The sequence below is a fragment of the Nicotiana attenuata genome, unplaced genomic scaffold, assembly GCF_001879085.1.
Source record: "Nicotiana attenuata strain UT unplaced genomic scaffold, NIATTr2, whole genome shotgun sequence".
NCBI classification, from domain to species: Eukaryota; Viridiplantae; Streptophyta; class Magnoliopsida; order Solanales; family Solanaceae; genus Nicotiana; species Nicotiana attenuata.
In genome coordinates this window covers 192,810-264,898 of record NW_017671386.1, presented here as the reverse complement: position 1 = coordinate 264,898, position 72,089 = coordinate 192,810, and the positions used below count along the sequence as shown (strand labels likewise).

Sequence of the window (72,089 nt, the reverse complement as noted above, 5' to 3'; positions counted from 1 at the left end):
AAAATATTATCCTATCATTAACAATGAAGCAGAGTACGAAGCTGTGATTGCAGGTTTGGAACTAGCACGAGAGCTTGGCATAGAATAGATTGTAATCAAAAGTGACTCGTAGCTAGTAGTTAACCAAATGCAGGGAACTTACATAGCAAGAGAGGTACGAATGCAACAATTTCTGGAAAAGGTACGGGAAATAGTCAGATAATTTCAATAGTGGAAAGTTGTTCAAATACCCAGGGAGGAGAATGCAGAGGCAGATGCGTTGGCCAATCTCGCGTCTGTTACGGAGATAAGAAATGCAGAAAATGCTATTGTAATACATTTGTTTCATTCGACACTCGACCAAGACAAGAATGAGGTAAATTTTAACAATTTAACTTGGGATTGGAGGAACGAGTTTGTTAATTTTTTGCAGTACGGAATCTTACCCGAAGACAAGAAGAAGTCACAAGTACTTTGCCAAAAAGCCGCCCGATATTGATTAATTTGTGGGAACTTATACTGAAAGATGTTCGGTGGACCTTTAGCACGGTGTCTTGGTCCCTCGCAAACAGAATATGTGATGAGGGAAGTACATGAGGGGCACTGCGGAAATCATGCTAGGGGAATATCTTTAGTGAAGACTTTAATAAAAGCAGGATATTATTGGCCAAAAATAGAGGAGGAAGCAGAAAACTTTGTAGCCAAGTGCGATAATTGTCAACGATATGCCAATAACATGCATCGCCCAACAGATTGTTACATTTAGTTATCTCGCCATGGACTTTCATGATGTGGGGCATGGATATCGTAGGTACATTACCTCAAGCTAAAGGAAAGGTACGGTTTTTATTAGTCTTAACGGATTATTTTTCAAAATGGGTAGAAGCAGGAGCCTTCAAACATGTGCGAGAAAAAGAGGTCAGGGACTTTATTTGGCGAAACATTATCCGTCGTTTTGGAGTTCCAAAAGTAATCATGTGTGACAATGGCCCACAATTTATAGGTGAGAAAATCACAGAGTTCTTTCAGAGTTGGCAGATTAAACGGATTACATCTACGCCATACCATCCTGTAGCGAATGGGAAAGCTGAGTCAACGAATAAAGTTATAATTAACAACTTGATGAAGAGACTAGAAGAATCAAAAGGCAAGTGGCCAGAAGTGTTACTAGGGGTATTATGGGCTTATCGAACAACAACGAAAACAAGTACGGGCGAGACTCCATTTTCACTCGTCTATGGAAGTGAAGCCTTAATTCCAGTAGAAATAGGTGAAGCAAGTACGAGATACACACATGCTACTGAGGAATCAAATGAAGAAGAAATGCAGTCGAATCTGGATTTAGTAGAGGAAAGGAGAGAAGCATCCTTAATAAGGATGGCGGCTCAAAAATAGATAATTGAGCGATTTACAACAGGAAAGCAAATCTAAGGTACTTCAAGATTGGGGACATCATCCTCGAAAAGGTGTTTCGATCAACGAAAGCGGCTAATGCGGGAAAGTTAAGTCCAAATTGGGAAGGACCTTATAGTGTTCGAGGCATCACTGGAAAGGGAGCATATGAGTTGGAGACAATGGATGGGAGCATACTACTATCAAACTGGAGCGCTGTTCATTTGAAGAAGTATTACTTCAAGATAAAGGAAGTACCTATGGTCAGGTATCACTCATATATAATTTTATTTTGTTCTTTTGAATTTAATAACAATTTTAGATGATAGGCAAAAATTTAGCCCGTACAAAATGATGATATTAGACCCGAAAGTCACGCAGAATACTGAATTATTTCCGGTCTAGGTTATAACTTTTCTGATGGAAAGAAAGGGTTAAGCAGTCATCATCCAAAACGTATATCTCCGAGTCCTGTGTGTATTTTCCTTTTTCAGGAATGGACCAAAAAGAAGGGCAGTCCAGTGTTCGAGATTTCATACTTCAAAGCTCTAACACTGGGGGGACTATACATATAGACAAAGAAGCAAAAGAGCCAAAAATCAAGCCTAAATCAAAAACCTTGAAGCAACCTTGAGAAGGTGTGAACTTGTACGAAGAATACAAGACACGTTCCAAGTTCCTATGAGTTTTTAGATTAAGGCCAAAATTTAGTCACGGGATAATAAACCCGATTTTGTATCTAAAAATCTGCTACAAAGAAAGCCGTTGTGAAAGTGTTGTACGAATAATAGAGAAAATCATGTACGAAATTTATTTGACAGTCTAAAGCATGAAACTTCCTCAAATTGTTTCCTATTTATCTATTTCGTCTTTCATATATTTACACCAATATGAACATGAGACATCATCTTCATTAGTGTCGTTTTCATAAAAGGGCCCTCTTATATAAAAACTCGTGTTTATCAAAGTCACAGATTAATAGAGCATTTTTAAATGCAAAAAGCTCAATATCAAAGAGAAAAAAATCTCAAGTGTCAAAGAGAAAAGTAAACGATAAAAGTAACCAAAACACATATACTAAACTTTGGGAAAAAACATAGGTATTCATTTGTTACTAAACCCCAAAACAAGATAGGGGTAGCGTAAAAACAACCTTCCCCAAAAAATAATAAACTTCCAAAAAGTGAACAAACAAAAAAACTAAGGAGCATCATCTATAGGAGCATAACCAACGGGAGAAGAAGGGTTAACTTGAGAAGAAGAGGCATGAACATCAACCTCACCAGGAACGAGTCCATTTCCATAACATGCGGGATCTTCAGGTGAAGAAAAGCTTTGAAGTTGCTGAGTCATATCAATTGCTTCTTTAGCCTTAGCAATCTCAGCATCAAGATCAAAACCCTCCTGGTTGGCTTCCATTAGAGTCTCAAGACGAGTGTTTAAAAAAGCCCAGCTCACATCCAATGAATGTTTATCCTCGAGAGTCTCATAGTCCTTCTCCCACTGGTCAATCTTACCTCTCAGCTTTTCTTTTTCTACTTCAGAGGCATCACAAGATGTCTTCAAATGAGCGAGAGAACTTTCCAAGAACTGAATCTTATTGTTAGAGGTACGGAGATCTTCTTGAGCTTGAGTAAGTGATTGAACCAATTCTCCTGCATAAACCTCTTTTTGATTAAGGAGTTCCTTCAAACTCCTTATCTACTCAGTTGCCTTGGAAAGCTGATCACCGAAAGAAAATTCAAGTATATCTTTTTCCTTTTCAACTTGGCTAGAAGAAGCTTTTTCAACTGCTAATTCAGCAGCAATCATCTTCATTTGTTGTTTCAAAGCATTCTTTTCTTTTGCCATAACTTCTTTCTCAAGTTGTAAACCTTCAAATTGTTCCTTCCAGTTGTCATCTTTCAGTGCAAAAGTCTACAAATTACTGCCCCACTTAAGAAATCCTTTTCATAAGCTCTGTGCCAATCAAGTTGATCTGCGAAAAAATAGGAAGATTTATAAATAAGAAAGAGAAAAGAAAGGAAGTATAGTTAAGATTGTACCTTCAAAGAAGAATGAACGATATCATTCATCCAAGTCAATGAGCTATGGCTTTGTAACTTCTTCTTCTCTACTGGGCCAATCAAGGGCATCAACCATACATCAACTTGACCCGATTTTCTTAGTAGACTCCCATCTTCGGGAACCTCAACAACAACTCTTTTCATTGTCATCCCGCTGGTAGAGGGTCCAGTCTCTACGTGGGAAGCAACCAAGGGAATAGCAGACAAAGTGGACTTAGCCACGGGAGTAATAGCAGGAGAAGCAACAGGTAAAGACACCGTCGGGGGGGGGGGGGGATGAAAACTGAAGCTGGAAGGATATCAAGAAGCAAACCCTCGGAAATAGGCCCAGAATATTGTTCACCCTCGAAGCCATGAGCAAACAATCTATCAACAACATCATCATCAGAAACCACTAAAGGAGCACTCTCTAGCTCATCCAAGAGTCTAAAAAGGACTGAACTTGTTGGAGGATCCTGGGAAGGAGTAGCTTAATCATCAGAAATTACGCGCCTCCTGACTCGTGGTCTTCACACTAAAGAACCCTCCTTTGTCTCTTCTTCACTCTCAGAGCCACGAGCTTCATCGATTTTCCTTTTAGAAGAATAAGCACTTAAAATTATTTCCTGAGCAAGACTCAAAGAAAGCCTGATTGAGGGAACATACGCGGGACTAATGCCACGAATGAAAAATCCTAAAAAAGGGGCAAAACAAAAACTCTTAAACCAACAAGGAAGAGGAGAGGAAAGATAGTAAGTAAAGGAAGTACCGTGCATCTTCACTTTCCAGCCAACTCTCTATGAAAGGTATTTCCAAGATCTTTTCTCCATATGGGCAATAGTTAGTAGTTTATCTACCCAAGCACGAAAACTGAGAATTTCCTCAAAAAATCTATGTTTGCTAAAAAAGAAAGCACGTGATCACATGATTTTTTTAAAAAAAAAATGAAAAAAAGAAAGGGGAAAACTTACGTGCAAAATTCCAATTTTCCTAAAAAGACATGTTTTCTTCACCTACTAGAGCACTAGTGGGAACAACAACAAAACGAGCATACCAACCACGGTCCCTATAGTAACGACCCGACCAGTCGTTTTGAGCATTTACACTTTGCTCGGTTGTTTGAGGGCATGAGTAGCTCCTGATGTATTATGACTTATGTGAATCATCGGTTTTGGTTTTCAGGTTATTCAGAATTTATTTGGAGGAATGATTCTCAACTAGAAGCTTTAAATTTGAAAGTTTTGACTAGGTGATGACATCAAAATACACTACTAAAAGTAAATGGACACGGTCGCGTGCAATATAATTTACCCAACTATGAGTCGGGGTCGAATCCCTCAGAGAACAATATGTAGGCGATTAGGGATGTAAGAGAATTATCACTTATTATGCAATGCCAAACACTTAGAATTGATTTGAGAAAATATTTATACCTAAATGCGGAAACCTAAACTAACCTAGAAAGCAAGTAAAATGATCAATGGCTACAAGTATGGTTGCATCGGGAATTACACTCAAGTAAAGATCCAATGTATTTCATGATTTAACAAATATGAGTGAGTTTATGTTAATTAACCACGGATAATAATTCTTAATTTGCTTCTTCCGAAGACTAACAAGACTTCCTAATTGAATTATACAATTAGGAGATCAAGCACACCCGGATATGGCTACAAGTAGTTCAATCCTATCCCTAGGTAGAATCTATAAAATGAGGATTAAAGCCTCAAGTTCTTGTTAATTAATCTTTCCCAACCCCAAATTATCTTTTCCAAAACTAATTCGGAGTTAATGGGCGAGTCCTAGGGTTAACTAATCCCTTTGGAAACATTAAGGAACAAGAATAATTAAAGAAACAACAACTCACTTCATAAATAAATGAAAATCATTCAATACATTAGCACAACAAGGTATTTAATCCACACTTTAAATATGAATATTCCCATAAACAAGATTCAAGTGTTGGAAATAAATACTACACACTTAAATATTCAATATAAAGAAGGGAAATGAAGAAATAAACATAAATGGGTAAGAAATCCTTAATCACAAGCTTGAAATCTTCAAAACCCAAGTGTGTGTGCAAACCCTAGCTTCCAAAACTTGTTCTCCCTCTCTCTAAGAACTGAAAAATAAGCCAAAGATTTTTTAAAGATCTGCTTGGTCGTGTATAAAAATGGTTTGGGGATAAGAAAGTGAAATGTCAAAACTGCCCAGAACTGCCCAGAAAATACGCTATGCATTCGCAATTGTAGGATTGCGTTTGGGTTAAATAATTTCTCCAAGCTATGCGATCGCGTACACTGTCTTGCATTCGCATAGCTCAGTTGACCAGCCGCTGACCAGGCTCCCTTCTTCGCGATCGCACTTCTTTACCCGCGTTCGCATTGTTTTGCTTTTGTTAACTTCTGCTATCGCATACCGTTCCCTGCGATCACATAGTGTAATCACTGGCAGTGGTCCATTTTCTCTTTTTAGCACTTTTTGACTTGTTTTCTTCTATATCTTCTCTATATCATATGATACCTGAAATATGCCAATAAACCTCAGAAAATGCTTTAACTTCTCATTAAAATCATACAAAACCCTAAGTATTAAGGAGAGGTAACTTGGTAAAATACCAACTTATCAAACCCCCAAACTTAAGCTATTGCTTGTCCTCAAGCAATTCAAAGACTAAGAACATCCTTCACTAAAATTATCAATTAAGCTCAATGGCATACCAAACATCATTTCAAGTCAAGAAGGATCAATTTAAGCACAATCTAATGACTTCGGTTGGTAACAACAATTAATGCAAGGCATATGAATCACCAATTTTTTACATATTTTATTTCAAATCAAGTGCTCAAACACTATATTAATCAAAGTAGCAACCAAGTCATGACACTAAAGATTCAAAATTTGCGTCTCTATCACATTTGTTTTCGCTTGCTCATTCCTCCCAATTGAAAATGGGATTAAATTCATAACTCAAATCTCTTGTGCCCTCACACTTTTTAAGAGAGAATCCCAAACTCATAAATTGTAATTCAAAACATAAATGGGATGTCAAATGGAATGACTCAACTCTCTCTCACACAAAGATATTCAAATGCACACAAGTAGTACCATAGGCTCGCCCTTCATGTATTTCTCCACTAATGTAGACATACTCGGTTCAAAATCAATTAGGACTTAAAGGGTTGTAGTTTAGGCTTTTGGTTAAGATAAGGCACAATTTTGGGTAAGAGTGACTCAAAACCTTCCTAAGCACTACACTTTTTCAACAATCAAAGTCCACTTCCTTCAAGAATGTTTCCACCCTTTCTTCTCTCTCTATTTCTTTTTTTAATATATATATATATATATATATATATATATATATATATATATATATATATATATATATATATATATATATAACACCTAGTCTTCAATTTATTCATACTTCCTTATTTTGTTTTTCATTTCATCATCATTAACACTTTTTACTTTTTGAGAAACCTCCATATCACAACTTTTCCAACCTCTACCCCCAAACTTAGGCTTTAAGCCTATATTCCTACTTTGTATTACTTAGGGATGTATGGTTCCACAAGAACAACAATAAGATGATAGCTTGTAACATGGTTGTCAAAGAAAAATTAAAAAGGCTCAAAAGGATTGACTAGGGAAAATATTCACGAGTAGGGAGTTTAGGCACGATAATGGTACAAGGAAGGCCTAATATCATTTTTCAAACCAAGTTAATCTAGGATTTCGCCTTGAAGCACATTCCGGGCAAGTTCTAGACTACAAATGATGCAAAAGAACTTTCACAATTAAAGCTCACCACAAATGGCACATGAAAACTCAAATGGAATACAAATCCAAAATTCAATTGAAACCAATGAATCTCAAGGAAGTCACATGTAGCCTAAGAATGTATTTAGTGAATCAAAGAGCTAAAATTAGAATCTAAAAGTCACAACAAGGAGTTATCACTTCAATCATTGTTTATTTTAAAGATCAAAACTTCATATGCCAAAGTTTAAATTATGTTGGTACCAAACTAGCCACATATTGGTTTATGGACAAAAGATTACAACCAATAACCACTTTATTCACAACTAGCTACTAAATTAATAAAAAAAATATTCACTTTCTAAAAAAAATAATAAAGAAAAACTAAACAAGACTAATCCCTTAAGAAAGTTGTCACGCCATCCATCATAGAAAAAAGTCATCCAGTTCAACACAAATAAATTCCTTGTAAAAGAACCGCGGTAAAAAGAAAAACCAAGGAGTTTAACTAATACTACTATATATAAAAAAAAAATAGAAACCAAAATAAACACAAATGAAAAAAAAAGAAAAATAAAAGAGCCAATAAGAAAATGCTAAATGTTACTAATAAACTAACAATATTAACCAATCCACATAAGTTCACAAAAAAAAAAAATATGGTCATGCTCCACATAATGCTCTACCACATATCATGCTCCACATAATGCTCTACCACATATATAAAATATGAGCCACCCCAACCTAAAGTGTTGCACTGTCCTCAATGCAACTAATGAAAATAAGAGAAAATGAAGGAGGTGCTCCCTGGAACTGCATCACTCGGAGCTGGAGGTGGTGGGAAATTTGAGCTCCAAATCCTCCTCATCATCATCCTCAGAATCCTGTGAGCCACATAGTGCACTCAGCTTGTGCATCATCCTCGACAGAAACATGCTTTTCTTCTTCTCATGCTCCTTGAACTTCATCTGTCGCCTTTTAACTTTTCCTTGTCTCCAGCTCATGTCTTCTAATCTGCTTTTGATTGCCTTTTGCTCCAGCACTACATCATCCAAGGTCGTTGGCTTCTTGCTAGACCTAGTCGAAGTGCCCTCACCAGATGGACCAGAGGGAAGACCCGCGACAAGCTGTCGAATATGAGCATCAACACCATAGATCTGATGGGAAATGTGGCGCATAGTGGGGGTCCATAAGGAAGTGGAGTCATGGGGTCATGTGATCCTGCTGTAGCTGTGGAGGCACTACCGTATCCCTCGGCGGGCTCATCAAACTGCCCAAATGAAGGAGATAGCACATCAATCCTTCTCTTCTTCTTCTTCTTGCCAGTTGGCCCTTTTCGAAGCAATGGAGAGATTGCTACGGCAGGGTCCTTCTCAACATCAGTCAGGCTCGGTAGCACATCAGCAACATAGCACAACTGAGTGATCAATGAGGGAAAGAATAGGCTTCTAGACCTTCCATTGCATGCTTCCTCAATTTCACTCACGATGTGCTGGCCCACGTTCACTGGCAAGCCATCCATAATGCCAGCAATCATCAATGCCTTCTCAGGCGTCACTTCAGTCTCATTTCTAGATGGCACAATCCTGGCACAGATAATGGATAGCCAAAGCTTGGCTTCCACAGTGAAATCATAAGAATCACCCCCTTTATGTATTCTTTCCCAATTCGGTTGCACCCCGTCATGAAGCTTTTCCACCAACCATTGTGTTCCTCTCTCTCTTCCTCTGGCTCTGTATATCTCATTGTCAGCATTGGGAAGCCTGTAGTGTGCATTTATTACCTCGGGGCCAAAGTCAACACGCTTGCCCCTGACAAAAGTGAATACATCCCCCTGGAAATTAGTCTTCAAGGCGTTGGCATAAAACTCTCAAACTATTGTGTAGTTCGCTTTGATTGGTTCAGGAGCAAAGCATATCCATCCACTGTCGGTCAGTCTTTGGAAAAAATTTCGGCATCTTAGCCTCAAGGTTGTCCAAGCGGATGCCCCGTTCTTTGACAATGCTCTTTGACATGAGTTTTCATAATTCCTTTCACACTCAGCCGCCATGAATCTCGTTGCATCAAAATACTCTTCTTCCATAGCTGGGGCACATATTCTTGCACATTTTGAACATTTTCAATATTTTTCGAGGCCATTTTATACACAAAGTACCTACAAATGGAGACCAAATGTTAACCGCATGAACGAGTACTTTATACACTTTATTATAATGCACTCAGGCCAAAAAACAGATCAGAAAGCATCAGGGAAAAATTCTACAGAGCTACTATTTTGGACTGCTGAAGCTGAAGCTATGCGATCGCATAGATACACATGCGATCGCAAAGGGCATTTTTTGTTCTCAGAACTGAAAGCATTGCGATCGCGGAATAGCCAATGCGATCGCATATCCACAGTGCACAAATTAGACCTATGCGATTGCGGAACAGTCAACGCGATCGCAAAGGTCTCCTGCCTCGCCCAGTTGAAGTTCTTTTGGGCATTTTCCCAAACACATGATGGGCATCAGGTTTTCATAGCAATTTCAGAGAGATTATACACAAATCTAACCCCAAATTTTTCAACAATTAAGAACTCACTCTCTCAATCAACTTTACCCAGCAAGCAAGCACACATTCAAGCACAATATTCACAGCAAATACTCTAAAATTTCAGCCCAAGACATGAAGTAGAGAAGAAGAAGAGGAGAAAATGGCTGTTCATTCGCCTTTGGAGCACCAAGAATGGACTTTAAGAGAGATTAGAGTAACGAAGCACATACCTTTGAGATTATGGGCATCAGGTTTTCATAGCAATTTCAGAGAGATTATACACAAATCTAACCCCAAATTTTTTAACAATTAAGAACTCACTCTCTCAATCAACTTTACCCAGCAAGCAAGCACACATTCAAGCACAATATTCACAGCAAATACTCTAAAATTTCAGCCCAAGACATGAAGTAGAGAAGAAGAAGAGGAGAAAATGGCTGTTCATTCACCTTTGGAGCACCAAGAATGGACTTTAAGAGAGATTAGAGTAACGAAGCACATACCTTTGAGATTAAACTTGATTATTGAGATGGAATTGAAGAGAGGAAACCCTTGAGATGATTTTTGAGGGCCAGGGGTGAGTGAGTTCATTTTGGGCAGAAGAGTAGGCTATTTTTGATATCCAGTGTTTAAAGTTATTGTGACTTACGTGGACATACGCGATCGCGAGGGCACAACTGCGATTGCATAGTGCAAATTGTCTTGAAAATTTGCGATGTCTTTTGCATTTATGCGATCGCATAGTGCAACAGTGTGCTGCACTGCAATTTTGCACCAGCTACTGGTTTTTGGCTTCCCGATCACCCCGACCTGCTCAAATCAACTCCAAAAATTTTAAAACTTGGCAGATTGGTTAGAAACAATATAAGAAGCTATTCTAAAAAAGAAAATTTCAAAATTGACCAAAAAATTTAAAAAAATGATGGGTTGCCTCCCACCAAGCGCCGCATTTAATGTCGTGGCACGATGCAAAACAACTTTACCACTTTTCTCGCCACTTGGACGATGTGAATTGGGCACCCAACTTGGAATCAAGCTTGTGACCACGAGCAGTGGGGGGTGGTAAGTCGATGATCAAGCCAAACCTTAAATTCTTCATTTTGCACTTCTTGGCTTTCATGTGAGGAATGTCATTTTGCCTTCTTGTTCCCTCAAATTGTAAGATGTATGGTTGTTGTAGTTCCTCCTCGCAATCCCTCATTGACTCGTGTAGTTCAGTTCCCATATCACCACACTGTTGAAAAATGTTTGGAATGTGACATCAACCCTCCAAATTGTAATTCTTCCCGGATTTTGACATCCTTTTTTTCCCCCGAACTAGAGTCAATTTCAACAAAAGTTTCATCGGATGACTCTAATTCCATATTTTTCTTGGCATCACTAACACTCATGGAGTCGGTAGGCGGATGTTCAACTCTTGATTCCTCAAAGTAGAGCTCACTTTCTTCCTCGAAATCGAACTCTTCTTGACTTCCTTCCACATTCTCAAGTTGGTGGGCATAGTGAGCCTCAACCAATATTTTCCTTTGATCTTCCAAAGTGCGGATATGTTCATCACTGTTAGCCAAACCTTGTTTCAATTCCTCGAGTGCAAAGTTGTGCTTCTCCTCATTTGCAAGAATGGTCTCCAACATGAGCATTATCTTCCCATTTTGAGAATTTGAGAGTTCCTCTTGGTTTTGATCAAGTGCCAAGGAAGGATTTTCGGTTCCCACATCTAAGAAAAATTCTTGGCTATCATTAACTTCCGAGGATTTTTGGACCTCTAAAGCTTCAAGCATTTCTCCCATTTGTGAGTGCAACCTTTGAAGTGCCAAGTCGTTTTGGAGACTATTTTCCAAAAGCTCCTCCAAGGCACTTTGTTCTTTGTTTCCTCCTTCAATTAGGCATTCAAACATGAGCTTGAACTCTCCATTTTGACCATGCTCAACTTCTTCCACTTCTATAGCCCTATAATTTTCATCACAAAAAGTAGAATCATCATAGCGGGGGATTGGGGAAGGGAAGGACAAATAAGCACAATACTCCCAATGACCATTTTGACAACCACACTTATCACAAATACTCAACTCATGGGTTTGAAATTGTGCGCACAATCCACCTCCTGGAGAATTTAAGCAATTTTGCCATGAGTGTGGTTCTCCACAATAAGGGCAAGGGTCATCAAAGTATGAACAGCTACCATCCGACCAATTTTCATTAAATGATGCCATTTTTCAAAACTAAGAAAGTAAACAAGAAACAAACAAGAAAAATAGACCAAGGTATGAAAAATTAATTACACAAATATTCACAAGTTTGGACCAAAGCACTTACGCTTATTTCTCAAACAACCTAAATTACGCCAAAGTGTTCCCCGGCAACGGCGCCAATTTTGATGACGTCCAAATCCACTACTAATAAGTAAATGGACACGGTCGCATGCAGTATAATTTACCCAACTATGAGTCGAGGTCAAATCCCTCAGAGAACAATATGTAGGCGATTAGGAATGTAAGAGAATTATCACTTATTATGCAATGCTAAACACTTAGAATTGATTTGAGAAAATATTTATACCTAAATGCGAAAATAAACTAACCTAGAAAGCAAGTAAAATGATTAATGGCTACAAGTATGGTTGCATGGGAAATTACACTCAAGTAACGATCCAATGTATTTCATGATTTAACAAATATGAGCGAGTTTATGTTAATTAGCCACGGATAATAATTCTTAATTAGCTTCTTCCGAAGACTAACAAGACTTCCTAATTGAATTATCCCTAAAACAATTAGGAGATTAAGCACACCCGGATATGGCTACAAGTAGTTCAATCCTATCCCTAGGTAGAATCTATAAAATGAGGGTTAAAGCCTCAAGTTCTTGTTAATTAATCTTTTCCAACCCCAAATTATCTTTTTCAAAATTAATTCGGAGTTAATGGGCGAGTCCTAGGGTTAGCTAATCCCTTTGGAAACATTAAGGAACAAGAATAATTAAAGAAACAACAACTCACTTCATAAATAAATGAAAATCATTCAATACATTAGCACAACAAGGTATTTAATCCACACTTTAAATATGAATATTCCCATAAACAATATTCAAGTGTTGGAAATAAATACTACACACTTAAATATTCAATACAAAGCAAGGAAATAAAAAAATAAACATAAATGGGTAAGAAATTCTTAACCACAAGCTTGAAATCTTCAAAACCCAAGTGTGTGTGCAAACCCTAGCTTCCAAAACTTGTTCTCCCTCTCTCTAAGAACTGAAAAATAAGCCAAAGATTTTTCAAAGATCTGCTAGGTCGTGTATAAAAATGGTTTGGGGATAAGAAAGTCAAATGTCAAAACTGCCCAAAACTGCCCAGAAAATACGCTATGCGTTCGCAATTGTAGGATTGCGTTCGCGTTATATGATTTCTCCAAGCTATGCGATCGCGTACACTGTCTTGCGTTCGCATAGCTCAGTTGACCAACCGCTGATAGGCTCCCTTCTGCGCGATCGCACTTCTTTTACCCGCGTTCGCATTGTTTTGCTTTTGTTAACTTCTGTGATCGCATACCGTTCCCTGCGATTGCATAGTGTAATCACTGGCAGTGGTCCATTTTTCTCTTTTTAGCACTTTTTGACTTGTTTTCTTCTATATCTTCTCCAAATCATATGATACCTGAAATATGCCAATAAACCTCAGAAAATGCCTTAACTTCTCGTTAAAATCATACAAAACCCTAAGTATTAAGGAGAGATAAGTTGGTAAAATACCAACTTATTACGAGGTATGGATTTTTGATATTTGACCTCGGATTGGATTTTTAATGGTTCCATTAGCTTCATTGGGTTATTTTGGACTTTGGAGCACGTCCGGATCGTGATTTGGAGGTCTGTAGTAGAATTTGACTTGAAATGGTGAAAGCTGGAATTTTAAAAAGTTTGACCGGGAGTAGACTATTTGATATCGGGGTCGTATTTTGATTCCGAAAGTTGGAGCAGGTCTGTAATGTCATATGTGACCTGTGTGCAAAATTTGAGGTCAATCGGAAGTGATTTGATAGGTTTCAGCATCAATTGTGGAAGTTTGTAGTCTTAAGTTCATTGATTTTGAATTGAGGTGTGATTCGTCATTTACATGTTGTTATGTGTGTTTTGAGGTCTCGAGTAGGTTCGTATTATGATATGGGACTTTTTGGTATGTCAGAACAGGGTCCCGAGGGTCTCGGGTGAGTTTCGAATAGGTTTGAGTTGTGTTGCACTCGTTTTTGATGTTTCGACGCTGTTTCTTCAAGCATAAATGGTGTTACATTAATAAAATGAAATCCGATTTCTGTTTTTATCGAAGCATTAGATACGTATCGTAATTACGAAGCCATACCAAAAAGAATCGTCGAATTTGGACATCGTATGCGGATTTCATGGTTATTTTACTAAGAATTGAGTTGCAAGATTTTTCAGATTAATTACAAAATTGCCACTGAGTTCGTATTTAAAAATCTGCACTATTTCCAAATATTGAGACTAACATATCTCCTTCAATATAAGATCAAATGGAGTGATCAAGAGCCTAACTTGACTAAAATTTCACAAGGAATCCATTGGAGGCATCAAAAGTGAGTTTCGAGATTGTTTGGCTCGATAAACGAGGCACAACAACTGGCAGAAAAATATATAAAATAAGGGTTTTTTCATTTGGTCATATTTTGAGTTGGGAATCCCCTATTTGGGCAATTTTGGAGGCAATTTTCACCATATGGATTGGGTTTCGAGCCGTTCGGAGGTCGAAACGCGCGAGATGGCATTGTTGGAGCATCGCTTGGCTTGCTCGGTATTGGAATTGGCTTGTTCGGGGTAAGTAACTCTTCTAAACTTAGTGCTGAGGGTACGAAACCCCAAATTGCGTGCTACGTGATTGATGATGAGGTGACGCACATGCTAGGTGACGGGCGTGTGGTCATGCACCATGTGAATGGTGACTCCGTTGTTTTGATGGCACTGTTTAGTGGCCCAATTTAGTTGATATTTGTGTTCTCACCATGTGATTAAGTAACTGAGCTATCAATCATGCTAGATATCATGTTTAGGCTTTATGCTGATATCGTTAGGACCCATAGTGGTCGTTTCTTACTATCATCTCACTGATTTCATCGTTATTTCGTACTCAGTCATATTCATGCATTCATATCATATCTCAGTCTCAGTTGTTGTCTATTGATATATCATATAATTGTTGTCGGGCTAGTTTCATGACACTCTGAGCTTGTGAGTGAGACTAGAGAGATTGATTACTGAGTGAGGTCGAGGGCCTGAGTGAGAGTGATATTATAGGGTCGGGCTGCACGTCGCAATATGTTATAATGATTACATTTAATGGGATCGGACTGCACGCCGCACCGATATAGCACTTGGGCTGAAGGTGACCCTCCGGAGTCTGCACATCCCCAGTGAGCGCAATCGACTATGTATATATATATATATATATATATATATATATATATATATATATATATATATATATATATATATATATATATATATGGATCGGGTTGCATGCTGCAATGAGCCTTATGGCTATATATATATGGATCGGGTTACACGCCGCAACGAGCCTTGTGGCTATATATATGTGGATCGGGTTACACGCCCCAACGAGTATTGTAAAGTGCTTAGTGATTGAGTGTGCTGAGTATTGAGCACGGTAAGAGATAATGCGATGCAATGAGGTCGAGTACTCTGAGAGTGTGAGTACATGAGTTTATCACTGAGAGGCATTGCATTTGACATGCATACTTGAGATACATGCATAAAGATGCATTTCCTTTTGCTGCCCGATTTCGGTGACATTCATGATTTTACTTATATCTTGACATGTAGGCATTGAGATATATTTTCCTCATGCTATCTGAAAATGAAACATTTACTAATGAAGGGTTTTTGGGAAAAATTTCAATTTTCAAACTTACTCATATTTTTGACGATTTCGGTAAAGGATTTGGGTTTTCACTGTTATACTTGAAAAGTGGAACTATTTTCAAAAATTATGAATAAGCTGAGCATTTTGAATTTCGAGTTATTTCTTTTATTATTTGTTTTACGTTATTATGAACTGTTGTTGGCTATTGATGTTGGACCCGACCTTTGTTCCAGCTCGTCACTACTTTCAACCTAAGGTTAGGTTTGTTACTTACTAGTACATGGTGTCGGTTGTACTGATACTACACTTCTGCACATTGTATGCAGATGTTGGTTGTTGTTGTTGTTATTGTTGTGTTTGATGGTTGATGGATTTGAAGATGTACCTGCATTCCGGTTGTAGCTGCCTCTTGTTCATGGTAGCCGTAGATTTATGAAAACTCTATTTATGTATTTTTCACACAGAAGATGTATTTACTTCATATCAGCTTTGTAAATTCTATTCTTAGAAGCTCATAATTTGTACTATCAGTTCTTTGGAAGGTATAAGATTAAGATAATTCCTTTGTTTAATCATCTTTTAATATTATTGAAATTGGATATTTGTTAGTTGGCTTACCTAGTGGTTTGGGTTAGGTGCCATCACGACTAGTGTATTTTGGATCGTGACATTTTGGTATCAGAGCTCTAGGTTCATAGGTTCTACAAGTCATGAGCAAGTGTCTAGTAAAGTCTTGCGGATCGGTATGATGACGTCCATACCTATCTTCGAGAGGCTACATGACATTTACAATATACTTCCTATCTTTCTTTCCTTATCATGCGGCATTGATTCAACTTGAAGTATAATCCTTTGAACACCTTCCACGTATTCGTATACGCACATGAGCGCTCGGTATCAGCTGTGCATCGATGGGTTGTGATTCCTTGGATGAGGTGCGAGATGTGATTTTTGTGTGTTAATGATGGGCCAGTGTGGAGGACTTGAGGTCGGTTTTCGAGTGTAGCTTGAGCATAGAGGTGTTGATTGTATGAGCTTGTGCATTTGGATTTATATGTCCGATAATGTCCCTATTAGTGGAATTTTTGGTTGAATGGCTACGTGATGAGTATGATGTGTTTGCAAGTTGTGTTCATATGAGTTGGATTTGACGAGAAGAGTTTGCTTGCAATGTAAAAAGGACTATTGGGTGCGTGATTTCTACCTTGATGTGACGTATAGAATCGAGTTATGAGCACATTGGGGAATCTTTCATGTTGTTTAATTGGGGAACGAATTAGATTCTCTTGTCTTGTTGATGAGTTCAGAATAAGCAAGATTAAGTAATTTCATAGTAATTGTGACTGTGGAAGGGTATGGAAAGATGTCAGTTTGAGGCTAAGAAGGTGGGTTATCTCTTGCGGGTGTCCTAAGGTTGCGTGATCCCTATGTTATTTTGTAGCGAGTTCTGTTTTACTGGTGAATTATATGTGCTGCAATTTTGAGTTTGGATCGCTTATGAGAGTTGGCTTGACTGTTACAAGGGTGAACGCGAGATTTGTAGATGATTTGAGATGTTAGATGGTTTGTGTAATACGCGCTTATGGAGGATTTAGTTGAATCTCACTGCGGTATTATGGTTGTAATAAAGTATGGGCCTTGTGCATTATGGTGTGTTATGATCTATGGCTTTGAGCCAAGTGGGGGAGTCGGGTATTGATAAGTTGATTACACGGTTATGTGTTGTATTGGTTTCGAATTGAGGTATACATGTGAATGAGTTATGCCCTGTAGAGGGTGAGATCGAGGATGAATCGAGTAAGGGAATTTCTGGATATGGGTTTGTATACAGTAGAAATCGACGGCTCGATTTCACGAGCATCACGGCATCTCGAGGGCTTCCAGTGATTGACTCTGAGAATTCTCGATGGTCGATCTCGAGACAGTTCAACTTCGAGATGGTATAAGTAATGACCGGCCCCGAGATAATGTGAATTACCCGTCTCGGCGGATCAAGGTGGAGTTCCCAAGGCACGTGCATATGGCAGGTCAAGTCTAGTGGACTAGCCCTAAAGGTGAATCAAGGTATTAAATGGCTGTACCAGCCCCATATCTTTGTAATTAATGCGTTTGTACTATGTTGGGATTCCCCTCATATAAAGGGGATCCTTGTCATTTTGTAAACATCTGTCGCTCCATACTAAATATACAAGAACATTCTCTCTGCTCTCTAACACATTCTCTTGATTCCATTATTTCATTTATTGCTTACATTCATTGTTCATCATTTATTGCTTATTATTGGTCATAAAGAGCCGTCATTGATTTCATCCCAACTGTTAGTCTCTATCGGCCACCCTCAGCGAACATCGGACTCGGCCCCAAGGCCTCGAATAGGCAAGCTCGAGGCCCCGATTATTGATCATTCAGTTTGGCTATCACCTTGCTCCCAAGCTCTTATCTCGTTTCTAAGTCTTTCACATAACATCAATTGCCTAAAATTAGCATAAAAATAGATCACATATTTTTAGAATCCCATAATCAAATTTAATTGTTATAACCATTTTCACCTACGTGGATCGACGTCGCAAAGTAATCAAGCCCCGGTAATGCAGAGGCCAATATAACGCTAAGGGTGAATTCGAGCCCAGCCTTATCCGCAAAGTGCCTTATCGTCAGCACTATCTTCCAAAGGGATGGGTGAGCCTACGCCAGGATAACCTGATATCTCCTACAGAATTCAAGCACGACCCTGTCGGGGGGGACCCGACGTAAAAGGATACGTATACACACTCAAAAACCCCTCGACATGGGTCATGATGCTCTCCTCCGGGGAAGGTACCTGCAGTACCACTCCTTCTCCCCATTCGCAGTCTTTCCTAATCATCTCGAGGTGTTCCTCCCTTATTGAACAGATGAACCTCGATGCATGCTCCCGATGCCCTTGAACGTTGGGAGGTCTCTCCAACCTAAAATCTCTCCTCGAGACAAACCACCCTGAGGCCCGCTCACCGGCTGCCGGCGGTGTACTACCGATCGGACACGGAATAGAGGCAGAACTCCCCGCTCCTTGATTGGCGGATGCCGATGTAGCAGCCATGGCTACGGTATATAGGAAGAGGATGAAGATTTGGGCGAAGGCTATGAGTTGAAACGATTGGAGAACTAGCACAAAGAACAAAGTTCTATGGATGAAATAGTTACTCAGAGTAGTAGAATCTCCATTTGAGAAGTAAGCAAGTGAATATATAGTGGCAAGCAGCGACTGCTCGCCTACCCAGAAGACCAATTAATTCTGGCCATGACAGTGTCACTTTTTTTGGAAAATGTACTGGCATGACCACCTCGGGGGTCCCACTATCAGATCGCATGAATGCTTCTATCACGCGAAGTTCGGGAGGTATTCGGACCCCGAGGGTCCCTGCTATCATAAGCATCGGCCCCAAGGGAGCTATCAGCCTAATTTTGAGATGGTACCCGATCTTGAGGGCCCCGATTACACCAAGTATGGGCTCCAAAGAGCCAACAACAAAATTTGAAGGTTAACTCCGCATGAATGCTGGAATATAAAGAATGGCAAGACTTGAATAAGAAAAAATTCTCTTGCATTGCCAAAAAATATATTTACAAGGGGCGTCTTTACAAGACTTGTTTCCCCGGGAATACATACAAAAAAAGAAAAAAGAGAAGCAAAGGCGGCGCAGGCCTACTCTTCATCGCCACTGCCCTTCGAACCATCTCTGGGACCTTCGTCCAATGTGACTAAGAGCGCCAATTCTTCCTCCGACTCTCGGGCCTCCTCGATCTCAGCTGAGAGATCGGCACCTTTAGCACTGGCTTCCTCTAAGGCTTGCCTCTTCGCCTTTGCACTAGCATGAGCGATAGTCTGAATCAGTTTTTGCTCAGCCTCCACCAATATATTTCGGGCTATTTGATTCGCAGTAGCAATGTCCTTCTGATAAGTAGCAGCTTTTTCTTCGACCTCAGACTTGGCAGCAGATAGCGCATCAATCTCTTTTCGAGCATCTTGGAGAAGACCCTGGGTCGATGCCAATTCCGAGGTCAGTACCTCGTTTCGCTTCCTCAGCTCGAGGATCTCCACATTCTTCTGCCCGATCTACGAAGGAAAAGATAAGTCAGTAAATATTGAATTATGAGAACGATGAACGAATTTACAAATAACAAAATACCTGCTCAGCAATATCAGCCTTTTCTCGGAGAACTCCCACCAAAGTCACCCGAAGCTCGCTTAATTCCTTCTCCTTTCGGGCAGAGGAGGCCTCTAACTCCTGCAGTCCCGAGGTGAGCTTCTCGAGATCCTTTTCACGGCATGAAAGCTCCTCTCGGAGCCTAGAGAGGGCGTGATCATACATTTCCTTAGACTACGGCAAAACAGAAGAGTCAGAAAAACGAGGAAAAATGCTTAAGACTAAAAAGGTATACATGAACAGCTATCACCTGCCGCTGGAACCTCTCCGCTGCTGGGAGCGTCGAGATCGATGTCCTTGCTGACGTCGTCAATATCATCAAGGAAGTTGCCAAACTCACCTCCCCCCTTAAGAGGACCCCCCGCGTTGGTGGCATTTGGGTCCTGAGCGTCCCTTAACTCCCTCGACGAGACATGAGGGCCCAAATTAAGGCCACCAAGGGCATCAATGTCACCAAGGGGCAACTCCTGCCCCCAAAAAGCTCCGGGCCCAGACCCTTTGGGACCAGTAGCAACGGTCTTCCCAGCGGGAACTGCATCACATCCGGTCACGGGATCAGGGACCACATTCACACCCTCCTCGAGCGTCTCCATCACACGGGACCGATCTGAATGGGCCGTTCCCGATTCAGCAGCCTCCGATCGGGGCACCTGCGGGACTTTCGCGCCCGACCTCGTTCTCTGTACCAAACGGTACTCGCCCTCATCATCATCTTCATCCCAGTGCCGGGACTTTCTCCGAAAGCTGAAGCCGAGGTCCTGGTGGCAGCTCGAGGCTCGCGTGATTTAGTTTTCTTTGCCGCAGGAGAATCAGCAGCCGCCTTGTTCTTCCTTTTCTTGCCCTTAATGGGCTCCGAAGTCTCCACCTCGCTAACGGGAGGCGGTCTCATCTGCACACCATCGCCAAGGTCTGCACAAACATAGTGGCCAAAACTTATTAGCACAAAGGATACGGGGATGAAACATAATATTAAGATATAGGTGGCAAAAAGGACTTTACCATGATTCTTGGCCACCCATCGCGTTTTAGCCAGGTCGGGCCAAGACCGCACGAGATACAGGAATAAGGTATCCAACCGCCTAATCCATCCCAGTAGATCCTAAGCCGTTTCGGGATACCAAGCGGTAGCTGCAAAACCAAGGCGAGATCATTTCTTGGAGGAAAGGTAAGAAGACCACAAAGCATGTTCGAAGGAAAAATACTTACGTTGTGTATTCCACTTCTCCGGGAATGGCATCCTTCCGGCCGGGATGATGTCCGAGGTCCTCACTCGGATGAACCTGCTCATCAACCCTCGATCCTTGTCTTCATCAATGCTCGAGAAAAATAACTTTTTGGACCTATGGTGAAGCTTAATTAAACCTCGTTAAAATCGAGGGCTGTACAGTCTTATCAAATAGTCGAGGGTTAAAGTCGCACCCTCGACCTCATTGGAGAAGTGGCGGAGGATGTTGACTATCCTCCAGAAGGGTGGATAGATTTGACCAAGCGTCACTTGGTACTTGTCGTAGAAATCAAGAATAACCGTATCTATCTACGGGGAAGAAGTGTTCGAAGAATCGACCAGACCCAAAGTGAACGGGTAAGTACATACGTAAAGGAAACCAGCTTTGCGATCCGTTATGCTCTCTTTGAAGTGGGGGATCTCAACCAGCATTGCCTTCCCCCATTGGCAATCTTTCTTCACTTTCCCTATATCGGTCACAACACTAATGTACCGGGACACGTGTTCGCATCGGCCCGGTGTAGACGAAGGTTTGTCGATGGAAAAATCCCTCGTCGTGTTGATCCCGGTAGGTTTGCACTGTTCAATGGTGGTATCACTTTGGGCTTTCCTTTGGATGATCGGGATGAAGAGGCAACCTCATCTTTTCGAGGAACTGTCTTGGAAGTTCTAGCCAGGATGGTGGTAAAGCTTTTCTGAGAAAGTAGGCAAAGGATCAAGAACGGAAGAAGAAAGAATGTGAAAGGGGATGGATTTATCCTTGAAAATTTGAAGATATTGTGAAAGTATGAATTATTAAATGATTGATGCATTTATAGGAGCCATGTGGGTAGCGAAAAGGACGAACCAAAGCGGTTCGTGGGCTTCTGGATAGTCGTGTTTGACGGCGACCCTTGCGAGGCTTTTTGAGTTTGGCATTTAATGCTCTGATGGGCTGACATCGTAGCGATGATGCTTACGGAGTAGGGGCTTAGAATCGTTTCCTATCACTTTGTTCTAGGAAATGCGGGGACTATCTATATACGGTAGAAATCGACGGCTCGATTTCACGAGCATAACGGCATCTCGAGGGCTTCCAGTGATCGACTTCGAGAATTCTCGATGGTCGATTTCGAGACAGTTCATCTTCGAGATTGTATAAGTAATGACTGGCCCCGAGACAATGTGAATTACCGGTCTCGACGGATCAAGGTGGAGTTCCCAAGGCACGTGCATATGGCAGTTCAAATCTAGTGGACTAAAAAAGGCAAATCAAGGCATTAAATGGCTGTACCAGCCCCATATCTTTGTAATTAATGCGTTTGTACTATGTTGGATTCCCGTCATATATAAAGGGGATCCTTGTCATTTTGTAAACATATGTTGCTCCATACTAATATACAAGAACATTCTCTCTGCTCTCTAACACATTCTCTTGATTCCATTATTTTATTTATTGCTTACATTCATTGTTCATTATTTATTGCTTATATTGGCCATAAAGAGCCGTCATTGATTTTATCCCAAATATTAGTCTCTATCGGCCACCCTCAGCGAACATCGAACTCGGCCCCAAGGCCTCGAATAGGAAAGCTCGAGGCCCCAATTATTGATCATTCGGTTTGGCTATCACCTTGCTCCCAAGATCTTATCTCGTTTCTAAGTCTTTCACATAACATCAACTTCCTAAAATTAGCATAAAAATAGATCACATATCTTTAGAATCCCATAATCAAATATAATTGTTATAACCATTTTTACGATAAACATGGTTGTATTACACTCTACGAGTATATGGAAATCACGGAATGATTTGAGTTGTTATAGGTGAAGGATGTAATGTTCATGGAGCAGGAATTTATTTGGTTGCATTAAGGTAGGGTTACTTCCTTGGGTGTTAGTGTGCTAATGGGGCACAGGTTGTTCGGTCTGTTTGATCTGTCTAATTGAGATTTGAGCAGAGTGGATGACTCTCGAGAATGGTTCTAATGGGTTCAAGAATTATATGTAGCAATTGGGAATCTTTAGGATTTGCATATGGCAAGAAACTGAGATTTACATTGGATGATGTTGAGACTTACAAAATTTCTATATCCTTATGGATTCTACATTTCAGTATCAGGAAGGTAAGAGGAACAACTTTAGATCCGCAGAAGGTCTCTTCGAAGTAGGTATCTTGGTTGTGATACTTTTGGGGTGCTTAAGAGGGAATTCAACGGCTTATGAGTCTTAGGGCGGTGTGGTCCTATGCTAAAGTTTGAGGCAAGTTTTGGTTAAGGATAGTCGTGTTCTAGCAAGGAAAAATATCAATTTGAAGGCAATTCGGAAGGAACTCAGAGAATTAGGACATCATAGTAACGGGTTAGATCAGCATGGTAACATATGTGATTGGATCTTTTGGTTCTTATGATATAGTGAGTTTCTACAGTAGTTTTGTAGTGATACCCTTAGGTTTTGATGGCTTGCGTAACTTGGTTGAGTTAGAGGGATTTAGTCCTGACGATTTGGTTAAGTGCAAAGGGGTTTCAGAGAGTCATGATGGTTTCTACCACGGTTTGGGATGTACATTTCCTACTGGTGTGTGGGACAAGTTGCTATTGTGATTTTCTCTTGGATGGGATTAAATGGAAGGTTCTTGGCTAATTGAGTATGCAGTTGCTCGTGACTCAGAGTGGATTATGAAGTTCTCGTATTTTTCATATAATGGCATGGTATATGCGGTGTGTTGTGTGGGATTTAAATTGGCAAGTGCAAGGTCACGATTCGGTTCTGAAGGGAAGGACGCAATTTCTTAGGCAACATGGACAGTTTCAGATGACTAGGTAAATGGTATTACTATTTGGTATGGCTTGATGAGAGTATATAATTCAGAAGGGGCAATGTGTATTGATTTATGGATACTTCATTGGTATCGTGGTACTCGTCTAGTTGATCAACTGTTGATATTCAAATTTTTCTTTATGGCACAGAAGAGTTTTAGAAGTATTCCTCATGGGATGTGTCACACCTCCTTTTCACTACCCCCACCCCCCGGAAGGGAGTATAAGAGAGTTTTTCCAATTGAAGTGACAATGATCGAAACGGGATTAATATTTAAGATCAGAGTCGCTACTTGGGATAGTTTATGGTGTCCCAAGTCACCGATTTAGAATCCCGAATCGAGGAGATTTGACTCTGTTTTAATGTCTACGAAACACATAAATCCAGGTAAGGAATTCTATTAACCCAGGAGAAGGTGTTAGGCACTCCCAAGTTCCGTGGTTCTAGCACGGTTGCTTTGATCATACCTGGCTTAAACAAACGGTTATGTGTCACGCCCCAAAACCGAGGGACACGACCGGCGCTCGACCGGGTAGCCCCAGTCAAGTGGACCTGGGTGCCTTTCCTATCCCACGTGTTACCCCGTGATCTCAATACTCATTATTCAAGTGAAACAACCATTTATAATTAAAACACCTTTTTACGAATTATACATAACATACATGGTTACTTAGCGTGGTTTACAAGTTATACTGCCCATATACAAAATACATAAGTACATAACCCACGTTTCCTGTCTACGGAGCCTCTAAGGATACAAAAGAGTTTTATAACACTTGCCGATAACAAGGCTCCGGCTATACCTTACACAAATACCAAAAATAAGACTCCGGGGAGAAAAGCGGCATGAACCACGCTAGGCCCCGAGAGGAAAGGGGCTCACCAATTTAGCTGACGGGAAGTGAAGGAGTGCTACTGTCGGTGGACTGGAGTACCTGCTATAGATCCACCTACAATCATAACACGAATGTAGCGCCCCCGGCAAAAGGAACGTCAGTACATTTGAATTGTACTGGTATGTATCAACAAACTTTACCCCAAGTAAACTCAAACAATACACAAGTAACGAACAGTTATAGAATCAACAATCAAATGCACATGAAAGGAACAACCAAAGCCAAACAAGTTTCACAATCTCCCCTTTTCCCCTTTCAACATTATTTCATCACATAAATGATTTCACAACTTTCACATATGTTCATTTCAATAGTTATTTCGATCACTTTTCCACCCTTATTACCTCGGCCACCCTTATTACCTTGGCCACCCTTATCACCACAACCCACACCTTATTACTTCGTGTTGCGGCGCGCAACCCGATCCCACCGAACAATCACATTTCACACAACAACAACAACAAATCACATTTCACACGACAACAATAGCAAATCACAAAGAATTTTCATAACCATCAATACCATTTCCATCATATACAACAACCCGCATACAATTTAGGTCACAACGATAATTGCCCACAACAAGTCACATACGATATTACCACAGTTGTTTCATTTGCATCAATCACGATTTCTTTCCATCAATTGTCACACAACTTTTACCACATAAACACATTCACACACACGCACTTGGTTTGTTGCCATTTACTTACACCATTATATCGGGAGACGTAACCAACAACGTTCAAGGCATATCAATCACAAGAATTCACAAATAGTCCACATAGGTATCACATACCAAATACTCGTACACCAAATAAGGTGACTTTACAAAGGTCAAAGTTAGCCATACATACCTTGTTTAAGCTTTCCTTAAGTCACTACAACGTTCCGGAAATTCTAGCAATCCCAATCTCTTAGATGAAGAACTTGTGATTGGGTTCTTTGATTCTTGAAGGTTGATGCAAGGTTGGATGATTGAATGTTGGGTTTCTCCTTCTCTCTCTAAAATGCTCTCAACTCTTTCTAAAATCAGTAGAAAAATGACCCCAAATGAAGGCCCAAAGACTATATATTAAAATGAGGTCGGGTTATGAAAATAGGAAGATTTACCCTTCGAATGCGGGTCTGCGATCGCATAATGGACCGCAGAATGGGTATGCTGGCCGCAAACGCGTCGCAAAGCTCGGTGCCCAAAACTGGGCTACACTGGTCCAGTTTGCGACCTGATTTGCGATCGCAAATCAAGTATGCGGACCGCATAATGGTTTTTGCGATCGCATATCTGACACAGGATCGTATTTTTCCAGCCTTTGGTAATTTTATCATAACTTTGTGTAGAAATGTCCTAATGATGAACGGTTTGAAGCGTTGGAAATTAGACTCGAAGACCTTTCATGATAGGCTGTTAATCACATAAAACCTTATATATATGTAGATATGCTCGTTCAAAGTGGGGACTTGTGCAAACTCATTTGAAATCTTAGTCTATTACGAAGTTTTCCAATTTGGCTTAGCCTTAGACCTTCCCTTGGACCCCAAATTACTTACCACAAGAGTTGTGCACTTATATAACAAATATAATTGATGCCCACCATGTTAATAGCACATAAAATATTATAATTAGCCTACGTGGCACCACGAAATCCTACTTTACTTAGCGAAATTTTCCGGGGCCTTACAATATTTCACGCGAACGTGTATACAACCACGATGGTATATTAAACATGCCTGAAGCAAACTACGAACATTCATTTTTTAATATCTAAGTTATAAAATTAACACGAGGGCCATAGGGATTCAATTATGGATGGCACACCTCGACCTAAAGAACTACATTTAATTAAAGAGGACAATATTAATAACAATTTTATTATTAAGAAAGTTGGTCGAAGTTGCGTGAAAGCATACTCCGAACTGATTTTTAGAATCGTAATTATGTCACGCGAACGTGTACACAATCACAATTTTATTTTAAACGCGCCTAAAGGCTTTATTCATTCTTAGTATCTAATTGCAATATTTTTGAGGGCCATAGGTGATCTATTTGGGATGACACACCTCTTATACAATTAAAGAGTTACACTTAATTAGGCCTAAGGGTGTTAATACTTGCAAAAGATAAGTTGAGCAATTGTTATCAAGAAGGTTTAGGGTCCATGCTGGGAACTGGGCTGAAACTAAGCCCAAGAGAACGGGCGGATGTAAAAAAAAGGCCTAATCGACTTAGCCAATTTGACTGGGCCAGCATTGAGCCCATCTCTTTTAAAAAAAATTCCCAACATTTAAAGGCCGCTCGAACCAGATTAAAAGCATGCTTAACGGAATCCATTAATGAAGTTGATTTAAGCCGTGAATCAGACTCAAAATGGAAGTTAAATTGGCGGAAGGGTTCCAAAGATGGAACTTCGCCTGGGCTATCTCCAATAGGCCAGCACTAAGCCCAATTGAAACTCGAGTCCTTTCAGTCACATAGAGCCCAGGATACTTCAAACATATAGGCCTTATGAGGCCCAACTAAACATGATCCACACACGACATATAGTTGTCATTACTTTTCAGTCTAAACTCATGCTTACATGTATGATAAACAAAAATTCTAACTTCAAACAGTAATTCTAAACATCAACACTCACACCTTTAATCACATAGCTGATAAATAACTGTGAATGTACTGATTATTGAAAGTATTAAAGAATCATCACCAACATAACTTAAAAATGAACAGACTCCATTCTTTGGGCTAACAAAACATCAAAGATAAATGAAGCTTTAAAACAGATTCCCAACATGAAACTTTGATGCCCAAAAACCTTTCCAGCATGTTATAATACAGTCCATACTTAGAACAAACAAAAAAAAATAATCAAGTTACACTTCAAAGGGTTTTGCAGCATGAATTCATACATGAACAGGGCATCTATTATATACATTTTAAAGATAACTTCTAATATACTGAAGGAAAACAGGGAAGGAAAGAAAATAAAAATGAGATAGACTTAAACTCATGAACTCAATCCGCAAGCTCAAAATAAAAAGAACATCTGAAAGTGACAGCAACCATTAAACCCAAAACTTTATGTATGTGATTCAAATGACCACATGGGTTCAGCCTTACATACCTGGATATAGCCAAAACAACAAAAATTTCAGCAAGTAAAAGATGGTGAGATCAGCAGAGCTTAAAAAGCAGCTGTCAGCAACAATACAACCAGTTTAATCCATGTGTAAAACCCAAAACCAGCAAAGTATTGAAGCTCTTTTTAAAACCCAGGAAAATAAAAATCAGCTAACCAATGGACCAGTATTCGAGACCCCTTTTTAGTGTTTTTCCAATTCTGAAAATTCTATCGGTGTGTGTTTTTTTTCAGAACTTTAGGGGCAGAGAATAGTGCTGAGAAATTTGTTTTGAGAGTAAAGGAAGGGCACTACTTATAGGCTTCTAAGGCCATCTGCTGAAAAACAGAAAGATAGGGAATTATTCCCTCACACAGCCCCTAAAGGCATCTTTCTAACAGAATTGGGACAGCTGTCAACCTCTAATTGGTTTCAGCATTTGTGCTGGCCAAATAGGGCCAGCTGCCCCAAATTCTAGAAGCTTCTAACCTTAACTTTATCTGAAAATCCTATTTTTATTTCCCAAATTAACCCCTAAGTTTCCATTTGTTCACTTAACCCCCTCCCATGGCCCCCTTAAGTCTTTTTATTTATTCAATCAAACCCCTATAAGTCCTGTTATCCCAAATTAGGACCAACAACACAAAGACCAGAATCAGAACAAAATAAGGATTAAACCAGCAAATCCTTATGCAGCTAACTTTTAAACTAACCCTAAATTTGTTTGACACGAACTAAGTCAGAAATGAAACAAAATAGAACAATTCAAACCTAATACTAACATGAATCTAGAACTAACAATAATGAACCATTCTCTAAGAATTAAACCAATTGAACATACCAAAATACTAGACCAAGGAATCATAACAACAAAAAGGAAAGCTAGACTACAATAATAAACATACTGATTTCAAAATTAAACTAATTAGACATGAGTTAAACCAAATTAATAGACCCTAAACAAACATGAGGATTCTGATGCAACACAAATAGATCCGTGAACCCTAATACTACTGATTAAGCATGCGAAATCAAGAAAGAGGAAAAACGAAAAACCTAACAACCCAAGATTATGACTAACTAAACCTCTTCATTTTTCGCTCAAAGAAAACAGAAAAAGTAGAAGAAGTCAGAGTGATGTAAAAGAGAAGAAGCTAAAGAAGAAAAGAAGGATGAGGAAATAGAAAGAGGAAAGAAGAATAAATACCTACTGCACGAACGATAGTGTTTGACGAAATTTTGCCAGCCTTTTTGATTGTGAATCAAATCTGGTGAGCCTTGAAACGAGCCGAAATTGATGCCAATCGATTGGCATAAATTGCGACTCAAAATCAACCTTAAATCTGTTTAAAACTTCGAAAGGGGACAAATTGAGGTTTTTAATTTCTGCGTCAGATTTGAAATTGAGACAAACATGTGAGGACTTTGGGGAAAGGGCTTGTGGATTTGGAAAAGGGGAAGAGACAACGGTTAACTGGTAGAAATTTGGAGAGGTTTGGAAGGATTGAACTAACCGCCGCCGGCTAATGTGTTGAGAGGATTCTGGTGCGGCTAGATTAGGGTTTCTTTTGGGTGAGAGACGGAAAGGGGGAAATGGGGAGGGGTCTCTAGGTCTAGGGGGTGTATAGGACAGTTATAAAGGGGTGGGAGGGTCAAATCTGGTCCGTTGGATCATAGGGAATGAACGGCTGAGATTGAATGCCTCAAAACGGCGCCGTTCTGGTTAATTGGGGGGCTGGACCGGGTTAACAGGGTTGTGGTGGGGCAGATCTGGGCAAAAAATTGTTTGGGCTTCAGCTTTTTGGCCCCATGAGATAAAACAAAACCCCCCTTTTTATCCACTTCTTTTATTTCCCTTTCCTTTTTTTCTTTTTCTTTTCTTTTTCTTTGATAAAAAACCTAAATTAGAATCCTAGATTAATCTAGCTTGTAAAACTAACCAATTTCCTAAAATTAAAAAAACTCCTTGATCCTAAATTAAAAGAGAAAAACTACTATTATAAAATTAAAGCTAAAAAATACAAAAATGAATCATTTTATGATTTTTATTTTTTAATAAAATAAGTAATTAACTAATTAACCTTAAAATATAACAAACATAACCTAAATGCAATGTATGGTATTTTTTGGCATTTTTCATGATTTTTAATGGAAATTGAACGCGCAAAAAATGCAAATAATTAATAAAATTCTACAAAAATACTATAAAATGGCAAATAACAGGAAAAAAAATCTATTCTCTTGGATTTTATAGGAGTAATTCATGTAGGGAAAAAATCATGTGCTCACAGGATGATCGAGTATTAGAGATGTGTTAGGTATTCGGGCGGTGGAGTTGGGAATTAGATATGGTGATTCGTGTGTTCTATGGATTTGGAGAATGGGAGTTCTCATGAGTAGATTATTTCATGGTTATGGACTATGAAGTTGTGGCGGAAGCCTGCCAGATGATAGTATGTGTTATGCTTCAATCATTGTGGACTTTGGGAGGGTTATTTATCTATTTGTGGATGACTAGAGTTGATTTGGGGGTCCATTGGTTGGCTCCATACTGCTATTATTGAGGGATGTGCCATTCGATTTTTGTTGAGCTTATTCGTTTTCTGAAATGATCTATGAGTTACTCTTTTATGCTATTAGGAGTTGTAATTCGTTGGTTATATGCACATATGGTGCGGTTCTACTGGGGTCTTATAGCGGAGTTTGGGTGAGAAGAGTATTGGGTATTGCTTGGTTGATGGCATATTGGTTATGCTTTTTCGGGTTTTGTGTGGCATTGTGTCATTTGCTTCTCCGTGGTTATGGTAATGCACTTTGGGTGCTTGATGTCGAATTTTATGCGGTTATTGATTTTGAGCAGGGTGGCTCGAGGTATAAATATGGACCAGCATTTGGATGGGTCACGCATTGTAGCGGAGTTATGTTGAGACATGATCCTTTTGGTTATATTCATGTGTCTTGGTTATGCGGTGTGTGATAGGTTCTTAGCATTGCTTTGTGGAGGTACCTGTTGAGCTTGCGAGACAATTCTCTTGTCTGAGTCATTTTCCATGATTGAGTACATTTGGAATATTGCTTATTGGTGCACGGATTGCACGAGTTGCGGCTTTAGATTGTATTGATATGTCAAGTCACTAGAGTGGTCGTGTTGGATGAGATGGGGTCATTAGACCTAGAATGAATACTATCGGAATTGATTACACCGTGGTTAAAAGAATAATATTGAAATTTGGCTTGTATGTAGCTCGGTGCCTAAATTGTCAGCAGGTGAACTATGAGCATCAGCGGCCGAGTGGTTTGCTTCAACGGCTTGAGATTCCTAGGTGGAAATCAGAGCATGTCACTATAGACTTCGTTGTTGGGCTCCTATGGACTCAGAAGAAGCTTGACACAGTATGCGTGATTATGGACAGGTTGACCAAGTCGGATGATTTCATTCCGGTAGTGACTACCTACTCTTCAGACCAGATGGCTTATATCCATATCCGCGAGATTGTCCCATTTCATGGCATACTGGTATTCGTCATTTTTGACCGAGGTACGCAGTTTACATTGTATTTCTAGAGACTTGTATCGCGTGAGCTAGGCAAACAGGTTGATTTGAGTACAATATTTTACCCTCAGACGGACGGATAGTCCGAGCGCACCATTCAGGTATTGGAGGATATGCTTCGTGCTTGCGTTACGGATTTTGGTTTTATCCTCGCATTTGCAAAGAGCTTCCTAGTCCTTCAGTGCATCATAGTTTGCAATTATGAACCCATATCGCAGTTGCAATAACTGCAGTTGAACATAAGGGCTGAAAGTCGGGATTTTATCTCTCATTCTTTTATTTTTGAACCCTAGATTAGGTAGGAGGTGATTGGAGAGGGAATTTTCACCTGCAAACCTTGGGTAAGAGTTTCTAATCCAAATCTAATCATATTCCATCAACATATCTTAGATTTTAACATCAAAATCATGCGAATCAAAGTGAAAATTTGTGAAACTTTGTTAAGTTTTAAAAATAAGAAATTGAGTTTTGAGAGTAATATGGACTCGAATTTTGAAACCAATCACATATTTAAACTCGTGGGGTCACTGCGTAGACGGAATGTACCAATGGACCCGGGTGTTAACCGGGCGGACCTGAAGTTGACTTTTGTTGACTTTTTGAAAAAAGTATAAAGATCTTAGCTTTATCTATTGCAATTGAATTGCCTAGCATTGTTTGAATTCCCTAGCATTGTTTGCTGATATTAAGTCGATTTTGGTTAGATTAGAACCGTGTGGAGGCAGATTTTAATGAAAAATCTATTTCCGAGTGTTGAATTGGCTTAGTTGAGCCCCTTTGGATTGGTATTGTTTGATTCAATGTGCTAAGTAAAATCTGTGTATGCAAGGTGATGGGTGGGTACATGGGTTGTACGTGGTTTTTGATCGGTTGAGGCTACTTAGGATATTTACATGCTTTAACTGAAATGCCATATCATGCTCAGGGTGGGACTTATGTGCTGTAGGGGAACTATGTGACGCCACGTGGCGTCATAAGGTGGGCCAAAGTGCGTGTAGCTATTTCAGAAAAACTGTTTTCAAAACCTATTTCAAATGCAGGGCTCACGTGACGGTATATGGAAAGAAGGTGATTGAGATTGTGAATAGTGAATACGAGGCGGTACCTCGATTGTCATTCTTGATTTATACGAGGCGGTACCTCGGTGGTGATTTGTACATGAGGCGGTACCTCATTGTGATTCCTGTTGTCTATTTCTTTATTGTTCTAACAGTTGTTGTCCGTATATGATTATCGTGGTTCTCTTTAGTTGTTTATTTTATGCTATTTCCATGCTTAAATTTCCGATATTAGTTCATGCTATTATCTTGGTTCGTCTCAGTTATTTGTCCGCTTTTCATTATTTATCCTTATTACATTTTCATACTGCTTATTTATATCCTAGTAGGTTTCTTGACCTGGACTCGTCACCACTCTACTGACGTTAGGCTTGATACTTACTAGGTACCGTTGTAGTATACTCATACTACACTTCTGCATATTTTTGTGCAGATCCAGGTACGTATGCTTGTGCTGGTCGTTAGAGATCATTTGTAGCTGCCTTACGGAGACTTCAAGGTATGTCTGCTCGGCGTCCTCATGCCTTAGAGTCACCTTCCTTTGGTTTTTACTATGGTTGTACTTCTTATCCTTCAGACAATGATGTATTAGATATTCTTGTTTTGTTCTATAGAGTTTGTGACTATGTTCCACCGGTTTTGGGGGAATGTATTGATGAGATTATGTTCTGTTTCGGAAGGTTATACTAGTTATTTATCTTTGCCTTAGTATTTTGATAATTGTTTCCGCCAAGTTATTGTTATCTGTTAGGCTTACCTAGTCGTAGAGGTTAGGTGCCATGACTACGTCCTACAAAGGAAAATTGGGATCGTGACAGAAGTAGAGTAAAATAATACCGAACAACAAAGTCTAAACATAACTCGGAACCCGGAGTCACGAGTACATGAACAACTAGAGTTCTTCAAACAAGGTATGATCAAAATACACTATTTTGAAACTCAATAAAATAGTAAAGATAGAGGGGAAGGGGACATCAGGGCTGCGGACGCCGTGGAGCTATATCTCAAGTCTCCGACAATGACAAAATCCGAGCAAAAGCTACTGAGCGCCACTAAGACCAACTCTGGTATCTGCACAAGAAGTGCAAAGTGTAGTATGAGTACAACCGATCCCTAGCAGTATGTAAGTGCCAAGACTAATATCAATAAAATAATGACAAGGCTAAAGCGGGCCACTTACAATAATTTGTACTTAGTAATAATAATAACAACAAGAAAAGAAGCATGAAGTGTAAGTAAAGCAATTAACTCATGAAAATGAACTCAAACCTCATTATCAGAAAGCCTATAATAACACGTCTCATAAACTCACATAAAAATATTGAGGCCAACGCAAAAATAATAACAAGAACATCATATACAAACTGTTGTGGCGCGCAACCCAATCCGACCATATCATCATTTATCAATGTCAACTACCACATGTACAATCTGTTGCGCCGCGCAACCCGATCCCACCATATCATCATTTATCAATGTCAAAATCCATCCTTATTCCACTATTTCAATTCATTACCTTTCAATTTCCGTTGCGGCAGGCAACCCGCTCCACAAACAATTTCAATTAGCATAACCAATCTGATATCCCAAATTACAAGAACTTCTATATCAAGAGAATAAAGGTACAAGGCAATAAAGAACAACATAATAATTAAATAATCTCTAACAATTCAAAGTCTCAACTTTACTAGTTTATCGATATCTAACAAACACACGCAAATGAAAGTACATCATAGAATGCAACAAATATTACAAAAATAATAGGACAAGTAAAACATGTGACAATCAAAATGTGAAAGTAAAAAAATTAAAGGCAAGTAAAAAATAAACATGGAGTCTTGGAAGGGATGAACAATTTAGTAAGAAAATAATTAAATAACAAATAACAATTATGGCATAGAAATCAAATAAACACGTAAGTTTAAAGCATGGAACAAGATAATTCATGAAGTAATGAAAAGACACGGAAAACAGATTTCTTGATGACGTATATGCACTCATCACCTCGCATATACGCCGCCTTCTCACATAATCCACACAACACATAGTTCAAAAGTTCCTTATTCCCTCAAGTCACGATTAGATCCAACACTTACCTCACTCCGCAATCAAATCAAAGCTCAACCGGGGCCCTTCCTCTAGAATTAGCGTCCAAACCAATCAAATATAACTTTGAACAATTCAAAATAAGCTTTAGAAACTACCCACGAGTGAAAAAGATTCAATCTTTAATGATTTTAGAAAAAGTCAACAAAAGTCAACCCCGGGCCCGCTTGGTCAAACCGTGAGATTCGGACTAAAACCAAATTACCCATTCACCCCTAGCCTGATTAGGTAATTAGTTTCGAAATCAGACCTCAATTTGAGGTCTAAATAAAAAATTCTCAAAATCCCCAATTTCTACCTAAATTCCTAAATTCGACCATGAAAAAGCATATTAAAGGTTAATGGGTGTTTATGGAAATAGAAGCAAAAACAAGTTAATATCTACTAACCCATGATGTTGGAATGAAAATTGTCTTCAAAATCTCCTCTAGGCCGAGCTCAAACTTAAAAATGGTGAAAAACGTGTTGAATACCGATTTTGGGATATTTAAATCACTGGGCATCAGGCCTTCTTCGCGTTCGCGAAGGGCCTGAGGCGATCGCAAAGAGAAGCGGCCAAAGTGACCTTCGCGTTCGCAAGGGGCTACATGCATTCGTGATGCCCTGTCCCCCTCGTCCTTCACGTTCACGAGCCTGGGCTCGCGTTTGCATAGAACAACCCTGCCTCCCCCCAGGATCCCTTAACCCATCGTGTTCGCGAAGCTTAATCCCTCTGATGCTTCGTGTTTGCGACCGCTTCTCCGCATTCATGTAGAAGAAGAACCACCCCAGCCCAAGTTACACTTCACGATCACGGTAGTTGCTTCGCGATTGCGAAGAACAAAACATGAGACATCAGAAAACCAGCTGAAGCTGCAACCTCTATGTCCAAACATGACATATAGCCTATCCGAAACTCACCTGAGCCCCCATGGCTCAGAACTAAACATGCACACAAGTGTAATAACATTATACGAACTCACTCGTATGATCAAAACACCCAAATAATACCTAGAACGACGAATTGGACATCAAAATACATGAAATTTTCAAAGAAACTTAAGAACTTTCAAATTAGCGTCTGAATCATGTCAAATAAACTCCGTTTTGCACCAAAATTTGCAGACAAGTCATAAATAGCAAAATGAACCTATACCATGTCTCGAAACCAAAATTCGGATTGGTAGCTATAAATCAACCTACGGTCAATCTTTGGAAGTCCTTAAACCTTCAAATTACTAGTTTTAAACAAATCACGTCAAAATAAGTTAGGGACATCTAAATTCAATTCTAGGCATAAACCCAAGTCCCAAATCATGATACGGACCCATCGTGATCGTCAAAATATCTATCCGGGTCTGTTTACACATAATATTGATCGTAGATGAGTGAATCGGGTTACACGCTGCAATAACTTTTGGATTTGGATCCGTTCCTCGGAGTCAGGTGTTTAACCATGTTATTTTGGGTTGTGTAAGCGCACGCACACAGATTGGTGCTTAATTTGAACACTTTGCCAGTGTCGGGCATATGGGTTGATACATTGAGGTGTTGAGATTTGATCATGAGCATGCATATTCATCCTAGACCCATGCATTAGCTCATATATATATTTACATTGACTAATTTATATCATGATTTTGAAAGTAATAAGGCTAATTGACATTGTATTGTATTTTCTTTGCCTGAGAAGCATGCCTAAATACCATCTTACTATGCCTTTACTTTTGTAGTAACTTGATGATAGCATGCCTAATTCCTTGTGCAATTCATCCTTTTGTTTGCTTATTGAACTTTAGTAAGTATCAGTGTGGATCCCTCTGAATCAACTTGCATCGAAATTCTTTCTTTTTGGAGAGAAACATGTGTACAATTCATCTTTTTGATGTACCATAATTTGTATAGGTCGTGTTGGAGAGGATAATATTATACCTCTCAATACAAGTAGAACAAACTTTTTGAGAGCTTATTCAGAAATCCTACTATATATGTGAAATGGAGCCTTGTCCATTCTTGGTTGTATTTTGAATTAATCAATAAAATCAATATTTAGGTGGGAAAAAAAAGTATCGATTCCACGTCACTACTTCTTCGAGACTAGACTTGATACTTATTGAGTACTGTAATTTTGTACTCATATTATACTTCTGCTTATCATTGTGCAGATTCTAAGGCAAGTATTAGTCGCACCCATACAACTAGCTAGGAGCTTGTATTGGAGAAGCCGTAGTGACCTGCCCTATTTGTTCGATATGTAGAATATGGAGCCTCCCTCCCTAATTTTATCTATTCTCTGTCTATTTACTTATTTCCAGATAGATATGTTATTGTTAGTTGAGACCATTTACTCTTGTTAGATGCTCGTGATGTTGTGACAATGGATTTTAGACGTATTGTGAGACAATTGTGGTCACGTTTAGAACCTGTCTTGGTTTATGTATTAATGATGCTATTTTGAGACTTTTTTGCTTTCATATTTATTTCATAACTTAGTTAATGACTTAATAGTTTTATTTTTGTTATTGTTATTGCGTGTTGGCTTGCCTAGCAAGCAGGTTAGGCATCATCACGACCTTGAGCATTTATTCTTTTGTTTGAATTCGCAATTGATTTTAATATAACTTCCAAGAAGATATTGCATAACCTTTTTTTCTGCGTGATCTCCAAAGAAAGCAATTTGAGGTAATATTTAGAGCAAAGCAAATGAGAGGGAAGATAAAGAATCAGAGAAACTATTTTGATCCCAATAATATTAAGATGTAATTTTACAACTGAGTATGTTAGGAAGGTGGCAATATCGACCAGATAGAATAAAACATCACATGCATGCATGCATGAATTAGCCATACGACTGTGTTTTTTTTTTTTTAAAAAAAAAAAAAACAAACTTTTTACTCATCAATCTAGCAGCACATCTTTTGCATGTGGTGGGTCTGCTATCAACACAGCTTCAGCAGGTGGTGGATCCTGTCGGCAGCGATTGATAGCTTCACAGCCACGGCTATATGGCTGTGCTGGTTTTCCTAGATGGCAGTTTTTCCCGGAACTTCCCTTGCGGGAGCATGGGGTTTTATCACCTTCTCTTATTGGACCATAACCAATGTACTTTGCCTCAGAAATTTCTGCAAAGAATGTTAGTGCAATGAATGAAATGAGAAGCACCAGGACAAATACTGATCTAGACTTGATGGCCATCTTCCTTATTTGAGATTTCAAATTTATGGATCTTAATTTCTTATTTTGAATGATGATCAAATTCATGGAGACTTCAAGGTTTATATAGAAAGGTGTTAATGTATTTCTTTGATTGATTGGAGTGGTATTGCTAATTTTTAGCTCCATCTTACATTTTTGATGGAGTACGTTGATATAACATCACAACCAAAAGAACTAAACCGAAGGATTCTCTGGACTAACTAATTTAAATTCTAAATCATACCCCCCCAACCCCCCCCCCCAACCCAACAAACAAACCATTTAAAAGTGTTGACAAGTAACACTATAAAAATGAAAAAAAAAACAGTATTCTCCGAATAACATCTAAATCTTTCCCATATTTATAGGGAGACTTGCATAGTCACAATTTCTTTTCCTATATCTATAAGCAATTTATTGGTTGGAATGTTAAGTTCGTGACCATGGAACTACGCGTGCCAGTGTAGAAATATATTTTACGGATAAGCTGAGATTTTTGGGATAAAGTTCCTCTTTGTGAGGACAAATGATCATTACTTAAAGCAATGAGGTTAAGTCGACTCGTACGGCACTACGACAAGCCACCTAGACATTTAAGGCCAAATACTTGTTGCTAGGTTAATCACCAATTAATTGTTTATCATGTCAGTGTCAGCATATTACTTCTGGTGAAAGGTAAGAGAGGACTTTATTGTGTTTAGGTCTAAGAAGCCGAAAATTATTTCAATGACTTAGTGCAATTGAATGGATTTATATGATTTATATTAAAAAATTTTATTGATATAAATGTTCTAAACATATTATGACTTACATTTTACTTGTCTTTTCATTTAAAATGATCAAGAGCATGATTTATGTAAATATTTATTACTTTAATACAAAATATTGGATGCATAGTATTTTTTTGTAAAATCCGTGTCAGGAACTTAAGCTAGAGAGAGTCTATGACACTTATCGAGTACTGTGGTGGTGTAATTAGCCCTTAGAGGCCTCTCTTGTCACGACCCCAAAATCCCACCTTAGGATATCTTGATGACACCTAGTCGGTAAGACTAAGTAAGCCTATTACACATTGAGAATTTGGTGAAAATAACAACTAAGGCGTTAAATTAAACCTATAAATCTCAAATTAAAACCAAACGAGACGATAGTCATATAATTCCTAAAGCCGGTGGTAAAGAATCGTAAGCTCTAAAGAAGTACACTATGAATTTCTATATACAACACTATCTTATATGAAGATAAATAGCAGTAGAGACAATAGCAGAAGGTGACTACGAGGCGATCGAGCTTCAAGCAGGTATACCTTGAAGTCTCCGAAATGTCTGATCAACTCATTGGTGTCCACCACGAGCAGAAGTATCTGGATCTGCACAAAAGTATACAAAGTACACCACAAACGGTACCAAGTACGTATCAAGCCAAACATCGGTAGAGTAGTGATGAGATCAGGTGAAGACACCTTCTAGACATAAAAAGTATGTGCATAATATTAATATAACATAACAACGGGGAATTAAAGAGAAATAAATGACAATAAATTAATTTATCAATACTAGGCTAATAACGGGAATTAATGCAACAAATGAAAATTAAGAGTGAACATATGATAAAAGTAACAAATGATAAAATACAGTAATACAAGAGAAATTAAATTAAGGAAAATAATACAACAATCTATCAAATCAACAAGCCTTTCCGATATAGAATATACAACAAGAATCATACTGAGGTACCACACCTCAAATTCACATTTCACAGATCACAATCACAATCTTCCTTATATCGCCGCACGAGCCTTGCATTTAGTTTTAAAAATATTTTTTCAGAAATAGCTTCGTGCTCTTTAGCCCCCTTATCTCGCCGCGTGGCTCCAAGTAATTCCCTTACTATCAGGACTCGCATAAATCTCACCTTATCTCGCCGTATGCGTATCAATACACCACCCTTATACTGTCGCATGCACATCAATATCAACAACCAAAAAATCAACTTGCACCACTCGTGCCCATATGCCACAACAATGTCAAAATTAACAATACCAATATCACCACAACACATAGCCCACGGCTCAATCATAATATGCACAAGAATCTCAATAATAAAAAGATACATTGGAAAATAACTCAAAAAGGAAAGATATTCCAATAATCAACAACTTCAACCAAAAGATGTGTTATTAGCTCTCAATAACTACAACTTTATTAAACCCAACAATGAAAGATATTTCCATGAAATGACAATTCCGATTCAAATGCATAACATAAGTTCAACAATAAGAGTGGTAGTATGAAATAGGAAATACTACTAAATGTATGAGAATAACTCAACAATAAAAGATATAGCATGTAATAACAACTACTATATGACAGCAAATACTACTTATAAATGTATGAGAATAACTCAACAATAAAAGAAATAGCATGTAATAACAACTACTATTTAATGCATATGAGAGTAACCTCGAAAATGGAAAATGAAACATGTAATAACAACTTCAATTAAAGCATGTAAAAATAAACTTGACACACAAAAGTTAGAACAAATAACAACTTCAATTAATTGCTTATAAGTAACCTAAGAATCTAAACCGGTCAAATGTTATATATAAGTCCGTGTACACACTCATCACCTCATGTACACGCATTTCACATAATCCAAATAGTACAATCAAACCTAATCCTAAGGGGTAGTTTATCACGACCCAATATCCGCTAGTCGTGATGACACCTAACCCAACTCGCTAGGTAAGCCAACTAATAACAATTCAATTCCATTAAAGTCAATCAATAAATTAAATTGAGAATTTAACTGAATTTTATACATTCCACAAGAACTGGTAGTACAAATCATGGGCTTCTAAGAATAGAGTTTACAAAGCTGATATGAAGAAAAATACATCTTTTATTTAAAAAGTACATAAACAGAGTTTTATAATTCTAAGGCTACCATGAACAAGAGGCAGCTACAACAGGGACACAGGTACGCCTTCAAATCCAGCAACCATTGAATGCAGCAACATCGGCATCCGGGATCTGCACGCAATGTGCAGGAAGTGTAGTTTGAGTAGAACCGATCCCATGTGCTCAAAAAGTAACAAACCTAACATCAGGTTGAAAGTAGTGACGAGCTGGAGCATAGGTAGGGTCCAACACAAATAACCAACAGCAGTTCATATAACGTAGATCACATAGCAAGGAAAACAATCTCAAAGATAAAATGTTCAGCTTTTGCACAGTTTCCCAAAAACAGTTCCGCTATCCAGAATATCAGCAAAACTACAAATCCTTTATCAAAATCATCAAAAAAATTTAAGGTAGTTTGAAAACTGTAATTTTTCTAAAAATCAATTTCACAATTAATTTAGATGTTTCATTTTCTTTCTAGATAACAAGTGTGAAATTCCTCTCTATGCCACATATCAATGTGTGTAAAAGTCATGAATGACGTGATACGGTACAACATGAGGAAAAATGCATCTCTATGCATATATGTCATGCATGCATGCCAATGTCATGTATCTCAGAGATGAATCATGTACTCACACTCTCCGAGTAATCAATCTCATTGTCTCATACTTTCCACTCATCATGCTCAACAACTCGGTTTTGTATATGGATCATTTGGCCCAGGGAAGATTCATCCCGGAATATATACATCACTGACCATCAGTCACTCAGTACTGATGAAGGCCAATCCGGTCCCATGGAGAAGATACATCTCCAGGTATATTAATGCTCCGGACAAGATCCATGTCCAGGGAAGATCCACCCCTCAATATAATATCATCCGCGCTCACTGGGGTTGTGTTACAGACTCCGGAACAATGATATGATGTGCCAATGAATAATAACTGCGACTAATATATGATATAAATGCATGAATATGACTGAGTATAAAATATCAATGAAATCAATGAGATAACAACAAGAAACGACCATTATGGGTCCCAACAATATCAGCATAAAACATAAACATGATATCTAGCATGATGTACAGCTCAATTACTTTATCAAATGGTGAAAACACAATTATCAACAAAATGGGCCACTGAACAGTGCCATGGAAATAACAGAGTCACAACTCATAGGGTGCAAGCCCACACACCCGTCACCTAGCATGTGCGTCACCTCAACACCAATCACATAACTGTCACGACCCCAGTTTGCCCTCCGCGAACTATCATGACGGCACCTAGTCTCTATGACTAGGTAAGCCTAACAAATTGCGGAAAAAGAAAACAACAGAATAAAACTAGCCAAAACTGCAGAAATAACAAACTGAAGCTTTTAAGATGCCGCTCGGCATATACAATACAAACTCTCAAAATGAAACTACATTTCCCAAAACCCGGAATCTCATGAAATCACAAGCTGTGGAATAACTACAGTGTTCTAACTCCAGAATGTCTAAACAAAAGTAAATACAGAAGGGCTAATACTATGAGAGAGAATGGAAAGGGACTCCTCGGTGTGCGGACTCGACAGACATACCTCGAAGTCTCTGATGGATCACCCCGCCTCAAGGGTAGTAGGGCTGAGTCGAAGTACCTGGATTTGCATATGAAACATGCGCAGAAAGGACATGAGTACACCACAACGGTACTCAGTAAGTGCCAAGCCTAACCTCGGTTGAGTAGTGACGTGGAAGGTCAGGGCCCTACTGATTATAGCTGAAAAATGAGATAAAACAGTATAGAATACGACAATATAATCAAATGCTAACAGTATGAAATAATACAGGATAATAAGAATAACAACAACTAAAACAGAGACAGAAGTAATCACGGAAAGAATACAGTTTAGCATAGAGATAACAAGCGGGGATCTCCCAGGATACCGTTCTATAGTCCCAAATATAAATATCCAGTGGATCTCCCGGGATACCGTCTCGTAGTCCAATTCATAGTGCGCGGGGATCTACCGGAATCCTGATGCGTAGTCCCAAATATAAATACCTGTACAGGGGGAATCTACCGGGTGCAGTTTCGTCGTTCCAATATAAAAGTGCAGGGGGTGCTCTCGGAATACCAATCCGTAGTCCCTAAGTAAACATGCAGGGGGATCTCCCGGGATACCGTCCCGTAGTCCCAAAGTAAACACACAGCAGCAACACAAAGAATACTCAATTCAATTTAAATTTCATACCAAGGTAAGACAGGTATTTTAACCTAGCATGTTGCACATAATCCAAATAAGGCAGTTTGAGCAAGTAAAGCAATTAAGTCAATTAAACATGCTTTCCTAAACTAATAATAGGCTTGAATTACAAGTAATATAAACAGGGATTGTGAACCCTCGGAATCGGGTAAAAGTTACGGATTATGAACCCCCATTCACTCACGAGTGTAACCATACCAAAATTATCCAAATTCAATGTCAAATTATCAATCAAAACTCGAAAATTAGGTCTAAGAACTTTTTCCAAAATTTTCCCCAATTTCTCACCCCAAATCCAAAATTAGATGATGAATTCATGTTTAGATTAATGAGTTATAAGAAAAAATGAGCTAAGAATCATTACTCAATCGATATCTCCGAAAATCCCTCAAAATCTCGCTAAAATCCGAGCTCCCAAGTTCTAGTTTTGATAAAAATGGCCAAACCCTCGACTTTGAATTTTATATTCTGCCCAGATAAATTCTTCTTCACGAACGCGGAAGGACCCTCGTGTTTGCGAAGCACATCTTCGCTTGGTCCAGTCTTCCTTCATCGCGAACGCAATGCCCCTGTCGCGAACGCGGTGACCATCTCCCCCCCTCCTACGCGAACGCGGGACCATCTTCGCAAACGCGTAGGTATAAGACCTCACAGCCTCGCGAATGCGGGAACACCTTCGCGAACGCGAAGCATTAAACTTCCACCAGCCTCAGCTCTTTTTCGCGAACGTGAGACCTCGCTCACGAACGCGAAGAAGGAATTCATTACTGACCTGCTGCAATTTTTCTGCAATTCTCTAAGTCCAAAAATGACCCATTGAGCATCTGAAACACACCCGAGGCCCCCGGGACCTCAACCAAACATGCCAAGCAATCCTAAAACATCATTCAAACTTGTTCCAGCCTTCGGAACGCTCAAAACAACATTAAAACACCAATTTAACATGGGATTCAAGCCTAAAAACTCCAAAACGTTTCAAATTATGCTTTCGATCAAAAAGTCTATCAAACCTCGTCTGAATGACCTGAAATTTTGCAAGCACATCACATTCAACACTATGGAGATGTTCCAACTTCTGGAATCCCATTCTGACCCCGATATCAAAATCTCACTATCGAACCGAAAACTTCAAAAATTCAACTTTCGGCATTTCAAGCCTAAATAAGCTACGGACCTCCAAAACACAATCCGAACACGCCCTTAAGCCCAAAATACCCAACGGAGCTAACGGAACCCACCGAATTCCATTCCGAGTCCGTCTTCACACTTCTCTGACTACGGTCCAATTTCTGAAGCTTAAGCTCTCTTTTAGGGACTAAGTATCCAAGAACACTCTGAAATTCAAAAACAAACATCCCGACAGTTCAAAATAAGAGAAACAAACACGGGGAAAGCAGTTAATAAGGGAGTGGGGAGTTAATTCTTAAAACAACCGACCGGGTCGTTACAAAAACACATAGTTCGAGGTTTCATACCCTCAGCACTATGTTTAAAGAGTTACTTATCTTAAACAAGCCAACTTCCGACGCAGAGCAAGCCAAGTGATGCTCCAAGAATGCCAACACGTGCGGTCCGACCCCTGAACGGCTCGAAACTAATCAAAAACAACTCAAATACATCAAACAATGCTAAAGGAACCAATCCCATTCGAAAAAGGTCCAATCTTTAATCAAAAGCCCAAAATCGGCCAAAAAGCCCAACCCAGGCCCACACCTCAGAACCCGACAAAACTTACAAAATCTATCAACCCATTCAATTACGAGTTCAACCATACTAGTTTCTCTCAAACCCTACTTTGAATCGGTGTTCAAAACTCAAAAATTCATATTATGAAACTTTAGGCCAAAACCCCCAATTTCTTCTTTAAAATTTATCAACCAAAATCTAAAATCGAAGATAGATTCACGAAATATAACCAAAAACAAGTAGAGAACACTTACCCCAATTCACATTCTAAAAATTGCCTCGAAATTGCTCAATTTCGAGCTCCCCAACTCAAAATATGTTAAATGAACAAAACCCTTGTTTTAACATTGTTCTGCCTCGTTTTTGTGCCAAAAGATCTCGAAACTCACTTTTGATGCCTCCAAAGGATTTTTTGTAAAATTTTAGTCAATTTAGGCTCTTGAATGACTCCATTTGACCTTATATTAAAGGAGATATGTTGATTTAAATATTTGCAAATAGTGTAGATTTTTAAATACGCAGACAGTGGCAATTTTGTAATTATAGTGAAAAATCTTGCAACCCACTTCTTTGTAAAATGATCATAAAATCCTCATACGATATCCAAATTTGACGATACTTTTTGCTATGGCTCCGTAATTATAATAGGGATATAATTCTTCAATTAAAACAGAAATCATAGCTTATTTGTTCAATGTGGTACCATTTATGCTTGAGGAAATGACATCGAAACATAAGAAAAACGAACGCAACATAACCCAATCCTATCCGAAATTCACCTGAGTCCCTCGGGACCCCGTCGAAACATACCAACAAGTTCCATATCATAATAAGGACCTACTCAAGGCCTCAAAACACACATAACAATATCGAAACAACGAAACGCAGCTCAAATCAAACTGAATGAACTTCCGAACTTTCGACTTCCAAAAACTCACGCCGAAACATATCAAATCAACTCGAAATGAACTCAAATTTTGCAAACCTTTCCTAATACATCACATAGAGCTACTCGTGCCCCCAAACTACAGAGCGAGTGCAAATGCTCAAAACGACCGGTCGGGTCATTACATAGTTCCCCCACACAAAGTTATGCAATATGCTTACCTCAAATATACACCAAATCAACAATCAAAATTAGTTTTCCCTTAAAATTCGTCTCTACACGGCTCAAATCTAACAAAAAACAACTCAATATCATCAAATAATGCAAGAGAAATCAGTTTCAATTAATAAACCTATGATCTTTACACAATTCTCCAAAAGTCAACAAAAAGTCAACCTCAGGCCCGCCAGATCAAAACCCGAGTCTAAGGGTAGATATCGATTCCCCATAGCCCTACGAGTCCATATATGTGTGTTCTTTTCAAATCTAAGTCCAATTTGACTCTCAAATCTCAAGTTTTAAGAGTCTATTTTGACTCGGATTTGAAAAGTAATCACATATATGGACTCGTGGGGTTATGGGTAGTTGAAATCTACCCTTGGACCCAGGTTTTGACCGTGCGAGCCCGGGGTCGACCTTTGTTGACTATTTGGAAAATGTGTGAAGATCATAGTTTTATCTATTGTAATTGGTTTATATTGTATTGTTTGATGCTATTAAGTCACTTTTGGTTAGATTTGAGCTGCGGGGAAGTGATTTTAGGGGGAAAAGTCTATTTTTGAAGGGTTGAGTTAGCCTAGTTGAGGTAAGTGTCTTGCCTAACTTTGTATGGGGAAACTACCCCTTAGGATTTGGGTTGAATGTGATATTTGTGCTGTGTGGAAGACGTATACGCAAGGTGACGAGTGTGTACACGGGGCTATATGTGGTATTCGATCGGTTTAGGTTACTTAGACTCTTTCCATGCCTTCAATTGAATTATCACAACATGTTATGTATTTCTTTGTTAATCTTCTCGTACGTGTATTGATCTACTCTTACATGTTTTATTTAACATTGTTCGTACTTCTTCTAGCTTTTACTTGTTATATTTTCTCTCATATGCTTTAGTTGAAGTGTTTCCTTCCTTATTGTCTTGTTACCTCTTTATTGCTGCATTACTCTTACTTGAAGTTGTTATGTCGTGGGAATTATCTTCCTGCTGGTTTATTGACGTTAAGGTTGTGAAAGCTATTATTACATTGAGGTTGAAATTGTTGATTTTGAAAGAACTTTTCCTTGTTGAGCATTTCTCATTTATCATGTCATTTTTGAGATTCTTTTACACATTCTGATTGATCCGTTGGCTAATTGTTGTGGAAACATTGGTGTTGTTGATTTGGCAAGTTGTGGCATATGGGAACTTGTAGTGCGAGGTATTATCGTGTTGTGATATTGACACGTAGTATAAGGATATGTGTTGATACACATGCAGTAAAATAAGGTAGGCTTGAAATGCGTGTTGCTAGCAAAGGAATTACTTGAAGCCACGTTGTGAGATAAGGTGGGCTAAAACACATGTACTATTTCGAAAAAAATGATTTTTAAAACTAAATGTAAGGTTCACATGGTAATATATGGAAAGATTGTGATTGAAATTTTGAAATGTGAATATGAGGTGGTACCTCGGTTGTGATTCTTGTTGTACATTTCATGTTGAAAAGGTTTATTGGTTGAATAGTTCTTGTTGTTTTTCCTCCTTATCTTACCTTTTCTTGTCTGTATTTAATTACTTGCTGTTCTCATTATGTGTCCCCTTCTTGTTGCCTTCTTGCTTTAAATTTTTTCATTAGCTTACACTATTAAACTACTTTGTTATCATTCATTTCATCATTTTCCGTTAATTGTCTTTATTATACTTTTTTCCGTCTATCTTGTCCTATTAGGTGTCATGACCTGGCCTTGTTACTACTCTATCGAGGTTAGGCTTGATACTTACTAGGTACTATTCTAGTGTACTCATACTATGTTTCAACATATTTTTTGTGCAGATCCATGTACATATGCCAGTGCTGGATGCCAGTGATTGATTAGATACTTTTAGAGACTTCAGGGTATACCTGCTCGACGTTCGTATATTGCGAAGTCACATTCTGCTTTTAGATATTCTACTATTTATTTCTTATTCCAATACAGTATTGTATTTCGAGACTATTAGTACATCCTTATAGAGCTTAGTGCATTGGTATTCTTTAAGTCTTATTATTATTTCTGGTATTTGTCAATGCTTGTTAGGATTACCTAGTCTTAGAGATTAGGTATCATCACGACATCCTAAGGTGGGAAGTTGGGATAGTGGGAAGCTGGTATCAGAGCTCTAGGTTCATATGTATTATGAGTGATAAGCAAGTTCAGTAGAGCTATATAGTGAGAACACGCACTGCTGGATCACATGATCAGACACCCGCGACCCTACTAGAGCTATGCGAGGCCAGGGTCAGGGCAGAGGTAGAGAAGGGGCACGTCCTGCAGCAAGAGCACATGACCGAGCAGAGACGAACGAGCCACCAGTAGCTCCAGTTGAGGGAGAACCACCCGAGACGCATGTTGTTTCCACTGGACTTTAGGAGACCCTAGCACAGGGCTTGAGCGTACTTCGCACTCTAGCTCAGGCGAGGTTGATTCCACTAGCACCAGCCACATCTCAACTGGGGGAGGAGCACAAACTCCATCGGCTCGCACTCAAGAGTAGCTGGTCCACATTTATCAGGTCCCATGTATAATTCCAGCACAGCCAGCTATTCATGTTCAGTATGAGGTTAGGCCAGCGGGATCTGAGGAGGAAAAAGAATGCTTGAGAGGTTAAAAAATATGATCCTCCTACTTTTAGTGGTGCAACTACCGAGGATACGTAAGGTTTTCAAAAGAAGGGCCACTGTATTCTCCGTACCATGGGTATTTTGGAGTTGAGCAGAGTTGCTTTTACCATATTCCAGCTGTCAGAGGCAGTGTATCAGTAGTGGCAGGCTTACGTGGAGGCTAGACCAGCTAATCCAGCCCCACTCACTTGGGCTCGGGTTTTTAGAGATGTTTTTGAGATAGTTTGTTCCCCAGACCCTTCTGGATGCATGGTGCATAGATTTTGAGTAGCTTTGTTAGGGGACTATGTCAGTGTCAGATTATGTTATCAGATTTAATGAGTTTTCCCGACATACACCTACCTTAGTTTCTACAGTTAGAGAGCGATTCCGCAAATTCATCGAGGGGCTCAAATATGGTATTAGATTCAGCATGGCCTGAGAGTTGGAGAAGGATACTCTGTATCAACGGGTAGTAGATATTGCGCAAAGGTTGGAGAGGATGCGGGCCATGAGAGAGAGTACAGGGAGGCCAAAAGGCCTCGAGACTCAAGAGGATATAGTGGTGCCCATGCCTCAGTTGCAACTCATTATGGCAGAGGCTATGTGAGATGTCCAGTTCATTCAGTACTTCTAGCTACTAGCGGTACTCCTATTATTCTGAGGTCCCCGGTTTCCCATTTTGCTCAGCCACTTCCTAGTGCACTTCCTGCACGTGATGCCTTCCACGGTCAGTCTAGCCGACCTGGCTAGGGTCAGTTTTAGTAGCCATGCCTACGGAAAACTTATTTCGAGTGTGGGGATTCCATACATATGGTGAGGGACTGCCTCATACTAAGGAAGGGTGCTCCTTCGTAGACTTTGATACAAAACTTGATCTATTGTTACTCAATATGGTAGACTTTGATGTGATTTTAGGCATGGACTGGTTGTCGCCCCATAATTCTATTTAAGATTATCATGCCAAGACTGTGATATTGCCTATGCCAGGTTTTCTGCGGTTGGAGTGGAGGGGTAAATTGGAATCCATTCCTAGTAGAGTTGTGTCCTTTCTAAAAGTGCATCAAATGGTTGAGAAAGGGTGTGATGCATATCTAGTCTTTGTGAGGGATGTTAGTGCCGATACTCCTACCACTGAGACAGTTTTGGTAGCGAGAGACTTCCCAAATGTATTCTTAACAGATCTTTCAAGCGTGCCGCCCGATAGAGATATCAATTTTTGTGTTGACTTATTACCGGGACCTCATCCCATTTCTCTTCCACCATTTCATATGACACTAGCGAAGTTAAGAGAGTTAAAGGAACATCTTCAGGAGTTGCTTTATAAGGGTTTCATCCGGCCGAGTGCTTCACCGTAGGGTGTTCTGGTTCTATTTGTAAGGAAGAAGGATGGCTCGATGAGGATGTCTATTGATTATCGGCAAATGAACAAGGTTAAAGTAAAGAACAAGTACCCATTACCGCGCATTGACGACTCATTTGACCAGCTTCATGGTGCTAGAGTGTTCTCGAAGATTAATTTGCAGTCAGGGTATAATCAGCTGAAGTTTCAGGATCTGAATATCCTGAAGACTGCTTTTAGGGCTTTATATGATCACTACGAGTTCCTCGTGATATCATTTGGGCTGACCAACACCCCTGCAACATTCATGCACTTGATGAACAATGTATTCTATCCATATCTTAACCCATTCGTCATTATGTTTATTAACGACATCTTGGCATATTCTCGCTGTCAGGAGGACCACGAGCAACATTTGAGGATCATTCTCTAGACCATGAGTGAGAAAAAGTTATATGCAAAATTTTCCAAGTGTGAATTCTAGCTTGATTCGGTGGCATTCTTGATTCATGTGGTGTCGAGTGAAGGGATTAAGGTAGATTCGAAGAAGATTGAGGTTGTCCAAAGTTGGCCTAGATCATCATCAACTATTGAGATTCGGAGTTTCCTTGGTTTGGGCGGGTAATATCGTTGTTTCGTAGAGGGTTTCTCATCTATTGCTTCACCTTTTGACTAGATTGACGTAGAAGGGTGATCATTTCTGATGGTCCGAGGAGTGTGAGGCAAGCTTTCAAAAGCCGAAGGTTGATTGAAGTACGACCCGACTGTTGGTACTACCTACGGGCTTAGGGTCTTACACTATGTATTGTGATGCATCGCGTATTAAGCTTGGTGTGGTGCTGATGCAAGATGGTAGTGTGATTTCCTACTCGTCTTGGCTACTTAAGGTTTATGAGAATAATTACCCGGTCCACGACTTGGAATTGGCAGCTACTGTTCATACAATGAAGGTTTGGAGGAACTATTTGTATGGTGTTCCATGTGAGTTATATACCAATCAACGGAGTCTCCACCATATGTTCAAGCATAAAGATCTCACTTTGAAGTAGCTGAGATTGTTAGATTTTTTGAAAGACTATGATGTGACTATTCTATGTCATCCAGATAAGGCCAATATGGTGGCCAATGCCTTGAGTAGAAATGCAGAGAGTATGGGTAGCTTGGCTTATCTACAGGCAGCAGAGAGGCAACTAGCCATGGATGTTCAAGATTTGGCCAATCAGCTTGTTAGATAGGATAATTCGGAGCCCAATCGGGTCCTTGCTTGTGTGGTTTCTCGGTCTTCTTTATATGAGCGCATTAGAGAGCTTTAGTATGACGACCCCCATTTTCTTTTCCTTAAGGACACGGTACAACACGACGATGCCAAGGAGGTTTCTATTGGAGATGACGGGGTGTTGTGGATGCAGGGTTGGTTATGTGTGCCCGATGTGGATGGGTTGCATGAGATGGTCCTTGAGAAGACCAACATTTCACGGTACTCTACTCATTCGGGTATCGTTAAGATGTATCAGGATTTGAGGCAGCATAATTGGTGGAGGAGAATGAAGAAATATACAGTGGAGTATGTGGTTCGGTGCGTAAACTTCTAGCAGGTGAAATAGGAGCACCAGAGGCTGGACAGTTTGTTTCAAAGACTTAAGATTCCTGAGTGGAAGTAGGAGAATGTTAAAATGGACTGCGTTGTAAGGCGCCCGTGGACTTCGAGGAAATTTGGTGCAGTATGGGTTATTGTAAATAGACTGACAAATTCGGCACATTTCATCCCAGGGGTGACAACCTATTCTTCAGAGCAACTGTCTTAGATCTATATCTGCAAGGTTGTTCGTCTCTACAAGTGCCGATGCCCATATCTCCAATCAAGGCACGCAATTCACATTGCATTCTGGAGAGCTGTGCTGCATGAGTTAGGAACATGATTTGAGTTGAGTACATCATTTTAGATCCAGAAGGAAAATCGGTCTGAAAGCACCATTCATATCTTAGAGGATATGCTATGTGCATGTGTTATGGATTTTGGGGGTTCTTGGGATTACTTCTTGCCGCTTGCAGAGTTCATCTACAATAATAGTTGTCAATCGAGTATTCAGATGGCTCCTTATGAGTCCCTATATGGTAAACAATGTCGTTTCCTAGTTGGTTGGTTTGAACCGGGAGAGGCTAGGTTATTGGGCACGGATTTGGTTCGGGATGTCTTGGTGAAAGTCAGGTTGATTTAGGATCGGCTTCATACAGCACAGTCAAGACAGAAGAGTTAGCTGATCGGAAGACCTGTGATGTAGAATTTATTGTGGGAGAGAGTGTTTAGCTCTAGATTGCACCCATGAAGGGTGTGATGAGGTTAGGGAAGAAGGGCAAGTTGTTCCCTAGGTACATTAGTCCTTTTGAGATCTTTGAGTGAGTTGGTGAAGTGGCCTACAAGCTTGCATCTCAACCTAGCCTATCGGCAGTCCACCTGGTGTTCCAGGTTTCCATGATCCAGAAGTATTATGGCGATCCCTCTCTTGGATTAAATTTCAGTTCAGTCTAATTGGACAAGGATTTGATTTATCTTGATGAGCCGGTGACAATCTTGGATGGCCAGGTTTGAAAGTTGAGGTCAAAGAGCATTGTTTTACTGAAGGTTCAGTGGAGGGTTCATCCAGTCGAGAAGGCGACCTAGGATACTGAGCATGACATGCATAGTCTGTTACACCCCATGTTTTCGTACGTGAGAGTACGTCGTAAGTCAATTGATGTATGCTCAAAAATGAAATCGTCTTTGAAAGTACATAAAGTAAGTTAATAATGTTACAAACTTTAAAATCATGGATAACAAATACCAAGAGGGCTGAAAAGCATAGAAGTTAAACAAATTGAAGAAAATAAGTTTCGTCGAATGCCAACAAGTGGGGAATGTTATAGAATGTACTTTGGGGTGATACTAGCGCTCTTAACGTGATAAGGAGGTTATATTATGAGTTATTTTAGGCTTATGATAGTTGTATGTTACGTTTTGAATTCAAGCGAGTTGTGGAACAAAAGTTGGCAAAGGTCATCACAAGTTACATTCATAAATGTGCTGAAAATTAGGTCAAATGTAGCGGATCTTTTCTCCAAATATAATTGGAATTACGGGATGATCCACATGTCAAAATGAATATCAATAAGTCTAGTTTCTAACACGTTAATCCGTTCATCAATATGACATTGAAGTGGAGAGATATTTGCCGTTTAGCGAGACTGCGCAGACTGCATAGGTGACAAGTAGGTGTGTCACTGAAGCTTTTTGAGCAATACATTTCGTGTGTTATATGAGGTCTTTTTGGGACATATTATATACCAAATTGAAGATCTTGGAATTCTGTTTCCAAATATCTTAGCCGTTCGTTCATACGACATCCGGATTAAAAGATATAAGCATCGAAAGATCGGTCAATGCTAGGGTACCAAGCTAGCACCTCTTTGACTTTTCCAAAGTTGATATATATTGGTCTTAGGCCGTCTTAATCTTCATATTTCCATAGAACACGACGAGATAACATCCCTAAACATATCCATAAGCACTCTTCTAGGGTTTCAAAGAAGATTAGCATCCCAGGTACGAAATCAAGAAGAGATAACATTAGAACGATAGCTACGACGTAACTATTGCTATATCGCCTCTCTTTCTCTTTGTAGATTGAGTTTTGGACGGTACTTCATTGTTAAGAAAATTTCTAATTTCTGTATTTAAGCTTTAGATATCAAGGAAGCTTGATAAATTCGTTTCCTAATAGTTAGAACTCACAGGACGGTGATCGAAAACCGTGAGTTCAATTTATTTAACTTTTAGTGGACTATTTTGTAGTCCAGTCATGTTGGCCTATTGTGCTTATGATTTTTGGAGTTTGGAATGATAAATGGCATGGAGAAATACCACATGTAGTAGTGTAGTAGTCTAGTCGCTCGTGGTTGCAATTTCAGGCTATATGATAACTTGTTGATTGGGTGTGTTATGGTATATTTGGGGTTTTTGTTGTATTAAAGGTCCCAAATTATAGTTGGGTTGTTTTTGAGTTGCTGATTGTATTGTGTTTGTATCTCACCTATAGTTGGCTTGAGGGAACAATAAAATCAAGGGAAATGTTGTCCGTTTTGATAGGATATAAGTACTTTGGTCATAAGTACGTCGCTTTGTGTTTTGATGATCTGACAAACTTACTACCCAGAACCAGATAAGGAAGCTATTACACATTTACAAGCCCTTAAGATCACAAGGTTCCAAGTTGGGATCGAACTTGCATGATGATTCAACTCTTTAGAGCGAAAGGAACAGCTGAGGGAACATGTCCCTACCAGTTCCCGAGGAGACTGTGCGAAGTCAGCTCTCTAGCTGGAAAGTTGCTGCCTGTAGACGCTACAGTGCAGGAACAGTGCAACAGTCAACTTTCCAGGGAAGACTTTTTACCTACCTTTCTTACATAATTGTAAGTGATGTCACACATGTATATATACAATCAAGGGAGGTAAAATACATTTTACTTGAACATTTGACAAACTCACTCACGTGACCATTCAACAAGCAAGTTTCAAGTGCTTCAAGAACAAAGAACAAAGCAACTACGGATCAGTTCCCACATCGAGTCATTGTATGTTTTTAGTTGAGTTGTAATTTTGTAATAGTTCTTCAATTGTTATCTAGCTTGTTTAGAAGAATTCTATAGGAACCCCTTTGTAAACCTTAAACATGTGTGTTTGAGTCTTGGCTAGAGTTAGACATGTTGTAAAGTCTTTGTAATGGATTTATTAAAAAGTGGCTTGTAATAGGTGTGTTACAAGTTAGTGAGGGATTAAGAGGTTAATTCCTAGGTTACATAGGTTGTAATCTAAAAGTTTTTCAGTAGTGAAGTTGAAATCCTACAAGGGTAGGTCATGGTTTTTTAATCTCATTGAGCTGAGAATTTTCCACATAAAATTCCTCTTGCCATTTAATTACTGCTTTGTGTGTGTACTGATTGAATCTGATAGAGAACCTGGTTCTCTATCAATTTTGGTGGACCCTTATATTCTATTAATTGGTATCAGAGCGGGTTCTTTCTATCATGTTAATACCTAGAAAGGATCCTCATGGCTGCTCCTCCAAACTTTGAAGAAGGCCAGTCTACTTACAGACCACCTAGGTTCAATGGACAGTATTACGGATCGTGGAATCTAGAACACATGACTTCATCATGGCTGAAGATTCTGAGCTATGGGATGTCATATGTGATGGACCCTTTGTTCCTACCAAAAACCTTGGAGACCAACCAGTAGCCGTTTCCAAGACAAGGAAAGAATTCAATGAAGCGGATAAAAAGGCCATAGAGAAGAACTTTCGTGCTAAGAAAATTCTAGTGTGTGGTATTGGTCCTGATGAATACAACAAGATATCAGCATGTTAGTCATCCAAAGAAATCTGGGAAGCCCTTCAGCTAGCTCACGAAGGAACAACACAGGTCATGCAATCCAAAATCGACATGCTCACAACTGAATACGAGCTCTTCAGGATGCAAGACGATAAATCTGTCCAAGAAATGAATAACCGGTTCACCTATATCATTAATGAGGTTCACTCCCTTGGCGAAGCTATTCCAAGAAACAAGTTGGTTAGAAAAATCCTAAGTGTGCTGGCCAGTTCTTGGGAAAGCAAAGTGGACGTCATTACAGAGGCGAAGGATTTGCATGAGCTAACTATTGATGAGCTTGTTGGAAATCTAAAAACATATGAAATAAAGAAGAAGAAGGACAGTGAAAGAAGAGAGCCCAAGAGGGAGAAGAACCTGGTCCTCAAGACGAAAAACAATGACTCAAGTGGTGAGGATGGTGATATGGTATACCTAACAAGAAGATTCCAGAAGATGGTTTGCGGGAATGAAGGCATCCTAAAAAAGGGAAGTTCTAGCAAGCCAAGGAGTTATGACCTCTGTCATAAATGTGGCAAGCCAGGACATTTCATCAAGGATTGCCCTCTCCTTAAGTAGGATCAGTACAAGAACAACTCTAACAAAGCATCCAAAAGGAACCTGGTTCCTGACATACGCTTTAATAGAAAAAACACCGCTGATAATGTCGTGAGACAAGATCTTGCTGCATGGTGAGATTCATCAAGCGAATTTGGAGAAGATGATGAACAAGAAAGAGATGACCTTCTAGTGGTAGTAATGGATTTGAAGGAAACCATTGGGAAATCTAAAATGGAAAGTAGGGCTGAAAACTATCAAAAAGGAAAGAAAGTTGCAAGCGAGCACATATTTAGCTTGAAAGTGAATTAAATTCAGTGAATATTAGTTTTTGTGCTGAACTTGAGAAAAACAAACAACTTCAGGAAGAACTAGGAAGAGTGAAGAGTGATCTTGAAAAATCACTCAAGTAGACCTGATCCTCTGATTCTATCTTTGTGACGACCCGACCGGTCGTCTTAAGAATTAACACCCCGATCCCCTATTAACTGCTTCCCCTAAGTTCATTTCTGCTATTTTGGTTTGCCGGGACGTTCGGTGTTAGGTTTCGGAGAACTTTGGGACGCTTGGTCCCTAAATGAGAGCTTAAGTGTTGAAAAGTGGTCTGTAGTCGAAACAGTGTGAAGATGACCTCGGAATGGAAATCCGATGGTTGCTTTTGCTCCGTTAGGTGATTTCGGGGTTGGGAGCATGTTCGGAATGTATTTTGGAAGCCCGTAGCTCATTTGGGCTTGAAATGCCGAAGTTTGAATTTTTGAAGTTTCCGGTCCGATAGTGAGTTTTTGATCCAAAGGTCGGATTGGAATTCCGGAAGTTGCAGTAGCTCCGTCATGTCATTTGGGATGTGTGTGCAAAATTTCAGGTCATTCGAACGTGTTTTGGTTAGGTTTTTGATCAAAAGCGTGTTTTGATAAAATTTGAAGTTTTTAGGCTCAAATCCTGTTTAATTCGAGTTTCCGGCGTCGTTTTAGGTGCTTTAAGGATTGGTACAAGTTCGAATGGTGTTATGGGATATGTCCGTAGGTTTGGTTGAGGTCCCAGGGGCCTCGGGTGTGTTTCGGATGCTCAACGGAGCATTTTAAAGTTTGAAAATATTGAAGAAATCCTTCAGCTGTTGCAGGTCCCAGATCCTTCTTCGCGTTCGCGGGCCTCCTTTCGCGTTCGCGTAGCTTTGTTGTTCTTCCTGTTCGCGTTCGCGGCCCCTCTAACGCGTTCGCATAGAGTAATCCTGGAGGGGGGGCCAGTTCCTTATACGCGTTCGCATACCCTACTCCGCATTCGCGTAGCCTCAGCAAATTTCCCATCGCGTTCGCGTAGGCTTCTTCGCGTTCGCATAGGGCAAATCCTGGGCCTTACATTTTTCTTCATCGCGTTCGCACCCAGGTGTCGCATTCGCGTAGTTTCATATCCCAGACCTTCGCGTTCGCATTCCACCCATCGCGATCGCGAAGGGTAAATTTGGCATCTTCAATTTTTCTTCTTCGCGAACGCGAGCTCACCTCCGCGTTCGCGATGCATTAAAGTTCTGGACAGTATTTAATGTTTCAAAAACGAGGGTTAGCCATTTTTATCAAAATACAAGCTTGGGAGCTCGGATTTGGGAGCAATTTCGAGGGGTTTTCGAGGGCAACAGTTGGGTAATGATTCTCTACTCCCTTATGCTTAATACCCACTAATCTAATAACAAATTCATCCTTAATTTCAGATTTTGAATGAAAAATGGGTGGAACTTCATGGGCTAAGCTATTGAGTTTTGAGTGGGTGTTTAACCTCCGATTTAGGAGATTTTTATATGGTTAGACTCGTGAGAGTGCGAGGGTTCTGAAAATGTGAAAATTATTCGATTCCAAGGCGTTGGCCTGAAGGGCATTTTGGTCATTTTACCTAATTTCACGCCTTATCGTTGAATTAATTAGTAGAATCACTTGCTTGCGATGTTATTAACAATGTGTAATTGGATTGAATAGATTTGGGCCATTTGGAGTCGGATACTCGTGGCAAAAGTGTGATTTCGAGTTGATTTTGGAGCCGGTTCGAGGTAAGTGGCTTGTCTAACCTTGTGTGGGGGACCATTCCCCTTAGGATATGATATTGGTAATTGAATGCCTTGTGCGTGAGGTGACGAGCGCGTACTTTAGCTAATTATTGAAAAACCCGGTTTTACTTTAAATATTTAGACTGAGTTTCTTTCTTACCTGCTTTATTCTACTTGCAATTATAGCCTGTGTTAGTTTAGAAAAGCATGCTTAGCTGACCTATATTGCCTATTTGCTTAAGTTGCCTTGATTGTACTACGTGAAGCATGTTAGGCTAGAACTACTTGTTGCCTTGTATTTTCTTGTACTCTAGTTCTGAATATCTTCTTGTTGTGGCTGCGTATTTACATTGGGACTACGGATGTGGGATTCCGGTAGCTCCCCCCCTTGTTTGTTTACTTTGGGACTACGGGTTCGATTCCCGATAGATCCCCCTGCATATTTACTTTGGGACTGCGGGTTCGATTCCCAATAGATCCCCCTGCATATTTACTTTGGGACAGCGGGTTGGATTCCCGATAGATCCCCCTGCATATTTACTTTGGGACTGCGGGTTCGATTCCCGATAGATCCCCCTGCATATTTACTTTGGGACTGCGGGTTAGATTCCCAATAGATCCCCCCTGCACATTGATAGTTGGACTACGGGACGGTATCCCGTGAGATCCTTCGGATATATAAATATGATGGACTATGGGACGGTATCCCGGGAGATCCACTGGACAGTTGAGAAAAGGACTACAGGACGGTATCCTGGGAGATCCTCATTGTTACCTTTGGTATTGAGCTGTACATATTTCGTGTTTACTCTGTTCCTTGTGTAATTGTTATTGCTTTGTTTAGCCTGTCTTATTCTATTGCTGTACTCATTATTACTGCCTATTTTCATACTGTTAATTCATATTATATTGTTTAACCTAAGTAGGGCCCTGACCTTCCTCGTCACTACCCAACCGAGGTTAGGCTTGGCACTTACTGAGTACCGCCGTGGTGTACTCATGCCCCTTCTGCGCTTGTTTTTCATGTGCAGACCCAGGTACCTCCACTCAGGCGTACTATCCTCGAGGCGGAGAGATCTAGCGGAGACTTTGAGGTATATATGCCGTGTCCGCAGACCAGGAGTCTCTATTCTGTTCCAGCTTTAGTAGATACCCTATCCTTTTCTTTCAGTTGTTTAGACATTCTGGAGTTAGAGCAGCATATTACATTTCTATTAGCCTGTGGTTCCCGTGAGTTTACGGGTTTTGGGATGAAATTGTAGACTTCCGCATTTTACTTTTGGGTTGTATATGCCGAGTGGCACTTATATACCGTTCCTTTTAGTTTTGCTAAGTTTAATTAAATGTTTCCGCAATTTATATTAACTTCCGCATTGTTAGGCTTACCTAGTTGTAGGAACTAGGTGCCATCACGACATGTTCATAGAGGGTGAATTGGGGTCGTGACGGGTTGGTGTCAGAGCTCTAGGTTCATAGGAGTCACGGAACACAGGCCGGTTTATTAGAGTCTCGCTGATCGGTACGAAGACGTCTGTACTTATCTACGAGAGGCTATGTAACCGTTAGGAAAATTTCACTTCATTTGATTCCCTGTCGTGCGAAATTATTGACATCACAATCCTAAACTTCTGCCTTCTATTCTCTCACAGATGGTGAGGACACGTGCTACTCGAGATGATCAGGAACCCACGCCCCCTACTGCAGCCGTCAGAGGCCGGGGCCGGGGTAGAGGCCGAGGACGCGCCCGTGGTGCAGTGAGAGCACCTGCACGAGCTGCCGCCGAAGTACCATCAACAGATCCAGCCGGAGTTCAGTCACCTGACACGCCTACGGCTACTACTACTCCAGCTCTTCAGGAGACTTTGGCGCAATTCCTGAGCATGTTTGGTACGTTGATTCAGGCGGGATTGATTCAGGTTGTACCGACTACTTCACAATCGGGGGAGGGACCCAGATTCCCGCCGCCCCCACTCCAGAGCAGCAGGTTCCCATTGGTCAGGTTCCACGCGTCATGGCGACACAGCCTGTGGTCCCAGTTCAGCGGGTGGTGAGGACCTCTCGCCAAGTAGGAGACAGGTGGGTCCAGGAGAGAGAGGACAGACGTGGTCATGAGGGAGAGTATAGAGGAGTGAGTAGGCCTTGTAGATTGGGGAGGCCCGCTAGTCCTTATTTTGGGGGAAGAGTATGACACGGTAGAGGTTTTGTGGGTCAGCCAGCTCAGTCTGCATCCTAGATTTCACACAGAGTTTCGGGTGTTCAGGGGTCTTGGAGTACCCGTACTGCACAGTTTCCACCGCTACGTCGGCCGCGAGGTTGCTTTGAGTGTGGTGACATGTGCCATGTGGTGATGTATTGCCCCAGACTCGGGAGGAGTGCACCTCCACAGACTTCTCAGCCACAGCGCGCCCCGCAGAGTTCTCAGGCTATTGTTAGAGCCCCAGTTGCAACCCCACCTGCCCGTACCGAGGCTGTTGCCTCCGATTCTGTCATCACATGTATTGTCATGGTTTGTTAAGAGGTGTATCGGTTCTATTCGATTTAGGCTCCACCTATTTTCATGTGTCTTCTTATTTTGCTCCGCATTTGAATGTACCTCGGGATTTCCTTGAGTCTTCCTATTTATATTTCTACTCCTGTGGGGGATTCTCTTATTGTGGATCGCGTTTATTGGTCATGTTTGGTTACTAGTCGTGGTTTTGAGACCAGAGCAGATTTTTTGTTACTCAGTAAGGTTGATTTTAATATTATTTTGGGTATGGACCAGTTGTCGCCCTATTATGCTATTCTTGATTATCACGCCAAGACCGTGACGCTGGTCATGCCAGGTATACCGCGTGTTGAGGTGGGGGGGGGGGGGGGGGTTTGCCTTAGATCACACTCCCAGTAGAGTTATCTTTTTCCTTAATGCTCAGCGTATGGTTGAGAAAGGGTGTGCTGTGTATTTTAGCTTATGTGAGAAATGTCAGTGTTAATACCCCCTTCTGTTGATTCAGTCCCAATGGTACGAGATTAGCACGATGTGTTTCCAGCTGATCTTCCGGGCATGCCGCCCGATAGAGACATAGATTTTGGCATTGATTTGTTACCGGACACTCAGCCCATTTCCATTCCTCCGTATCGTATGGCTCCTCCTGAGTTGAAAGAGTTGAAGGATCAGTTGCAGGAATTGCCTGATAAAGGTTTTATTCGCCCCAGCGTTTCACCGTGGGGTGCTCCTGTCTTGTTTGTGAAGAAAAAAAAGGATGGTTCCATGCGTATGTGTATTGATTATCGCCTGTTGAACAAGGTTACAGTGAAGAACCATTATCCATTGCCCCGTATTGATGATCTGTTTGACCAGCTTAAGGGCGCACATGTGTTTTTTCTAAGATTGACTTGCGCTTAGGTTACCATCAGTTGAAGATCGGGAGCCAGATATCCCGAAGTCTGCCTTCAGGACTCGGTATGGTCGCTACGAGTTCCTTGTTATGTTATTTGGGCTGACCAATGCCCCAGCAGCTTTTATGCATTTGATGCACAATGTGTTCAGGCCATATCTCGACTCGTTTGTTATTGCTTTTATTGATGATATTCTTGTGTATTCCCGAAGTCGGGAAGATCTTGAGCAGCACCTGGGGACCATGCTTCAGACCCTGAGAGAGAAGAAGTTATATGCAAAGTTCTCAAAATATGAGTTTTGGTTGAGTTCTGTGGCATTCTTAGGCCACGTGGTTTCGAGTGAGGGCATTCAGGTGGATCCGAGGAAGATAGAGGTCGTCCAGAGTTGGCCCAGGCCGTCCTCAGCTATAGAGATTCGCAGTTTCCTTAGTTTGGCGGGCTATTACCGTCGTTTTGTGGAGGGATTTTCATCGATTGCAGCCCCTATGACTAGATTGACCCAGAAGGGTGCCCCATTTTAGTGGACGGAGGAGTGTGAGGCAAGCTTTCAGAAGCTCAAGAAAGCTTTGATTACAGCCCCTATTTTGATATTGCCTACTGGTTCGGGGTCCTATACAGTTTATTGTGATGCCTCACGGGTTGGCCTTGGAGCGGTGTTGATGCATGATGGTAGAGTGATTGCCTATGCGTCCAGACGATTGAAGATACATGAGAAGAACTACCCTGTCCACGACCTTGAGTTAGTTGCTATTGTTCATGCCTTGAAGATCTGGCGTCACTATTTGTACGGTATGTTTGGTGAGATTTATAATGACCACCGGAGTTTGCAGCACTTGTTCAAGCAAAAGGATCTAAATTTGCACCAGAGGAGGTGGTTGGAGTTGTTGAAGGACTATGATATTACTATTCTGTATCACCCGGGCAAGGCCAATGTAGTGGCAGATGCCTTGAGTCGTCGGGCCGAGAGTTTGGGAAGTTTGGCATATTTACCAGCTTCGGAGAGGCCTATGGCGATGGATGTTCGGGCCTTAGCCAACCAGTTTGTGAGATTGGACCTTTCGGAGCCCAGTCAGGTTCTAGCTTGTGTGGTTTTCCGGTCTTCCTTATTTGATTGTATCAGGGAGCAGCAGTATGAGGACCCCCATTTACTTGTCCTTAAGAACAAGGTTCAGCGCGGGGATGCCAGGGATGTGACCATTGGAGATGATGGGGTATTGAGGATGCAGGGCCGGATCGGTGTGCCCAATGTTGATGGGCTTCGGGAGTTGATTCTAGCAGAGGCCCATAGTTCGCGGTATTCCATCCATCCGGGTGCCGCGAAGATGTACCAGGACTTGAGGCAGCACTATTGGTGGAGGCAGATGAAGAAATATATAGTTGGGTATATGTCTAGATGCCTCAACTACCAGCAGGTAGGGTATGAGCACCAGCGACCGGGTGGGTTGCTTCAGCAGATAGGGATTCCGGAGTGGGAATGGGAGCGCATCACCATGGACTTTGTATCAAGACTTTCACGGACCTTGAAGAAGTTTGATGCCATTTGGGTCATTGTGGATCGGCTGACCAAGTCTGCTCATTTCATTCCTGTGTGTACCACTTATTCATCGGAGCGGTTGGCGGAGATTTATATCCGGGAGATCGTCCGTCTGCATGGTATTCCAATTTCTATTATTTCGGACAGAGGTACTCAGTTTACATCGCGGTTCTGGAGAGCCGTGCAGCAGGAGTTAGGTACTCGGGTGGAGTTGAGCACAACATTTCACCCCCATACGGACGGACAGTCCGAGCGCACTATTCAGATTCTTGAGGATATGCTCCGTGCGTGTATGATTGAGTTTGGAGGGTCTTGGGATCATTTCTTGCCATTGGCGGAGTTTGCTTACAACAACAGTTATCAGTCCAGCATTCAGATGGCGCCGTATGAGGCTTTATATGGTAGGAGGTGTAGATCTCCGGTGGGTTGGTTTGAGCCGGGTGAGGCCAGGCTATTGGGCACAGAGTTAGTTCAGGATGCATTGGAGAAAGTTAAGATGATTCAGGATAGACTCCGTACAGCCCAATCCAGATAGAAGAGTTACGCGGACAGGAAGGTTCGTGATGTCTCATATATGGTCGGAGAGCGGGTTCTGCTTCGGGTTTCACCTATGAAAGGCGTCATGAGGTTTGGGAAGAAAGGGAAGTTGAGTCCGAGGTTTATTGGCCCTTTTGAGATTTTGAGGCGAGTTGGGGAGGTTGCTTATGAGCTTGCCTTACCTCCCAGCTTGACCGGGGTTCATCCGGTATTTCATGCTTCGATGCTCCGGAGGTATCACGGTGAACCGTCACACGTGTTGGATTTCAGTTCAGTCCAGTTGGACAAGGATCTATCCTATGTTGAGGAGCCAGTGGCTATATTGGACAGGCAGATCAGAGAGTTGAGGTCAAAGAATATTGCTTTAGTGAAGGTTCAGTGGCGGGATCAGCCGGCCGAGGAGGCGACCTGGGAGACCGAGCGGGATATGCGCAGCCAGTACCCTCATCTTTTCCCTACTTCAAGTATGTTCTCTATGCTCGTTCAAGTATGTTCTCTAAGAGGATGTGACGACCCGGCCGATCATCTTAAGAATTAATGCCCCGATCCCCTATTACCTGCTTCCCCTAAGTTCATTTCTGCTATTTTGGTTTGCCGGGACGTTCGGTATTGGGTTTCGGAGAGTTTTGGGATGTTTGGTCCCTAAATGAGAGTTTAACTGTTGAAAAGTGATCCGTAGTCAGAACAGTGTGAAGACGACCTCGGAATGGAAATCCGATGGTTCTGTTAGCTCCGTTAGGTGATTTCGAGTTTGGGAGCATGTTCGGAATGTATTTTGGAAGCCCGTAGCTCATTTGGGCTTGAAATGCCGAAGATTGAATTTTTGAAGTTTCCAGTTCGATAGTGAGTTTTTGGTCCGAGGGTCGGATTGGAATTCCGAAAGTTGCAGTAGCTCCATCATGTCATTTGGGATGTGTGTGCAAAATTTCAGGTCATTCGGACGTGTTTTGGTTAGGTTTTTGATCGAATGCGTGTTTTGATGAAATTTGAAGTTCTTAGGCTCAAATCCTTGTTTAATTCGAGTTTCCGGCGTCGTTTTAGGTGGTTTAAGGATTGGTACAAGTTTGAATGGTGTTATGGGATATGTCCGTACGTTTGGTTGACGTCCCGGGGGCCTCGGGTGTGTTTCGGATGCTCAACGGAGCATTTTGGAGTTTGAAAATATTGCAGAAATATGATCCTTCTTCGCATTCGCGGGCCTCCTTTCGCGTTCGCGTAGCTTTGTTGTTCTTCTTGTTCGCGTTCGCGGCCCCTCTAACGCGTTTGCGTAGAGTAATCCTGGAGGGGGGGCCAGTTCCTTACACGCGTTCGCATACCCTACCCCGCGTTTGCGTAGCCTCAGCAAATTTCCCATCGCGTTCGCGTAGGCTTCTTCGCGTTCGCATAGGGCAAATCCTGGGCCTTACATTTTTCTTCATTGCGTTCGCACCCAGGTGTCGCGTTTGCGTAGTTTCATATCCCAGACCTTCGCAATCGCATTCCACCCATCGCGATCGCGAAGGGCAAATTTGGCATCTTCAATTTTTCTTCTTCGCGAATGCGAGCTCACCTCCGCGTTCGCGATGCATTAAAGTTCTGGACAGTATTTAATATTTCAAAAACGAGGGTTAGCCATTTTTATCGAAATACAAGCTTGGGAGCTCGGATTTGGGAGCAATTTCGAGGGGTTTTCGAGGGCAACGATTGGGTAATGGTTCTCTACTCCCTTATGCTTAATACCCACTAATCTAATCACAAATTCATCCTTAATTTTTGATTTTTGAATGAAAAATGGGTGGAACTTCATAGGCTAAACTATTGAGTTTTGAGTGAGTGTTTGACCTCCGCTTTGGGAGATTTTTATATGGTTAGACTCGTGAGAGTGCGAGGGTTCTGAAAATGTGAAAATTATTCGATTTCGATGCGTTGGCCTGAAGGGCATTTTGGTCATTTTACCTAATTTCGCGCCTTAACGTTGAATTAATTAGTAGAATCAGTTGCTTGCGATGTTATTTACAATGTGTAATTGGATTGAATAGATTTGGGCTATTTGGAGTCGGCTACTCGTGGCAAAAGTGTGATTTCGAGTTGATTTTGGAGCCGGTTCGAGGTAAGTGGCTTGTCTAACCTTGTGTGAGGGACCTTTCCCCTTAGGATATGATATTGGTAATTGAATGTCTTGGGCGTGAGGTGACGAGCGCGTACTTGAGCTAATTTTTGAAAAACCCGATTTTACTTTAAATATTTAGACAAAGTTTATTTCTTACCTGCTTTATTCTACTTGCAATTATAGCCTGTGTTAGTTTAGAAAAGCATGTTTAGCTGACCTAAATTGCCTATTTGCTTAAGTTGCCTTGATTGTACTACGTGAAGCATGTTAGGCTAGAACTACTTGTTGCCTTGTATTTTCTTGTACTCTAGTTCTGAATATCTTCTTGTTGTGGCTGCGTATTTACATTGGGACTACGGATGTGGGATTCCGGTAGCTCCACCCTTGTTTGTTTACATTGGGACTGCGGGTTCGATTCCCGATAGATCTTCCTGCATATTTACTTTGGGACTGTGGGTTAGATTCCCGATAGATCCCCCCTGCACATTGATAGTTGGACTATGGGACGGTATCCCGGGAGATCCTTCGGATATATACATATGATGGACTACGGGACGGTATCCCGGGAGATCCACTGGATAGTTGAGAAAAGGACTACAGGACGGTATCCTGGGAGATCCTCATTGTTACCTTTGGTATTGAGCTGTACATATTTTGTGTTTACTCCGTTCCTTGTGTAATTGTTATTGCTTTGTTTAGCCTGTCTTATTCCATTGCTGTATTCATTATTACTGCCTATTTTCATACTGTTAATTCATATTATATTGTTTAACCTCAGTAGGGCCCTGACCTTCCTCGTCACTACCCAACCGAGGTTAGGCTTGGCACTTACTGAGTACCGCTGTGGTGTACTCATGCCCCTTTTGCGCATGTTTTTCATGTGCAGACCCAAGTACCTCCACTCAGGCGTACTATCCTCGAGGCGGAGAGATCTAGAGGAGACTTTGAGGTATATTTGTCGTGTCTGTGGACCAGGAGTCTCTATTTTGTTCCAGCTTTAGTAGTTACCCTATCCTTTTCTTTCAGTTGTTTAGACATTCTGGAGTTAGATCAGCATATTACGTTTCTATTAGCCTGTGGTTCCCGTGAGTTTCCGGGTTTTGGGATTAAATTGTAGACTTCTGTGTTTTACTTTTGGGTTGTATATGCCAAGTGGCACTTATATACCGTTCCTTTTAGTTTTGCTAAGTTTAATTAAATTTTTCCGCAATTTATATTATCTTCCGCATTGTTAGGCTTACCTAGTTGTAGGAACTAGGTGCCATCACGACATGTTCATGGAGGGTGAACTGGGGTCGTGACAATCTTTGTCATGTACACCAACAATGGGTGAAACAGGTAGGGGATTGGATTTGAAAAGGAAAAGATTCCTTACAACCCTCATAGCAAGTACGTTAGTGTTCCTAATAATTGTCTTCGCACCCACTTCGGTAACAATGGGCACCTTAAAGAAAACTGTAAGGCCAGATTTCAGTCACAGCAGAAAAACAAATCTTATTCTGAAAATGTATCTACTAGTAGAGAACCTGGTCCCTCATTTAAACGCATAATGCTGCATGGACCAAAAAATCCCTGATTCACCACTTTCCTCATTACAAGGGACCCAAATTAGTTTGGGTTCCTAAAGCTAACTTCTAACTCTTCTTATGCAGGGGACAGTTAAAGGAAGCACCCTACAATAGTACATGGACAATGGTTGCTCAAAGCATATGACTGGCAGTACAAATGATTTCCTTTCACTTAAGGCCCTGCAAGGAGGGAGTGTATCCTTTGGAAATGGCACAAAGGGATACATTCTGGGAGTTGGTAGGATTGGATAGTCTCTTTCTCACTTAATCGAAAATGTGTACTACACGAACGTGTTGAAGTACAGGTTGCTAAGCGTTCCAAATTTGTGACAAGGGAAATAAGGTGGAATTTGTGTCAAAAACTTGTATAGTCACAAACCTGGTGACTGGTGAGGTGGTACTAGTGGCAAAAAGATACAATAATATCTATGTAGCTGATTTTTAGTCTATATAGAATGGTGATCTAAGCTGTCTAAGTGTCGTTGATAATGATGCTGAATTATGACACGGGAGGTTGGGTCATGCAAGTTTCACGTTGTTGAAAAGACTAGTCAAGAAGGACCTGGTTCGTGGTCTGCCCAAGTCAATCTTGAAGGATAATAAGGTATGTGACGCACGTGTAAAAGGGAAGCAAGTCATATCCTAATTCAAGCCCAAGAAAGAAGTCAGCACCGCAAGGCCACTCGATCTCCATTGGATTTATGTGGACCTATAATGGTGCCAAGTAGAGGAGGAAATAAGTACATCTTTGTGATAGTTGATTACTACTCCAGATTCACCTGGACCTTGTTCCTTAGGAACAAATATGAAACCTTTGAGGTGTTTGTTGCCTTTCTCAAGAAAATCCAAGTGAAGATGGGTAATAAAGTAGCCTGCATTAGGTCTTATCATGGGACGGAGTTTGACAATGTCAAATTCGATGAGTTCTGCACTGAAATGGCATCACTCGCTCAGCTCCAAGAACACCTCAACAAAATGGTATTGTTGAAAGGAAGAATAGAACTCTTGAAGACATGGAAAGAACCATGCTAATTGACAGTGGAATAACAAAGTATTTTCTGGGCAGAAGCTGTCAATACTGCGTGCTACTTGGTGAAGAAGTGCATGATCATGTCCCTTCTGAACAAAACTCCATATGAACTGCTGAATTGAAGGAAGCCCAAGCTGACACATCTAAGAACTTTTGGGTGTAAATGTTTTGTTCATAACAATGGAAAGGAAGCTCTTGGAAAGTTCGATGCCAAAAGTGATGAAGGATTGATACTCATCTCAAAGCAAAGCTTACAAGGTATACAACAAAAGGACTCAATGAGTCGAAGAAAGCATACATGTGATCATTGATAAAGCTTACCTCTCCCGTGAGAAGGACAGACATGTTGATCAAGATGGAGGGCCCTTATCTGTTCTAGGTGAAGTAATTGCAATGGCAAATGGAAAGGCAAATATGATGAGCCATGTCAAGGAACACAAATACATCTCCAACCTTTGGAGAGGACACTAGTCCTCCGATTACAACAACTGAAGTTGAAAACAAAGTTGTTGATGCAGTCCAAGGAACTCCACTCTGTGAAGTAAGAAACACCCAAGAACCCCAGTCAGATATACCTAGTTTCTCTACCAATGAGACTCAAGCACCAAATTGGTGGTTCAAAAGATCACATCCACTTGATAACATAATCACTCCTCTTGACTCATGAGTTCAAACCAGATCGAAAGCAAGAAACTCACTTGCCTTCTCAGCCTTTCTTTCCTAGATAGAGCCCAAAAATATAAAAGAAGCACTGAAAGATACAGACTGGATCACAACCATGCAAGAGGAGCTGCATCAATTTGAAAGGAACAAGGTATGACACCTAGTTCTTCGACCTGCAGATTGAACCATTATAGGAACCAGGTGGGTATTCAGGAACAAACTTGATGAATTTGGGAATACAACAAGAAACAAGGCGAGGCTTGTGGTTCGAGGCTACAATCAGGAATAAGGGATTGATTATGATGAAACATTCGCTCCCGTAGATCAAATGGAAGCCATTAGAATTCTGAGTGCCTTTGCATCTCATATGGAGTGCACAATATTCGAAATGGATGTCAAAAGTGCAATTCTAAATGGCCATATGAAAGAAGAAGTCTATGTCAAGCATCCTCCTAGTTTTGAGTGTCACGAGCACCCTGATCATGTGTTTAAACTGGATAAAACATTGTATGGGTTAAAACAGGCTCCAAGGGCTTGGTATGAAAGGTTGCCGAAATTCCTTCTAGAAAATGGCTTTGCAAGAGGGAAGAATGAAAACACTCTTTCTCTGAAGAAATGAGGAAGGAACCTGCTCTTTGTTCAAGTGTATGTAGATGACATCATCTTTGGGGCTGCATCTAACTCTCTCTGCGAAGAATTTGCAAAACTCATGGGGAATGAATTCAGATGAGTATGATGGGAGAACTGAATTTCTTCCTAGGACATCAAGTGAAGCAATCTATGAAGGGAACATTGATAAGTTAGATGAAGTACATCAAGGAGTTGGTGAAAAGTTTTGATATGGAAGAATCAAAAGTCATCAACACACCTATTGCCACAGCCACTCGTCTAGACATGGATGAACCCGGTTCTTCTATAAATCAGACCATGTATAGAGGGATCATAGGGTCACTCTTGTATCTTACTGCAAGCAGACCATATATTGTTTTTAGCATGGGTCTCTGTGAAAGGTTTGAATCCAATCCAAAGGAATCCCATCTGAAGGCTGCTAAGTGAATTGAGATATCTCAAGGGAACGTAGGACTTGTTCCTCTACTATCCCTTATGAGACAGCTTTGATCTTATTGGGTATGCTGACGCTGATTATGCAGGATATCTGGTGGATAGGAAAAGCACGTCTGGAATGGCACATTTCCTAGGTTCCTGCTTAATCTCATGGGGTACAAGGAAGAAGAACTCTGTGGCACTTTCAACTGCAGAAACTGAATATGTAGCAGCTGCCTCTTGTTGTGCCCAACTTCTGTGGATCATGCAACAATCGGAAGATTTCGAAGTATTCTCAGACTGTGTGCCTCTCTTATGTGATAATACTAGTGCACTCAACATGGAAAAAAATCCAATTCAACATAAGAGGACCAAACACATTGACGTACGTCATCACTTCCTCAGAGACAATGTTGAGAAAGGTCTTATATGCATGAAATTCTGCAGCACTAAAGATCAAATTGAAGATATATTTACCAAAGCTCTGAGCAGAGAACACGAGCAAAATTATCTGGCATTAAGGTTGATAAAACCCAATTGAGAACCTGGTCCCTCAATGGTTGGCTATGAAAGAAAGGTTCATGTAAATGTAGCTAAAAGGTGTTTTCTGGAAAAGTCTAACTCATCTCTATACGGTTACAGGTAGACACACTTGATGATTACAAAGCAAATAAACATTTGAGGCTGTATACACTGGTGAAAAGGGCAAAGCTTACAAACAAGAGATCAGTCAGGGAACCTGGTTCTCCTAACACGGGTTAGTAGTTTCTATGTTCTCTCTTGCACAATTTTGAAAAATTAAAACAAGTGCCACATCATCATCATGTCAGTTTTTAGTTTTGTGTCTTTTGAACCTAAATACATCACCAGTTATTAATCGACCCATCTCACCAAAACCTGCCGCCCTTTTTCTAACATATCCCTCTGTCATCATAAATACATCTATCTCTGTCGCCGTACTTCACACATTAACACTTCCAAACCTGTTTCTGATTCTTATTCTTTTTCTCTTCAGTTCACCAAATCTTCTCTCTTTTACCTATCATGGTTGAAGATCAAATGATCTCTAATATTATCGAGTCCTCACCAGTCGAAACACCAATGCTAGACTCTCTTCCTCACACTACTGATAACCAAAACTCTAGAACAGAGTCACCCCCACACTCTGTCTCCTCTCCTACCCATTCGAGTTTCTGCTCTCACAAGAGTCACCAAGCATCAACTCTCACAAGAGGTATTGCCCAGACCTCTTCTCTTACCTCGCCATAAAAGAGGGATGATACGAGTATTGCTGAGAATGAAGAAAATCAGAAAATCTCAAGTTCTCCTATAGAAAAAAAGTCAAAGGCAGACTAGGTTGAGGGAAATAAAATCATCGACACAACAAAAGCTGCTCCTGAACCCCCGTCCACAGGTACCTCTCCTATTTCGCCTGAGCTTCTCATGAATCTGCAAGAAAAGGAAGCAATAAAAAATATGCTTTCCATTGCCAATGAAGGGGGTTTTGGCGGATGAAGTGAGGATAGTCTTAAGACTCAGGGGGAAGAATCTAATCCTGTTGGAGAGTATAATGAGCTTGTGCCTGTTAAACCTTCAGCATGGGAAGTTGCTACTAGGAACCTGACTGAGGACTTGATCCGCCTTCGGAGGATCCAACTGTAACAACCCGTCCGGCTGTTTTAAGAATTAATGCCCCGATCCCCTATTAACTGCATTCCTTGCGTTTGTTTCTGCTAATGTAAGTTGCTAGGAGGATTTATTTGGAGTTTTGGAGAGTTTTGGGACACCTAGTTCCTAAATGAGAGTTTACGTTTTAGAATTCGGACCGTTGTCGGAGCAGTGTGAAGACAGCCTCGGAATGGAATTCCGTTGGTTCTGTTAGCTCTGTTGGTGATTTCGGGCATAGGGGCGTATTCGGATTATGTTTTGGAGGTACGTAGCTTATTTAGGCTTGAAATGCCGAAAGTTGATTTTTTGAAGTTTTCGGTTCGATAGTGATATTATGATCTAGGGGTCGAAATGGAATTTCAAGAGTTAAAATAGCTCCGTAGTGTTGAATGTGACGTGTGTGCAAAATTTCAGGTCATTCGGACAGGTTTGATAGACTTTCTGATCGAAAGCGGAAATTGGATGTTTTGGAAATCATTAGGCTTGGATTGGAGAGTGATTTGTGGTTTTTGTGTTGTTTGATGTAATTCGAAGGTGGGAACAAGTTTTTATGATGTTTTAGGATTGGTTGGCATATTTGGTTGACGTCTTGGGGGCCTCGGGTGAGTTTCGGGTGCTTAACAAAAGTTAAATTGGACTTAGGAGAAATCTGAAATTGGCTGAACCTGTCATAACCACACCTGCGTGTGTGGGACCACAGGTGCGGCACCGTAGAAGCGGCTTGGTGACCACAAAAGTGGAATTTAACCCAGTCTCCAGAAGCAGCAGGTGCGAGAAGTCAAACGCACCTACGAGATCGCTGGTGCGGTACGGGAGTCGCAGGTGCAGACGTTGGCCGTTAATGAAAGGTCGCAGGTGCGACTTGGTCTACGTAGAAGCAGGACCGCAGGTGCGGTCCCAGAGCCGCAGATGCGGTTCCACTGGTCAGAAAAAGGGCAGAAACAAG

At 40.6% G+C, this 72,089-nt stretch overlaps 1 protein-coding gene and 1 pseudogene across 1 annotated transcript; both read left to right on the top strand.

The window, feature by feature from the left end:
* Positions 1-49,698: 49,698 nt before the first annotated feature.
* On the top strand, positions 49,699-51,543 carry LOC109207975 (RNA-directed DNA polymerase homolog). The gene is made up of 4 exons (XM_019370973.1): positions 49,699-49,905; positions 50,813-50,863; positions 50,981-51,114; positions 51,408-51,543. Exons 1-4 carry the CDS (start codon positions 49,699-49,701, stop codon positions 51,541-51,543), a joined length of 528 nt encoding a protein of 175 aa, XP_019226518.1.
* A 9,345-nt stretch (positions 51,544-60,888) lies between these two features.
* On the top strand, positions 60,889-61,309 carry LOC109207978 (annotated as a pseudogene).
* The last annotated feature ends 10,780 nt before the right edge of the window (positions 61,310-72,089 follow it).

Excerpts from the sequence above, each read along its gene's own strand:
- LOC109207975 (XM_019370973.1), top strand. The coding sequence starts at position 49,699 with ATGTCTATTGATTATCGGCAAATGAACAAGGTTAAAGTAAAGAACAAG. Across the intron at positions 49,906-50,812 it reads ATGATCACTACGAGTTCCTC|GCAGCAGAGAGGCAACTAGC; the intron begins GTGATATCATTT and ends GCTTATCTACAG. Across the intron at positions 50,864-50,980 it reads AAGATTTGGCCAATCAGCTT|GACACGGTACAACACGACGA; the intron begins GTTAGATAGGAT and ends CTTTTCCTTAAG.